The sequence below is a fragment of the Zea mays genome, chromosome 3, assembly GCF_902167145.1.
Source record: "Zea mays cultivar B73 chromosome 3, Zm-B73-REFERENCE-NAM-5.0, whole genome shotgun sequence".
Taxonomy (NCBI): Eukaryota; Viridiplantae; Streptophyta; class Magnoliopsida; order Poales; family Poaceae; genus Zea; species Zea mays.
In genome coordinates this window covers 180,806,263-180,877,857 of record NC_050098.1, presented here as the reverse complement: position 1 = coordinate 180,877,857, position 71,595 = coordinate 180,806,263, and the positions used below count along the sequence as shown (strand labels likewise).

The 71,595-nt window shown below is 50.2% G+C and overlaps 2 protein-coding genes across 2 annotated transcripts; both read right to left on the bottom strand.

Moving 5' to 3' along the window:
- Nucleotides 1–51,858: 51,858 nt before the first annotated feature.
- LOC100284242 (anthocyanidin 3-O-glucosyltransferase) lies at nt 51,859–53,670 on the bottom strand. The gene has a single exon (NM_001157137.2). It carries the CDS (start codon nt 53,599–53,601, stop codon nt 52,183–52,185), a length of 1,419 nt encoding a protein of 472 aa, NP_001150609.2. The 5' UTR covers nt 53,602–53,670; the 3' UTR covers nt 51,859–52,182.
- Nucleotides 53,671–56,999: 3,329 nt separating this feature from the next.
- Nucleotides 57,000–58,627, bottom strand: LOC103650968 (uncharacterized). Its single transcript, XM_008676563.3, has one exon. It carries the CDS (start codon nt 58,587–58,589, stop codon nt 57,168–57,170), a length of 1,422 nt encoding a protein of 473 aa, XP_008674785.1. The 5' UTR covers nt 58,590–58,627; the 3' UTR covers nt 57,000–57,167.
- Between the last annotated feature and the right edge of the window lie 12,968 nt (nt 58,628–71,595).

Here is a 71,595-nt window from a genome sequence, read left to right as displayed (position 1 = left end):
TTTTGATGGGACCTAATAGGTTACCCTAGTTTGTCTATCTTTATGCCTTGTTTACCACTGAACTTTTTGGGTAGTACTTGCTAGTGCTATATGTGGTTTTGGGCATTGAGATACACATTATTCATGATTATACTTTTGTTATCTGTTGTTATTTACTGTTCATGTCAAGATCATTAATGTTAATTGGAACATAGAGCTTAACTTGAGAAACACGTGCCACCACAAGGGTTTATGGACGCCCTTGGCTGATTAATTAGGAAAGCTAGTGGAGGACTACCTTACCCGAAAGGGGCAAGGGCAGTAGGGGAGTGGTCAGTGTAGGGAGGTCCTTGGTTGATTTTGCTGCGATGGTGGTCAGGCAAGAACCCTGCATTGGAGCTTCCTATAAACTGTAGCGGGTTTTCTGAAGCTAGTGGAACTTTGTAAAGGCCTCGTAGTGTTACCCTGCCTCGCCTCCTCGGTAGAGGTGTATGGGAAGTCGCGATCCCTTGGCAGATGGGTAAGATGACTTGTGGGTAAAGGGTACAACCTCTGCAGAGTGTAAAACTGGTATACTAGCCGAGCTCACGATCATGAGCAGCTCAGGACTCTCTGATGATTAACTTATGAAACTAAATTCAATTTGTCATATGCATTGCATCACAGGTGATGTTGTTACTTTTGTTCTACTACTTAATTGGGTTGGTATCTACTTATACTTAGTAATTGCTAATTTTGACCAACTTTAAAAGCAATGCTCAGCTCTAACCATCCTCTTTGGTAAGCCTTACACTTCACGTGAGCTCCCACCTTTGGCGAGTTCATGCACATTATTCCCCACAACTTGTTGAGCGATGAACGTATGTGAGCTCACTCTTGCTGTCTCACACCCCCCACAGGTCAAGAACAGGTACCACAGGATGAGGCGCATGGAGGATGCTGCGATGAGTTCGTGAGAGAGATCTAGGTCGTCGTCTCCTAGTCAACTTTGGGTTGCTGGACCGTTGTCTCCTTATAATGTAATTATTTATTTATTTTGAATAGAACTCCTATTATGTAGTAAAGATGTGACATTCGATCCTGTGCCATGATTCATCATATGTGTGTGACTTGGTCCCAGCACACCTGGTGATTATGTTCGCGCCCGGGTCTTGGTGCCCCTGAAACCCGGGTGTGACAATGTGTACTCACCCTTGCTTTCACAAAACACCAGGTTGCCTTTGGTGCAATCTATGCTCAGGTAAAGAAGGCGTCGAGGCGGATCTCCAGGAGTTCCAGGACGTCGACGAGTTCAAGGATTAGGCTAGCGACCTCCCCAGTCAGCTGCCTGTGGTGGGTTGTTTACGTTGGCTACGTTTCGATTCTGTGTACTTTGATTTATATTATGTAAATGGCTCTAGTCTGTAATATTATTACTTACTCTTTATTGTAATTCGAAGCATTGTGCTTTGATGAGTCATTTATGTAATCGTTGTGTACGTGAATTACTGATCCTGGCACGTACATGGTTCGCATTCGGTTTACCTTCTAAAACCGGGTGTGACATAAGTGGTATCAAAGTTGTGCTGACTGTAGGATCGCTGACCTAGAGTAGCATTGGCCGTTTTAAGGTCTTATTGATTATTACTTCATCTCATCCTTGATTCTGCTTCAAAATATTAGTCACCTCGACTAATTCTATGTTGTGCTCCTATATGCCCCCTTGCCAAAAAGTATTTTATTTTAGTATGGTCTATACTTCTCTCAATCTATTAGATCTGACCTCACTCTTGTGCTTGCGACATCTTTGTAGATGCCCCCTGACCATAGCCTTTAGTCTTTTGGGACTCTTTCCTCGTCCATTATTAAATTGCTACCATTTGACCATCTCTATTCATTTTGTTATTGACATACTCGTATCCTTGCATTTTTAATACCCTTATCCCTTAATCTAAAGTACTTACCCTTGTACCTCTATTGCCTATTTAAACAGTTCAGTTTATGTGTCTATGACCTTCTTGTCTTCTGAGATCATTTCTTATTCTGTTGTTAAGTCGTTATCTTTCGACAATTTCTTGTCTCTTGGTATTGGCATGCTCGTACCCCTAGATTCTTCAATACTCTTGTTTTAAATACCCACATCTGAATTTCTCATGCCTACTTAAACACTCAAGTTTATATGTCCATGAACTTCTTGTCTTCTAAGACCCCTTCCTACTCCGTCATTAAGTCATTATCCTTTGGCATTTTCAGTTCCCTTTTCTTGGCATGCCTGTGTCCTTGGAATCTTGCATACTATTATATTTTTATGTATGCTTATATTCATACCCTAGTGTCTGTTTAAGACATTTCAGTTCACATGCCCTTGACCACCCTGATTTCTTGACGATCCATGAATGATCATTCTATTTGGCACATCCTTGATGATCTCATTGTTCCCTCATAACATCCTTCGGTAATGAGTTTTTACCTCAACCTTTCTGTTGGGACTTTATCTATCTTACCCTTTATTGTTTTCTCCACTTTGCCACTTCGCGAGTCTTATCTTAACGCTATCCTTTGTTATGCTTTTCATTATTATCATCTTTACCTTCGACATCATCATATCTTACATTGATATTTATCTTATACCTGCCCTTCAAAATCTCCTCTCTTCCATCTTGATCTGAGAGTTGTAGGTTTTTACCTTTTTTGTCGTATCCTCTTCTCTGCCACATTCGAGTTTTTAACTCTATCCTTTGTTGTGTTTTGTTTGTTATTTTCTTTACCCTTCTATCCTACCTTGTGATTACATTATGTCTGTTATCTAAAATCTCTGGTCTCCTATCTCAATTTGAGAGTGGTGTTTTACTTACCTCACCCTTGGCTATATCCTCTTCTTTACCGCATGTAAGCTTGGGTGCAACACCATTCTTTGTTGTACTTATACCATTGGCTCTTCTATGCTTTCATCTTTTCTCCTATACTCTTATCTGTTATTGCCTTTGACCCTTGTGATATTTATGTCTTCTACCTAAATGCTTACCTTGAACTTATCCTTTAAAAGCCTCTCCTTTATTTTGAGAAAGTTTGAGAGTTGCGAGTTACCTACCTCTCCCTTGATTTCTTTTCACTTCTTGTCGCCTTACAAGTTTTGTTTCAATTCCATCCTTTGTTATGTGTTTTATTTGCTATCACCACCTCCTTGTCATCCATCGATCTTGCCTTGATACTCATCTTTATTCTAGCTCTTTAAAATCTCCTCTCTTCCACCTCAATTGGGAAGTGACTGCTCACCTATCTGGCCCTTGGACGTACCCTCTCCTTTTCCATTTGCATGTCCTGTCTTAACTCCATCCTTTATGGTACTTGTATCATTTGTTCTTCTGCCCATTTACCTCCTCTCTTATGTTCTTGTCCGTTATCACCTTTGACCCTTGCAATATCTATACCTTGACCTTCAAGCTTACTTTGAACCTACCCTTTATAGCCTCCTCTTTTCCATCCCTGTTCAAGGATAATGCCTCACCTACTTCATCATTAACTGCTCCCCCTTCTTCGATTGCAAGTTTCATCTAAAAAAATATACCTCCTTTGTTGTGTGTTTGTCTGTTATAACCTTAACCCTTGTCATAACTCGATATTTACCTTAATGCTTATCCTGCACTTGCATTTGAAAGCCTTCTCTCCCGTCTCAATTGAATAATGTTGTCTTATTCATCCCGCTCTTGGTCGTTCCCTTTTCCTCTGTCGTGTTGTGAGTCTTAACTTTTGTTTGATATCCCCCTTACCCTTGTAATCACTAGATCTTGACTTGATACTTATCTTAGGTCTGCTTTTGGAAATCTCTCCATTTCGATCTCAACTCGAGAGTGTTGTTTTACCCATTATGCCCTTGGTCGTATCCCTTTGTTGGTTGCTTACAATGCTTGCTTTAACTCCATCCTTTATTGTGCTCATGCCCCTATCTTGCACATCTTGTTCTTCTCCTTGTCCTTCGACAACCTTAGAGAGTAGTTATTCCCTTTTCAAGAAAGACCACCATTTAATTAAAAGAAACGTATAGCAACGAGATGTTTGTTGTTGTATGCTTGTGCTGTGTGTCTTGGTGTTATGACTGATTTGCTTTTTCGTGATGAGTGTTGATGTGTTGTGGCCCCTGGTCCGCAATGACATCAGTTTACTAGGTGAGTGCCATAGAGTTAAGTAGTTGGGTTCTCCCCCTCCTCTCTTTAATCCGTCTATACTTACCTTTTCTCGCTATTCTTTCCTCTTGCACCTGTCCATTTGGCAACCTCCAACTCCTCCAAATCAGTCAAGATCAGAGTCGGCAAAATCTTCATCAAGTGTGTATCAATGCTCTTGTTAAGGGGGTTAGCCGCTAACCCCAATGAAGACAATGTGATCAACATCAACAAACATGATCAAAGTGAAGCAGCGGAAGCATGTGTGGGTCCTAACCCACAGGTCTAAGCGTTCCTCAAGAATTGCATGAATCGGTCTCAAGCATCTAAAGGTCAAAGCAACCAGTCCACAAGTTAAAGTTGCTAGAGTCAAATTTGAGTCATAAGAAGCTATGAAAGACCGATGAACCAATCTCAATTTCTTGCTAGCCTCTTCTTGAATCTCGAGGGCGAGATTCTGTTAAGGGGGTTAGATTTGTAACACCCTGAATTTGGGGGTATAAAATTTCTTTTCTAATATCCACTAAATTCAGGTGTTACCCTCTCTTTTATTTGCTTTACTTCACTTTTTCATAAATATTGAGGAGTTATTTTGTATTATATAAACATTAATCGTAGTAAGTTAAAACCCTATGGAGTTATTGTTGTTGCATCACATGCTGGAGCATCTAATTTTGTATGGTGTTGTCGTGCCTCCATTTAAACTCATGAAGCATGTGTGACTTTGAATTAAAAAAAGCGAGAGCTATATTCAAATAGAAAATAGAAAACCCTCTCTCTCTCCCCTGGGCTGGCTTTCTGGCGCGGCCCAGCCAGCCAGCCGGTCGGCTCCCTCCCCGCGGCCCAGCTGGCGCGCAGCGTGGCCCAGCTCGGTGGCCCAGCTCCCCCACCCCACGCGGCCCACCTGGCCCACCCCGCGCGTAGCAGCCCCACCCCCAAAACCCTAGGCAGTGCCCTCCCCCAGCTGCCGCCGCCACCCCCTGGTGGGGCCCGCTCGTCAGCCCCACCCCCTTCCCCCTACCTCCTTCTCTCTCCCCGATCCCGTGCACGTCCCTCTCTCTCCCTCGATGCCGCTCGCCCTCGCCCCGCGCGGTAAGCCCCTCCCTCCTCCCCTTCCCCCGCCCCTCCCTCTCCCCGGCCCCCCCTGCAGCGGCGTCGCTGCGGCCCGGCGCGGCTCGCCAGCGCGCAGCGGCCAGGCGTGGCCAGCAGCGTCGCGGCAGCCGGCGCACGACCCCGGTGCGGGCGTGGGCGCGTGGCCTCGGCGGCCCGGCGCGGTCCCGGCTCGGCGGCGCGAGCGCGTGGCCTCGGCGTGGCCTGCCAGCGCGCGGTAGCCCGTGGCCAGCCGGTGCGGGCACGGCCCTAGCACGCGGCGTGGTGGCCCCCCCTAGCGGCCAGGCGTGGCCAGCCTGCCCGACGCGGCAGCTCGCCGGCCTTCCAGCGCAGCGGCGCGCGGCCAGCCCTCCCCGGCCGACTGGAGCGGCTGAGCTGGTGCGGAGCGTGGCCCCGACATGGCACGATCCTCGGCACAGTGGCCAGGGAACGGTCGGCTCGGCCCGCGGCGTGGCTGTCTGAGCCCTGCGCGGTCTCGCAGCTGTCTAGTGTGGCACACGCAGCCCAGCACGGCTCGGCCATGGCGGCTAGTGCAGCCCCGGTGCCCCAGCGCGAGTTCGACCGCCGGTGGGAGCAGCCACCAGGCTTGGCCAGCTGAGGCTTCGGTGTCGTGCAGTTGGGAAAAATGGAGACGATTGTGTCCGCATGAGATCTCGTCATTTTGAACTGTGAACTACTACGTATTCAACATATGTGCATCGCAAATACATCTGATCATGTTTCTGACTGTGGTAACCTTGTAATCACGTCAATTACACGTTAGTAATATTATTTTGTCGCATCATAGGATTTAGCTATTTACTTGATTATTTGTTTGTCCAATGATTAATAAAATAACATTCTAATTTAGGTATAGCTCTAACCTATTCACGTATAAATACCCGTTAATGTGATTATGTTGATGCAAATGTTGTAATTAATACTTTCTCAATAGAGATGCGGGATCGGTTAGCGATTCTAGCTTATCGTCGCATTGTTTCCGCGTGTTGCCGCGTGTGTTTCACGTGTTGTCGCGCGCATTGTCGCACGCCGTTCGCGTGTGTCACGCGCCTTGCCGCTCGCAAGATTAAATCATTTGTTTATAATTACCCATGTGAATAAATTAGTTACTTATTTGGTCATCAACTATTAAAATGGTAAGTTAGACAAGAACTAAGTAGTAGTGTTAATTTACATTTAATTAATATCAATTAATCTAGAAATATCGGATTAAATATTCAATTTGATGTTAGCTTAGCGTAAACCCGTTAACTTCTCGACCATAGCTCCTACTATCGCGTTTCTTTGTCCTCGTGTGACCACAGTAACACACTCTATTCTATTTTGCGTATTTTATTACGTTTTACCTTGTATGGTGTAATGTTCTTATGCACATATGTTTGTTTGCTTGTGTCTGTTCGTCTTCGCTCCGTGTTGCGATTAGATCGTGGTTCTCTTTCGAGCTTCGAGGAATCAACGGTCAAGCTTCGGCGACCAAGAGATCAAACTCTTCGAGTTTTACGAGGCTGAAGATCCTGAGCATCTGTTTGATGAAGGCAAGTGTCCCTTGACCTATCTCTGTCCTATTCATTCTTTAATTCATCTCCCGCATTACACATTTATGCCTAAGGATTTACTAGCTTTATTATCCATGTCCTTGTTTACCTATTTGGGTTGGATTATTATTGCTTAGCCTTATGCTATTGCTCAACTCTAATCAATGAACATGATGAGATTATCTATGATACGCTGTTTTCCCTTCTCTTATTATGATGTTATACTTGTGGCCTTTAAGGGGGCTCGAGCGGTTTCTCGAGTGCCTCTCCGTAAGGACCTGTTCTTTGGATGACCGCCTAGGAAAACAGTGCAACCATGAGGGTGGAATGGGGTGCCCTTAGCTGAATAATTAGAGGATCCGGGGTGTAGTTCACTTAGCCGTCGTGCCGTCAATTGGGCTCGGTGTATGCGGCTCGCTCTGCCAAGCTTGGGTTCGCCCCTTGGGGAGGAGTGCGGTGCATTTAGGAAACCTAACGGGTGGCTATAGCCCCGGAGAATCTTTGTAAAGGCTACGTAGTGATGCCCTGCTGGGTCACCTTGGTAGTGATCAATGGAGAGTCATGATCTCTGGGCAGAAAGGGAATCACGGCTTGTGGGTAAAGTGCACAACCTCTGTAGAGTGTTATGAAACTGATATATCAGCCGTGCTCGCGGTTATGAGCAGCCAAGGGAGCTCCATTGATTAGAGATACTTGATCAGAGATGTATGGTTTACAGGTGGTGATGAGGAGGATGGTTATGATCATGCTTATGGTAATGGTAAGTGGTATTCTTTCCATTTGGAAAGGGTACTTTGGGTTAAGAACTTGGGTTAATGCTAAAACCTGGCTTTCTACTAGTAATAATAACCTGACCAACTAAAAGCAACTGCTTGACTTAACCCCACATAAAGCTAGTCCACTACAGCCAAACGGGACATTTGCTGAGTACGTTGATGTGTACTCACCCTTGCTTTCACAAAACACCAGGTTGCCTTTGGTGCAATCTATGCTCAGGTAAAGAAGGCGTCGAGGCGGATCTCCAGGAGTTCCAGGACGTCGACGAGTTCGAGGATTAGGCTAGCGACCTCCCCCAGTCAGCTGCATGTGGTGGGTTGTTTACGTTGGCTATGTTTCGATTCTGTGTACTTTGATTTATATTATGTAAATGGCTCTAGTCTGTAATATTATTACTTACTCTTTATTGTAATTCGAAGCATTGTGCTTTGATGAGTCATTTATGTAATCGTTGTGTACGTGAATTACTGATCCTGGCACGTACATGGTTCGCATTCGATTTACCTTCTAAAACCGGGTGTGACACTTGGGTTCCAAGTGAAGCAACTCAAGGACGGTACCTTCATCTCCCAAACGAAGTACCTTCAAGACCTTCTAAAGAGGTTTGGAATGAAGGACGCCAAGCCCGCGAAGACACCGATGGGAACCGACGGACATGTCGACCTCAACAAAGGAGGTAAGTCCGTTGATCAAAAGGCATACCGGTCTATGATAGGGTCATTGCTTTATTTATGTGCTAGTAGACCGGACATTATGCTTAGTGTATGCATGTGTGCTAGATATCAATCCGACCCCAATGAATGTCACCTTGTGGCCGTTAAGCGAATTCTTAGATATTTAGTTTCTACGCCTTGCTTCGGGATCTGGTATCCAAAGGGGTCTACCTTTGACTTGATTGGATACTCAGACTTTGATTATGCCGGGTGCAAGGTTGATAGGAAGAGCACATCGGGGACGTGCCAATTTCTAGGAAGGTCCCTGGTGTCCTGGAGTTCTAAGAAACAAACATCCTTTGCCCTATCCACCGCTGAGGCCGAGTATGTTGCCGCAGGACAGTGTTGCGCGCAACTACTTTGGATGAGGCAAACCCTCCGGGACTTTGGCTACAATCTGAACAAAGTCCCACTCCTATGTGACAATGAGAGTGCAATCCGCATGGCGGATAATCCTGTTGAACACAGCCGCACCAAGCACATAGACATCCGGCATCACTTTCTGAGAGACCACCAGCAAAAAGGAGATATCGAGGTGAACCATATTAGCACCGAGAACCAGCTAGCCGATATCTTCACCAAGCCGTTGGATGAGAAAACCTTTTGCAGATTGCGTAGTGAGCTAAATGTCTTAGATTCATGTAACTTGGATTGATCTATAGCATACATGTGTTCTATGCCTTTGATCATGTTACTTCATACATTTGTATGATTTGTTGCTTACTTATGGTGCTCAAGTTGTGCAAGAGATCCCCGGACCTCACAAGTCCATGTGTGAATGATGCACATATTTAGGGGGAGATGTGCTACAACTTGACCCTTTGAGACTAATCTGTTTGTTTGAGTATACTTGATGTAGTCTCAAAGGTGCATTGAAAGGGAAAGGTGAACTTGGACAATGAAAAGACTTCCACTGCACTCCGGTATTAGTATACTCAATTCCAAGTTCATTCTTATGCTCTATTTGCCTTTTATGCTCTTAATTGACATTGTTGGTGAGGCAATGGGGTTAAAGGGCCAATAATGATCCCGTTTTGGTGCTTAATGCCAAAGGGGGAGAAATTAAGGCCAAAGCAAATGGATCAGCTACCACTTATGAAATTCAAAAATAATAGAGTTAGAATTTTTTATTTATCCAAAATACTCTTATTGCAAAATTTGGTCTCTTGTGGGGGAGAATTTTGATTATGGGAAAAGGGGGAGTTTTTGGCACTTGATCAATTTTACTCTTGGAATAACTCTTTATGTGCCCAAACAAGTGTGTTTGACTTAGAGATAGGAAAATGAATTTGATTTGCAAAAACAAACCAAGTGGTGGCAAAGAGTGATCCAAATATGCCAAATTATAGTAAAAAACAATTTGGTCTTCAATTGCATTGATGTCGCACTTCCTTGGTTGCTTTTGGTTGTGTTGGCATAAATCACCAAAAAGGGGGAGATTTATTGGGAAATGTGCCCTTCAGCAATTTCAATAATGTTTTGGTGATTAAGTGCCCAACACGGTTAACTAAGTTCTTATGTGCCAAGTAAAGTGAGAAGTGCAAATCAAAGAAAAATGTATGTTCTAGACTTAGTACATTGTTTTGAGTACTAATGTGTTTTGTCTAAGTGCTAGAAATAGTGAGAAAAGAATTGGAAAAAGAGTTGGCTATGTACAACAAACTCCAGCTCGGCTTGGCACACCGGACTGTCCGGTGGTGCATCGGACAGTGTCCGGTGCGCCAGGCTGGTCCGCAGTGGACTCGCCGTTCTCGGGATTCGACGACGCCGTACGACTATAATTCACCGGACCGTCCGGTGGTGCACCGGACTGTCCGCTGAGTCATCCGCGGCGAACTCGTCGCCCTCAGGAAAAGCAAAGGGGCGACGTGGCTATAATTCACCGGACTGTCCGGTGGTGCACCAGACTGTCCGGTTAGCCAACGGTCACCTACGCCAACGGTCGGCCGCACAATCTTCGCGCGACACATGGACTGCTCCAACGGTCAGCTGGTGCACCGGACTGTCCGGTGTGCTCCGGACTGTGTCCGGTGCGCCAGTCAGCCCAGAGGAGCAACGGTCGGATATGCCAAATTTGGAAGGAGATCGCGCATCGGACCGTCTACAGGACCTGTCCGGTGGCGCACCGGACTGTCCGGTGCGCCACTCGACAAAAGGCAAGGATAGCCTTCCATGTTGATCTCCAACAGCTCTCAGCTGCCTTGGGGCTATAAAAGGGACCCCTAGGCGCATGGAGGAGACACCTAAGCATTCATTAAGCATCCTAAGACTCCAAGACTCCAACTCCATGCTATTGATTCTTTGTGTTAGTGATTTGATCTCCATTTGAGTTGTGAACTCCATGTGTTGTGTTTCGAGCTCAAATCGTGACTTGTGTGCGTGGTTGTGCTTCGTATTTGAGTCTTGTGTGTGTTGCTCTTCCCAACCTTACTTTTGTGCATTCTTTGTGATCAATATTGTAAGGGCGAGAAGCTCCAACTTGTGGAGATTCCTCGCAAACGGGAAGAAGATTATAAGGAAGAAAGTCGTGGTATTGAAGTTGATCATTGGATCACTTGAAAGGGGTTGAGTGCAACCCTCATCCATTGGGACGCCACAACGTGGAAGTAGGCAAGTGTTACTTGGCCGAACCACGGGATAAAAATCACGTATCTCTTGTGATTGCTTTCTCTGTGATTGTTTTGTCCACAAGAACCCGTCTCTCAACTACTTAGCCGTACTAACACTTTAAATTAAGTTTTTGTGGCTATTAATGTTTGATTTTACAGGATCACCTATTCACCCCCCCCTCTAGGTGCTCTCAATACTTCACGAAGTCTAAAACAGTGATTATGCTTCGGGATGGCAGTGGGTAAGGTACCCAATGGGCACACAAATTTACCTATACCCACTAAATAAAAAGATATTCCATACTTATACCCACTACTCATCATGGGTATAAAATTACGCATACCCACCACGGGTAGTGAGTACCCATCGAGTATTTATACACACTAACATTACAGTGAACATGATCATTTTGAATTACAAAAGTAAGTACTGAAAACAAAATGTTGAAACCTCATACCTCATCAATAGTGAAAGATGCTAAAATAACATATTATCTTTGTGCTAACATTATAAATTCATCGAACCCAACATTATTTTATTACAAGGTCAACAACATTTAGCATTAAATGGAAACACCATACAAGCCCATGCATGAGAGAGAATAAGTTCCTTAATCCAAACACACATGTCATATGTTAGCGGGTTTACTGTCATGTAGCGGGTGCATGGCAAGAGAGAACGTGTCCATGCCCACCATACCAAATGGGCCAACGGGTATAACAAATGACCTAATAAAATACCCATGAGTATCAAAATTTTCTATACATGCCCTAATAAAGTTTTTACCCATTGAGTATTGGGTTTCGGGTACCCATTGTCATCCTAATTACATTGTGTTTTGTGGCTGGCGTGTTTTGTTTCATATCTATACTACTTTTTAAGACATTAGTGTAGGCGTCCACACGGCGCACGGTTCTGCCCCTCCACGCTCGCCCCTACCTCCGTGACCCATTCCCTCGCCCCCCGACCGTGATCCCCGCCGGCAAACCCGACCGCCATCCTCCTCCCCCGCCTCCCTTCCATCCTAGCCCGCCCCTTCCATACTCCTCCCCGCATCCCTTCCTTCCTCGTCCGTACTCCTCCCCGCGTCCATAGTGGATACTGTGAGCTCGCCCCCACCTCCATGGCTCCATCCTCCGCTCGCGATTCCCCCGTGCCCGTTGGAAGGGGGTCACGGATCCTCACGTGGTTCCTGCTGCACTACCTCCGTGCCGCCACGTGCAGGTGTCACACCCGGTTTTGGAAGGTAAACCGAATGCGAACTATGTACGTGCCAGGATCAGAACTCACGTACACAGCAATTACATAAATGAACATCATCGCACAATGCTCGAATAATAACATAAAAGGGTATTAACTTATTACATCACAGAGTCATAGACATCCACATAGTCATCAACTTAACTGATAAATCAAAGTGCTAGCGAAACGCAGTAAAGATAAGGCCTTCACAGGCAGCTGACTGGGGGTTGCCGCCAACCCACACCTAGAACTCGTCATAGTCTTGGAACTCCTGGAAGTCTCCTTCCACGGCTTCGTCTTCCCCTGAGCAGTGGTTACAATGTGGACAACCTGGTATTTTGTGGTAAAGCAAGGATGAGTACACATCAACGTACTCAGCAAATGCCCCGTTTAGCTGTAGTGGACTAGCTTTATGTGGGGTTAGGCTCAAGCAGTTGCTTTTAGTTGGTCAAGTATTTATTGTTAGTAGAAGCCAGATTTTATCATGAAACCCAAGTTATAGTCCCAAAAAGTACCTCCTCAGAGAGGAAATACTAGAATGCATAATTAAAGTCACCATCATTAACCATCATCGTTAAAGTCCTCATCTGAGGTGCATCCGGAGTATCTCTAATCAAAGAGGATCCCAAGGCTGCTCTTAACCGTGAGCACGGCTGATATATCAGTTTCACTATCCTCTGCAGAGGTCGCACACTTTACCCATGAGTCATGATTCCCTTTCTACCCGGGGAGAGCTAATCCCCATTGACCACTACCTAGGTGGTCCGGCAGGGTATCACTACGTAGCTTTTACAAAGATTCCCTAGAGATCATAGCTGCCCGTTAGGTTTCTCCAGTTTGATAAACACAGTACCCCTCCCCGCAGGAGAGTGACTAACAAAAAGCAAAACGGAAGAACCTCGGCACTCAGCCTCGGCAGAGCAAGCACTGTGCCTGGACCCCATTGACGGCACGACGGCGAAGCAACTACACCTCTAGTTCCTCTAATTAATTAGCTATGGGCATCCCATTTCACCCTCATGGTTGCACTGTTATCCCGGGTGGTCTCTCAACGAACAGGTCCTTACGGAGAGGTACTCAGGAAACAGCCTGAGCCCCCTAGAGTATCACAAGATCATCAATATAATCAGGATCACAGTATCGTATCATAAATAGTCACATCATGTTCATTGATTAGGTTAAGGCAATAGCAAAATGCTAACCATAATAACCCAAAAGGTCATCAAGGATAAGGTAAAGTATAAAGCTAGTCAATCCTTAGGTTTCAATTAAGTAATGCGGGAAAGTGAATTATAAGTGAATAGGACATAATGGGTCAGAGGACACTTGCCTTCACCAAACTGCTGATCAGGAACTTCTTCTGCAACTTCCTCGGGAAACACAGACTGCCCGTTGTCTACGTAAAGTAATCATTCATTCTATGCACTTGGGAAATAACAAACAAAAGCAATGTACCAAACATATGCAGCAGAGAGATCACAAGTTCATAATAGAAAAGGATTGGCAATTTGGTGTTCCCTAGGTCTAGGGTAGATGACTATACAAAGTGCTTCATTATCCACTAATCAGATCTAAGTCAGTGGTGGGGTTAAATCATTACATGGTGTTAAGTCCATAAACTTAGGTGCTCCAACTTTTATTAAAGTCTTCTATCTTTTATTTATCTCAAATAGGGGTTCCAATAACATTAGTTTTACCCTAATGATCAACTATTAATTGGGACATAAAAACAGCAGGGAAACATTGTTTAAATAGATAGATAAAAATATTGTGAGCATTTTGCAATTTGAAGCACCTAATTTGGAGTTCATGTGACAAAGTTATGAATTTTACAAGATTAGGGATTAAAAATATGCCTTAAATACTTATTTTGGATTAAATAAAAGGTCTGAGGACCTAACTACAAAGATCCTGGGACGGCGGGTTAATTTGCAGAAAGCCGGGGGTCTCTTTAAGAAAATGCGCGGGCGAAGGGGTATCGGGCTCTTATAGCCGTTGGATCTCGGATCAACGCCCGAGATTAGATCCGCGGGCGGGCGCGCGGCGGCAGGAGCGGCTGACATGCGGGGCCGGGCGGGCAGAGCGGGCGGACGACTAACAGGCGGGGCCGGGCGGGCAGAGCGGGCGGACGACTGATAGGCGGGGCCGGGCGGGCAGAGCGGGCGGACGACTGACAGGCGGGGCCCGATTGGCAGGAAGGCGGAGTGCGGGGGGGAGAAACGGCCCTGGACCGTTGGATCTCAGGCGGACGGCTAGGGCTGGGCTCGGGCTATTTAAAATAGAGCCGTTCAATCTGGGATGGACGGCGGGGATTGGGTGGCCGGCTTCTGCCTTCCCCTCCGGCTAGCAGAGGCGGCGGCGCCCGTTCTCGCGGCGGAGGACTCGCCAGAGACGAGGGGCGCGAGGGCTCTGCAGGTCCTTGGGGCGACCTGGGTGGCCGGGGAGGTCGGGGAGAGCGTGGGGAACCCTCTGGTGGGGACTAGGCCGGGACAGGAGCACCGGAGGGGGGCGGTCCACGGCGAAGTGGCTCGGCGGCGGTGCTAAAGGACTCCGGTGAGGAATTAAGCGTGGCAGAGTGCAATAGAGGGGAAGGGAGAGGGCAGAGGAGGTTCCTTACCTCAAGGCGAACCCCGGGGACTCCTCGGTGGCGGCGAAGGCGCGGCGATGGCCCGGGTCGACGGTGGCGGACCTCGGCGACTGCGCAGAGAACGGCGGGTGAGCGCGGGCAGAGGAATTCGGGGAGGGGGAGGGGAAATTGGGGCGTGTCCCGGGTTGTGGACGTCGAGGCGAAGCTCATCGTGGCAGAGGGCACGGCGGGGCTCCAACGTCGGCGGAGAAACGGGCTCGGGACGGCGGCGATTAATGGCGGCGGCGCTTTGGCGTGTGAGCGGCGTGGGAGAGGTGGAAGAGAGGTCTGCAGGTGCGCAAATGAGGGAGGGAGAGAGGGCGAGCGAGGTTCTAGGCTCAAGTGGCTGAGGGCGAGGCGGTTGCGAGCTCCACGCGCGACGTGGGCGCGGAGTCCGCGGCATGCGCAGCTCGGGGCGGCGGTTACGCGGAGACGGAGGAGCTGACAGCCCGGGCCCGCGAGCAGAGAGAGCGGGGGAAGCGGGCGCGGACGCGGGGAAGGCGGTCGCGCTGACGGGCGGGCCCGCCAGGGCAGAGAGAGAAGAGGGGGGAGGAAGGCGCGCGCGCGCGGGATGGGCCAGATGGGCCGAAAGGCCGAGGGGGCGGGGGGGTGTGGGCTTCTTTCCTTTTTTCTTTTATTCTGGCATTTGTTTTCCCTTTTCTTTTTATTTACTCTATTTGATTCAAATCCAAATAGGCCACAAATTCAAATTAGCATTTCCAAGCATTATGCACCAAACAAAAGTAGAATTTAGGGTTTGACATGATGACACAATTCATACTCCTTGGAGTTTTAGTCTAATAGACTATAATTACACAAAGTAAATAGCCACTTTTCTTCTATAAAAAAAAGAAAGAGGGGATTGGGAAGGGTGTGAAAAGAGAAGTAACACCTGAATTTGTGAATATGAGCAAAGAAATTTTATACCCCCAAATTTAGGGTGTTACAAACCTATCCCCCTTAAAAGAATCTCGCCCCGAGATTCAAGGTTGGTCAGCAAAGAGTTCAGGGTATTTGGCCTTCAGATCATCTTCTCGTTCCCAGGTTGCTTCTTCCTCAGAGTGGTGGCCCCATCTGACTTTGCACATTCTGATGGTGTTTCTTCGGGTGACTCTGTCTGCAAACTCCAAAATCTGCGTTGGCTTCTCTACGTAGGTCAGATCCTCTTGGACTTCCAAGTCCTCCACGGGCAACTGTTCTTCTGGTACTCGCAGACACTTCTTCAATTGCGACACGTGGAACACATTGTGCACTGCTGACAAACTTTCTGGTAGGTTGAGTTGATAGGCCACTTCTCCACGCTTTGCTTGAATCTGATATGGTCCAACGTACCGGGGTGCTAACTTGCCTTTAACTCCGAACCTTCTGACTCCCCTGATAGGTGACACCTTCAGATAGACGTAATCTCCCACTTCAAAACTCAGTTCTCTTCTCCTTCGGTCAGCATAGCTTCGCTGTCTTGATTATGCTATCTTCAGATTCTCCCGAACCATTTTGATATTCTCTTCGGCTTCAAGCAAGATGTCGGGGCCAAACACCTGTCTCTCTCCAGGCTAGTCCCAATGCAGCGGAGTCCTACAACTCCGTCCGTAGAGTGCCTGAAACGGCGACATCTTCAAGCTGGTCTGGTAACTATTATTGTAGGAGAATTCTGCATAAGGTAACCTTTTGTCCCATCCTGACTTGTCTTGCAACGCACAGGCTCTCAGCATATCTTCTAGGATCTGATTGGTTCTCTCAGTCTGACCGTCCGTCTGTGGGTGATAAGCCGAGCTGAAGTTCAAATGTGTGCCCAAAGCTTCTTGTAGCTGCTGCCAAAAATGAGAGGTGAACTGTGTTCCTCGATCTGACACTATCTTCTTCGGCACACCATGAAGGCAGACTATCCGAGACATGTATAACTCAGCTAACGTTGCTCCGGTGTATGTTGTCTTCACGGGTATGAAATGGGCCACCTTTGTTAAGCGGTCCACGACCACCCAGATGGAATCATAGCCGGCCCGGGTACGAGGTAGGCCAACTATAAAATCCATCCTGATCTCATCCCACTTCCACTGAGGAATCCGCAATGGCTGCAACAATCCGGCGGGCCTCTGATGCTCTGCTTTGGTTCTTTGACAGCTATCACAGATGGCGACATATTCTGCGATCTCTCTTTTCATGCCATACCACCAAAACCTCCTTTTTAAATCCTGATACATCTTCTCACTTCCAGGGTGTATGGAATAGGCTATCTCATGAGCTTCCTTGAGGATCAGCTCCCGAATAGGTTTGAGGTCGGGAACACACAATCGGTCCTTGAACCATATCACTCCCTCTTCATCCTCTCGAAAGTCTTTGCCTCTTCCTTCTAAGATCAGCTGCCGGATCTTGTTGATGTTTTCATCATCCTTCTGCCCTTCTTTGATCTCCCGCTCTAGGGTGGGCTCTAATTCCACTGTTACTCCTTGCGTACTATTCAGAAAACCGAGGCTCAGTCTGTCGAACTCCTTGGCTAACTCATATGACATTGGGTGTGTGGCCATCATATTAACTTGACTCTTCCTGCTTAGAGCATCTGCAACCACATTGGCTTTGCCTGGATGGTAATGTATTTCCAACTCATAGTCTTTGATAAATTCCAACCATCTTCGCTGCCTCATGTTTAACTCTGACTGGGTGAATATGTACTTCAGACTTTTATGATCTGTGTAGATGTCGCACTTCTGCCCATACAGGTAATGTCTCCATGTCTTTAACGCATGAACCACTGCTGCCAACTCCAGGTCGTGTGTGGGGTAATTTTTCTCATGGATCTTTAGCTGTCGAGATGAGTATGCTACAACTCTTCCTTCTTGCATTAGCACACATCCCAATCCGGTGTAAGAAGCATCGCAGTACACCGAGAATGGCTTGTGAACATCAGGCAGAACTAACACAGGTGATGTAGTCAATCTATTTTTCAGTTCTTCAAATGCTTCTTGACACTTTTGGGTCCACTTAAACTCAACTTTCTTCGCTAGTAACGCTGTCATTGGTCTAGCAATCTTTGAAAAGCCTTCAATGAAGCGCCTATAGTATCCGGCCATTCCAATGAAGCTCTTGATCCCACGAACATCCTTCGGTGCTTTCCAGTTCAGGATATCTGCTACCTTCTTTGGATCCACTGCTAACCCATCTTGGTTTATGATGTGACCCAGAAACAAGACTTCATGAATCCAGAACTCGCATTTGCTCAGCTTGGCATACAACAGATGCTCTCGAAGCCTTTGCAATACCATCTTCAAATGCTCCACATGATCTTCCTCACTTTGAGAGTATATGAGAATATCATCGATGAACACTACCACAAACTTGTCTAGATAGTCCATGAACACGCTGTTCATCAGATACATAAAGAAGGCTGGCGCATTTGTCAAACCAAAGGACATAACTGTGAACTCATATAACACATACTTGGTGATGAATGTTGTCTTCGGTATGTCCGAGGGTCGGATTCTGAGTTGATGGTAACCTGATCTCAGATCTATCTTCGAGAATACGCTGGCACCTCTGAGCTGGTCAAACAGATCTTCTATTCTTGGCAGGGGGTACTTGTTCTTAACAGTGACTTCGTTCAGGGCTCTGTAATCTATGCACATCCTTTTGGTACCATCTTTCTTCTCTACAAACAATACTGGAGCGGCCCAAGGCGAGGTGCTTGGTCTGATGTAACCCTTCTCTAACATCTCATATATCTGCTTCTTGAGTTCCACCAATTCTGGTCCAGACACCCGATAGGCTCTTTTGGAAATGGGGGCGGTACCAGGGATAAGCTCTATGGCAAATTCGACTTTTCTCTCGGGTGGCATGCCCGTTAGCTCCTCGGGAAACACATCCGGAAAGTCCGACACAACCTTGATAGCCTCGAGCGGGTTGGTCTCCTTACTATCAACTGAAATCTGGTGACAAACTCCCTCCGCTGATTTAGGCATCTTTAGCTCAGCCACTACCTCCTCTCCGGACGGGGACTTCAATGTTACGGTCCTCTTGTCACAGCTAACATTCGCTTCATATTTCATTAACCAATTCATCCCTAGGATGACATCTATCCCAGGGGTGTCTATTACTATTAGGTCACTGGGGAACCCTATCCCCCTTATTTCCACCCTTATATTTGAGCATATTTTATCTGTTTGCACCTTGCCACCAACCGAATTAATCCTCATGGGCGGCATCATTGCCTCTACTGAGATGTTATGCATTTCTACCCATGTTGCAGTGACAAATGAATGGGTTGCACCAGTATCAAATAGCACTTTTGCGGAATGAGATTCGACTGAGAACATACCTACTGCCACATCTGGTGCATCCTGGATTGCTTCGGCCTCCAAGTGGTTCACCTTTCCACGGTTGTACGCTTGGCCACGATTGCCTGCTGCCTGCTGCAGTACACCTTGCCTTGTTGGAGCATTGGGGTTGGTCTGTTGCTGCGTCATCTTCTTTGGGCACTGCATCGCCCAGTGGCCTTGTTCTCCACAGTGGAAACATCCCCTGCCTCCTCCTTGTGCTGGGGCTGCTTGGTTGTTCTGATTTGCTGCGGGGGCAGGAAGGCAAGGTGCCTGGTTGTTCTGCTTCTGATACTGATTACCTCCCTGCTGGCTGTTCTGACGATACTGCTGCTGTTGTGGGTACTGCCTCTGAAACTGCTGCTGATGCGGACGCTGAATCTGATGCTGATATCCCTGTGGGTGACCAGGCCTGCCTTGCTGAGATGAACTGCCTGAGAAGCGGGGACGGCTGATGCTTCCGGACTGGGGTCCACTCATCTTGCGCTTCCGATCTTCCATATCCTTACGCTTCTTCTCAGTCATAACTGCCCTATCGATCAGGTGCTGGAAGGTGGGGAAGGTGTGATTCATCAGCTGGTAATGCAGGGGATCCACCAAACCCCTCATGAACCTGTACTACCTTTTAGCATCAGTGTTGACATCTTCAGGTGCATAACGAGACAACTGCAGAAACTTGTCTCTGTATTCACTAACAGACAGGGGTCCCTGCTTCAGAGCCAGAAACTCCTCCTTCTTCACGATCATCAGTCCCTCTGGCACATGGTACCTACGGAAACTCTCGCTGAACTCTTCCCAGGTGATGGCTTCGGGGTCAGCATGTGTGGCGAGGTAGGACTCCCACCAGGACTGTGCTGCTCCCCTTAGCTGGCGGGGACCATACAGAACCTTCTCCCTGTCGTCACATTGGGCGGTGCGCAGTTCCCTTTCCACTGCGCGCAGCCAGTCTTCTGCATCCATGGGGTCAGCAGAATGGGCGAAGGTAGGAGGGTGCCCTCTCATGAACTCGCCATGCTTATCTCGTGGCATCTGGGGCATCTGCACCTGCATCTGGGGTTGAGGTTGCTGTTGAGCCTGCTGCATGGCTGCCAGAGTCTGCCCAATAGCCTGCACTGCCTGAGTCTGCATCAAGAACATCTGCTCCACGGTCATCGGGGGTGGTGGGGGAGGTTGCCTCTAATGTTCCTCCTGCTGGGCACGCTGCTCTTGCTGAGCACGCCTGTTGCATCGGCGCCTATTGTCAGACATCTGTGGAAGACATTCATACATCAGCATTGATCTTACAATCCTTCAGCATAAGAAAAGGGAATACAGAATTCTTCATGACACTGAGTAAACAAAGAGCTTCACTGATCCTCATTATGATGCAATACAGCTTCTCAGATAAAAAGGAAAGTAGAAGTAAATGGTTTCCCAACTAAATAACTGACTTCATTAACATCACTAGCTAGGCCAAACTGTAGGGGAAACCCACAGATTGGCAACAGTCATTACAAAGATTCAAATCCAGCACAAGTTCACCATAACAAGCATGTAAGCAACTAATAAGCAAACTAAACTAAATGGAAGCATCTGATAAGCAAACTAAACTGACTATCTAAGACTGAGACATCTGACTTAAGAATTATTACAAACTCTGACGCTAACGATCTAAGGATCCAGATCTATCCTGGTCTTACAGGCAGGGGAACCATAAGTGTGGTGACCACGTGGCGGCGAGCGGTATGGGTGCTGAGTCCCAACAGGAGCGGGGGAACCACCCTCCTGGTGGCGGCGCTCTGCTAGCTCGGCACGCAACTCAGCAATCTCCGTTCGAGCCCTGCTTAGCTCGTCCAGAGAGTGATCCAGCTCGGTGTTAAGCACTGCGACTAGGTTGACTGTGCTGCTCAACCTAGGGTTATCCTCACCAATAGGTGAGACAACCACACTCTCTGTGTTACCAGTCGGACGGCGGGGGTAGTACCTAAGGTTAAGACCGTCGGCCACCCCACCGAACAAAGAACAGTACTAGGAGAGTGCACGCCGTGCTGCATCCTGCATAGCTGCCTCTGCAGTGTCCCTCTCGGAGATGGAGTAATGCTTCGAAATGGCCTCTGCACCCCGGAGGTCATCCTCCGGACGGCGAACTAGGCAGGTAGCCTCCCAGCGGTCCGGGTACCTCCCGCGACTGTGCTGGTAGACTACACAACGATACTCGATCGACCAGGTGTGCCGGTCGAAAGCCTGGCGCAGCAAGGTGTCGAGTGCGTCGTGGAAGTGACAACCGCGAGCGGTGTCACGGGTGATGGGTCGGGCGACCCATCCTTCCGCCTCCTGCGGCTCAGAGGACTTCGTGTTGTGGTCTGAGTCGTCGTCGTCGGGGTCTCCTCCAGGACCTCCTCCAACAGCCGGGGCATCCCGCGGTGGTGCAGGGGGCGCCTCCAGCTGGGGAGCAGAGGAGCGGCGCCTCACGGACTCCACCTCCTGCTGGGGTGGGGAGGAAGAGCCCTGCTGCTCTCTATGCTGACACCGGCGTTCCTGCTCCTCACGCAGGCGATGGTGCAGTCTCTCCAGGTGACTCGACTGACCGGACACGGAGCGACGCAGAGGACGCTCCGCAAGTCGAGACGGCAGGAAAGGAATCACCGACTTACGTGCAATGTGTCTAAGACGAGCCATCTACAAAAGACACCGTAAGCACAAGAGTAAGAACAGAACTAATATGACATGTGCATAAACCATAGACACAACAAAATAAAATTTTAACAAGGTATAATATAGTATATATATATATATATGTAGTAAAACATAGGGTTGGTCGAGGTGACCGACTTTTGAAGTAACATCAGAGGTCAAGGTGAGAGAGAAGGTCAATAGTCCTTAGTTCGACCAGTGCTACTCTAGGTTAGCGGTCCTACAGTCAGCACGGCTTTGATACCACTTATGTCACACCTGGTTTTGGAAGGTAAACCGAATGCGAACTATGTACGTGCCAGGATCAGAACTCACGTACACAGCGATTACATAAATGAACATCATCGCACAGTGCTCGAATAATAACATAAAAGGGTATTAACTTATTACATCACAGAGTCATAGACATCCACATAGTCATCAACTTAACTGATAAATCAAAGTGCTAGCGAAACGCAGTAAAGATAAGGCCTTCACAGGCAGCTGACTGGGGTTTGCCGCCAACCCACACCTAGAACTCGTCATAGTCTTGGAACTCCTGGAAGTCTCCTTCCACGACTTCGTCTTCCCCTGAGCAGTGGTTACAATGTGGACAACCTGGTATTTTGTGGTAAAGCAAGGATGAGTACACATCAACGTACTCAGCAAATGCCCCGTTTGGCTGTAGTGGACTAGCTTTATGTGGGGTTAGGCTCAAGCAGTTGCTTTTAGTTGGTCAAGTATTTATTGTTAGTAGAAGCCAGATTTTATCATGAAACCCAAGTTATAGTCCCAAAAAGTACCTCCTCAGAGAGGAAATACTAGAATGCATAATTAAAGTCACCATCATTAACCATCATCGTTAAAGTCCTCATCTGAGGTGCATCCGGAGTATCTCTAATCAAAGAGGATCCCAAGGCTGCTCTTAACCGTGAGCACGGCTGATATATCAGTTTCACTATCCTCTGCAGAGGTCGCACACTTTACCCATGAGTCATGATTCCCTTTCTACCCGGGGAGAGCTAATCCCCATTGACCACTACCTAGGTGGTCCGGCAGGGTATCACTACGTAGCTTTTACAAAGATTCCCTAGAGATCATAGCTGCCCGTTAGGTTTCTCCAGTTTGATAAACACAGTACCCCTCCCCGCAGGAGAGTGACTAACAAAAAGCAAAACGAAAGAACCTCGGCACTCAGCCTCGGCAGAGCAAGCACTATGCCTGGACCCCATTGACGGCACGACGGCGAAGCAACTACACCTCTAGTTCCTCTAATTAATTAGCTAAGGGCATCCCATTTCACCCTCATGGTTGCACTGTTATCCCGGGTGGTCTCTCAACGAACAGGTCCTTACGGAGAGGTACTCAGGAAACAGCCTGAGCCCCCTAGAGTATCACAAGATCATCAATATAATCAGGATCACAGTATCGTATCATAAATAGTCACATCATGTTCATTGATTAGGTTAAGGCAATAGCAAAATGCTAACCATAATAACCCAAAAGGTCATCAAGGATAAGGTAAAGTATAAAGCTAGTCAATCCTTAGGTTTCAATTAAGTAATGCGGGAAAGTGAATTATAAGTGAATAGGACATAATGGGTCAGAGGACACTTGCCTTCACCAAACTGCTGATCAGGAACTTCTTCTGCAACTTCCTCGGGAAACACAGACTGCCCGTTGTCTACGTAAAGTAATCATTCATTCTATGCACTTGGGAAATAACAAACAAAAGCAATGTACCAAACATATGCAGCAGAGAGATCACAAGTTCATAATAGAAAAGGATTGGCAATTTGGTGTTCCCTAGGTCTAGGGTAGATGACTATACAAAGTGATTCATTATCCACTAATCAGATCTAAGTCAGTGGTGGGGTTAAATCATTACATGGTGTTAAGTCCATAAACTTAGGTGCTCCAACTTTTATTAAAGTCTTCTATCTTTTATTTATCTCAAATAGGGGTTCCAATAACATTAGTTTTACCCTAATGATCAACTATTAATTGGGACATAAAAACAGCAGGGAAACATTGTTTAAATAGATAGATAAAAATATTGTGAGCATTTTGCAATTTGAAGCACCTAATTTGGAGTTCATATGACAAAGTTATGAATTTTACAAGATTAGGGATTAAAAATATGCCTTAAATACTTATTTTGGATTAAATAAAAGGTTCGAGGACCTAACTGCAAAGATCCAGGGACGGCGGGTTAATTTGCAGAAAGCCGGGGGTCTCTTTAAGAAAATGCGCGGGCGAAGGGGTATCGGGCTCTTATAGCCGTTGGATCTCGGATCAACGCCCGAGATTAGATCCGCGGGCGGGCGCGCGAGCGCGCGGCGGCAGGAGCGGCTGACATGCGTGGCCGGGTGGGCAGAGCGGGCGGACGACTAGCAGGCGGGGCCGGGCGGGCAGAGCGGGCGGATGACTGACAGGCGGGGCCGGGCGGGCAGAGCGGGCGGACGACTGACAGGCGGGGCCCGATTGGCAGGAAGGCGGAGTGCGGGGGGGAGAAACGGCCCTGGACCGTTGGATCTCAGGCGGACGGCAAGGGCTGGGCTCGGGCTATTTAAAATAGAGTCGTTCGATCTGGGATGGACGGCGGGGATTGGGTGGCCGGCTTCTGTCTTCCCCTCCGGCTAGCAGAGGCAGCGGTGCCCGTTCCCGCGGCGGAGGACTCGCCAGAGACGAGGGGCGCGGGGGCTCTGCGGGTCCTTGGGGCGACCTGGGTGGCCGAGGAGGTCAGGGAGAGCGTGGGGAACCCTCTGGTGGGGACTAGGCCGGGACAGGGGCACCGGAGGGGGGCGGTCCACGGCGAAGTGGCTCGGCGGCGGCGCTAAAGGACTCCGGCGAGGAATTAAGCGCGGCAGAGTGCAATAGAGGGGAAGGGAGAGGGCAGAGGAGGTTCCTTACCTCAAGGCGAACCCCGGGGACTCCTCGGTGGCGGCGAAGGCGCGGCGATGGCCCGGGTCGACGGTGGCGGACCTCGGCGACTGCGCAGAGAACGGCGGGTGAGCGTGGGCAGAGGAATTCGGGGAGGGGAGGGGAAATTGGGGCGTGTCCCGGGTTGTGGACGTCGAGGCGAAGCTCACCGTGGCAGAGGGCACGGCGGGGCTCCAACGTCGGCGGAGAAATGGGCTTGGGACGGCGGCGATTAATGGCGGCGGCGCTTTGGCGTGTGAGCGGCGTGGGAGAGGTGGAAGAGAGGTCTGCAGGTGCGCAAATGAGGGAGGGAGAGAGGGCGAGCGAGGTTCTGGGCTCAAGTGGCCGAGGGCGAGGCGGTTGCGAGCTCCACGCGCGACGTGGGCGCGGAGTCCGCAGCACGCGCAGCTCGGGGCGGCGGTTACGCGGAGACAGAGGAGCTGACAGCCCGGGCCCGCGAGCAGAGAGAGCGGGGGAAGCGGGCGCGGACGCGGGGAAGGCGGTCGCGCTGACGGGCGGGCCCGCCAGGGCAGAGAGAGAAGAGGGGGGAGGAAGGCGCGCGCGCGCGGGATGGGCCAGATGGGCCGAAAGGCCGAGGGGGCGGGGGGTGTGGGCTTCTTTCCTTTTTTCTTTTATTCTGGCATTTGTTTTCCCTTTTCTTTTTATTTACTCTATTTGATTCAAATCCAAATAGGCCACAAATTCAAATTAGCATTTCCAAGCATTATGCACCAAACAAAAGTAGAATTTAGGGTTTGACATGATGACACAATTCATACTCCTTGGAGTTTTAGTCTAATAGACTATAATTACACAAAGTAAATAGCCACTTTTCTTCTATAAAAAAAGAAAGATGGGATTGGGAAGGGTGTGAAAAGAGAAGTAACACCTGAATTTGTGAATATGAGCAAAGAAATTTTATACCCCCAAATTCAGGGTGTTACAGCAGGCCGCCGGCACTTGAGCGGGAGGGCGCCGCGCTCGCTGGCCTCACGGACATGGCCGTCCACGGCGTGGCGCTCGTCGAGGGCACGACGTTCTCTTGCCGGGGCCTCTTCTGGGTGCTCCGAATCGTGTCCGCGGTGGGGCTGAGCAGGGAGTGCCGCCACAAGCTAGAGCGGCACATGGGGCTGATGCTGGACTAGGCCACGCTCGACGACCTCCTTATCTCCAGCGACGATGGCGGGCGGCGTGTACGATGTCAACCTAGTCATGAGGCTGGTTAGGGTGTTCGTGGCCTCCGAAGAGGACACAGATGCGCCGTCAGAGAGGATGTGGAAGGTGGGGCGCCTGGTCGACAAGTACCTCGATGAAATCTCGCAGGACCAGGGGCTGAAGGTGTCCAAGTTCCTCGCCGTCGCCGAGAGCCTGCCGGACTCGGCCAGGGACTGCTACGACAGCGTGTACCGGGTGCTGGACATCTACCTCGAGGTAAAAAAAAGTGATAGAAACTATGTTGATCTATTATGATTCAACCATCTAATTAACTATAGAAGATATCAAGTGTCAACTAAATGAATGCAAGTGGATGGTTTGTTTAACAAAAAGAATTGTTGATTGTTTGTCCATGTTTTTACTTGCAGAAGATTGTACAAGGGGGAAATGAGTTTGTTTGGTCAGGCTTCATTTGACGATCTATTTAGAGGGATTTGATAGGGTTTGTTCATGTAGATTTGTCCTTTCAGGATTGCGTTCTATTGTTTCGTTAAGATCAGGTTACAGGTTTGCACGCTGGACACATTAGCCCTATTTGGATTAAATCGAACTGAAGTGATTAAACAAAACGATATTTAAAACATATTTTTTCACCATCTTAACTTAGATTTAATCTAGAGCACTGTTGTGAAGTTTAAATTCGTGCTCAGATGGCATATCCCAAAACCGCTCTACTTACAAGGATGGCAAACATGCTCATCCAAATGAGTCTTCAGAACCCCCTTACTTTGGCTCATCCGTGAGCATTTTATAGAAGCAACCAGCCAAGGAACCCCATATGGATGTACGTAGAACTTTTTATATATACGTAGAACAGATCATTTGGTGCACTTAAGTCTAATGTTTATTTTGAATTTTAAATCCGTACAAGGGGGACAATCCGAATGGCTCTGCTAACAGAGGTGATTAGCGGCAAGGTATCATTGCATCAATTTGTGTATTATCTTGAGTATACATGGATGTGCATAGCCTGTGTGGATTTTGTTCGCCAAAGCTTTGGCCCCAGAACGTGTTTGTTACCTCCACCAATATTCTGTATGCATTCATCATATTGAAGCTAAAAAGTCATTGTGCTTTTTTAGACCTGTGTTTTTGTAGAACGCTTCTCTATTTTATCCATTCAGAACATTGTTTTATATTTTATCCATTCAGAACTTGTGTTTTTGCAAAACACTTTTCTATTTTACAGTGAGCTTAACTGTCAGACTTTTGATAGACACTTATCCAATATACTAATGCCCCAACTTCTCTTGAAGTTAAAAAGTCATTGGATGGAGTAAGCATCCCCAAGTAATGCATTTTACGAATTTACTAATTGCTATTGTGGATTATCAAGCCTGCGATATGAAATTACTTATGCGACTTACTCTCCTTCATATATTTCCTTCCCGAACATAACGATGTCTGCCACATGTCCATAGCCTTTTTGCACATAAAGATTTGAATATCAAATTTTAGTCGCACCACAACAGGTACTAGAAAGTGGTATAGGCAGAGTCTTACCACTTCATGTTGATAAGTGTCATATGCTACATTTTGCGGCTTCCTATTGATAATGCTTCGAAGATAATATTAACTAAGTATCCCTTGTGAATTGTGACACTGTTTTGTTGCTTTAAAAGGGATTACACCAATCCTGACCTTTTTGTCAACCAAATAATAATTGAGGGGATTATGCAGGTATGCTTCGTATGTTCATATCTCATGATGTTTCACCCCCAACCCCAACCCCACCCTCCCCCATTTTTAATTTTTGTTGCTCTAACTCAAAGAAAAATTTGCAGCCCACGATAGGCCCGAGCCTAAGAGCAGCGTGCTTTTAGGATTAGTTGAGATTTGAGAACATGCAATATGTTGTGACGGTGGATGTTCTGCAAACTGTAAGATAACTCAATACCTTTTATTTAATTCAAATAAAGAGCTGACATGAAAGCCAGCTGTATAGTTACATTAATGTGATATTTTTAGGTGTTTTCTGTTTTTGGCGCTGTTAAAAAATCACCATGTTTGAGAAGAATAGTGGAATGGAGGCTCTAATATAATATTCAGGTATGTGCTCACCTATGCACCCAACAAGGTATGCTCTTGATCTTGGTGCTGAATGTTGCTGTTCCGCTGGTGCCAACAAAAGCTAGGAGGGTCTTGTTTGGTATGTTTAAGTGTCTCAAGCAGACAGTGGTGAATGGATTGGTTGCAACAAAGCCTCCACCTGTGGAGCTGGAGACAGAAACAGAGTACTGGCACATAAGGCTAGGTCGGAAGAAAGAGATCTTTTCCTTTGAGAAGTACAAATCATCATATATGACATTTTAATTCATTCAAGTCTTTTATTCCTAACTTCACTAAATGACATAACATATTTGTTGACACTCTAAAAGTGTTACCTCCCTTGAAGTTAGCTAAAAATGCTCAAATAATCTGTTAGAAAAAGGTGAAAGCCCATTTTTTTCCTTAGCCTCCTACTTCTTGTTTTTCTACTAAATCTTCCATAGTGTAGACTCATAAAATCATCTTATGCGGATTCTTTAGCTTGAGAAGGACCTCAAGGAACAAGTTGTGCATGGTGCAGTGGAAAACACTTTAGGGGCTGGTTCTATCAATTTACTATTAGAGAATCCAATACCAAAGGTAATTGTTTTTCATCGTAGAACTATTGTTAGTCTGCACTTGTCCCAAATTTTTATTACTCATTATAGGATTGGAGAACTATTCATATGATTGGAGCCGAAAGCAATCTACTTTATTATTGTTTCTAATTCTGTTGCCACATCTATAACTTAATCCCTTTTGTGCTAATTCAAGCCTGGGCATAGCTGAAATTTTGGTCACTGTTTTTAGATATACCTTTTGTGCAGTTCAACGCATCGACATCACTGTTTTTAGTTATATGTTTTGTGTAGTTTAATGCATTGACCTTTTGTGCAGTAATTCTAATTTTAGTATGTGATACTGGTAATCTGAGTTAATGGCAATGATAGTGGATCTGTCTCGTGCAACAGTAACTCTCGTTGACCACTGCTGTTAGTTCTGGACTGGATGCCAGGGCCTCTCAATTTTCGTATGGTTGTGAAGATGGACGGCAATGACATGCATGTTGGCATGGCAAAATCGAAATGGGGGGCATACAGTGCAGTGCTGGGCTGCGTATGGTGCTTGCTATGTGCTGATGAAATCTGGTCGAAGCCATCCTAATCTAGAGTCAGTTAGGGAGATGATGAGTTGACATGTTTAAATGACCTTGTTTATAGATATAGTACATATGTCTAGGACTGGGAGGAACCATATGTATGTACTGTAAATCATATAAAGTCTCCATCCTAAAACAATATATTTAGATAACTACGAGGACCCATGATATACATATACATTTCTTTTTGAACAATTCGTCTCATGAGTGTTGAACGCAACATGATTATGTATGTTAACATTATACAAGGCAATCCCTTCAAAATTATTGTCACACCCGGGTTTTAGGGGCACCAAGACCCGGGCGCGAACATAATCACCAGGTGTGCTGAGACCAAGTCTCACACATATGATGAATCATGGCACAGGATCGAATGTCACATTTTTACTACATAACAGGAGTTCTATACAAAATAAATAATTACATTATAAGGAGACAACGGTCCAGGAACCCAAAGTTGACTGGGAGACGACGGCCTAGACCGCTCACGAACACGTCGCAGCATCCTCCAAGCGCCTCATCCTGCGGTACCTGTTCTTGACCTGTGGGGGGGTGTGAGACAGCAAGAGTGAGCTCACATACGTTCATTGCTCAACAAGTTGTGGGGAATAATGTGCATGAACTCGCCAAAGGTGGGAGCTCACGTGAAGTGTAAGGCTTACCAAAGAGGATGGTTAGAGCTGAGCATTGCTTTTAAAGTTGGTCAAAATTTTATTAGCAATTACTAAGTATAAGTAAATACCAACCCAATTAAGTAGTAGAACAAAAGTAACAACATCACCTGCGATGCAATGCATATGACAAATTGAATTTAGTTCCATAAATTAATCATCAGAGAGTCCTGAGCTGCTCATGACCGTGAGCTCGGCTAGTATACCAGTTTTACACTCTGCAGAGGTGGTACCCTTTACCCACAAGTCATGTTACCCATCTGCCAAGGGATCGCGACTTCCCATACACCTCTACCGAGGAGGCGAGGCAGGGTAACACTACGAGGTCTTTACAAAGTTCCACTAGCTTCAGAAAACCCGCTACAGTTTATAGGAAGCTCCAATGCAGGGTTCTTGCCTGACCGCCATCGCAGCAAAATCAACCAAGGACCTCCCTACACTGACCACTCCCCTACTGCCCTTGCCCCTTTCGGGTAAGGTAGTCCTCCACTAGCTTTCCTAATTAATCAGCCAAGGGCGTCCATAAACCCTTGTGGTGGCACGTGTTTCTCAAGTTAAGCTCTATGTTCCAATTAACATTAATGATCTTGACATGAACAGTAAATAACAACGGATAACAAAAGTATAGTCATGAATAATGTGTATCTCAATGCCCAAAACCACATATAGCACTAGCAAGTACTACCCAAAAAGTTCAATGGTAAACAAGGCATAAAGATAGACAAACTAGGGTAACCTGTTAGGTCCCATCAAAATTAACCTATGCAGATCATTATGATTAATTAGAACATGAGTGGTGTCGGCGTTTCGAGACCGGGGGGTCCCCGAGCCGACGAGTGAGTGTGCCGCGTGCCCCAACCCAGATGGGTCGAGCGCGTGGGCGAGCGCGAAGGGGGGAGAAGCGAGGTGGCCGGAGACGGGCGTGAGAGAGGTGGAGATCCCGCGGCCTTCGTGTTCGTCCCGCGCCCAGGTCGGGTGCGCTTGCAGTAGGGGGGTTACAAGCGTCCACGCGGGTGAGGGAAGCGAGCGGCCCTAAGAGAGCGCCTGTCCCGTCCTCGTCCCGCGTGGGCAACCCTCTCTAAGAAGGCCCTGGTCCTTCCTTTTATAGGCGTAAGGAGAGGATCCAGGTTTACAATGGGGGTGTAGTAGAGTGCTACGTGTCTAGCGGAGGGAGAGCTAGCGCCCTAAGTACATGCCAATGTGGCAGCCAGAGAGATCTTGGCACCCTGCTGGCGTGATGTCGTGGCTGTCGGAGGAGCAACGGAGCCTGGCGGAGGGACAGCTGTCGGAGCGGTCGAGTCCTTGCTGACGTCCACCTGCTTCCGTAAGAGAGCTGAGAGCCGCCGTCGTCACAGAGCTTGTGGGGCGCCATCATTGCCCATCTGGCGGAGCTAGCCAGATGGGACACCGGTCTTGTTCTCCATGACCCGAGTCGGCTCGGGGTAGGATGATGATGGCGCTTCCTGTTGACGTGGCGGGCCTGTGCCCTAGGTCGGGCGACGTGGGGGCTCCTCCGAAGCCGGGGTCGAGTCTGTCTTCCGTGGCCGAGGCCGAGCCCGAGCCCCCGGGTCGGGCGAGGCGGAGATCGTTCGGCAGAGGCCCGGGTGGAGTCCGAGCCCTGGGGTCGGGCGAAGCGGAGTTCGTCGTCTTCCGGGTCTTAGCCCGAGTCCGAGCCCCGGGGTCGGGTGGAGCGGAGTTCGCCGTCTTCCGGGTCTGAGCCCGAGTCCGAGCCCTGGGGTCGGGCGAAGCGGAGTTCGTCGTCTTCCGGGTCTTAGCCCGAGTCCGAGCCCTGGGGTCGGGCGGAGCGGAGTTCGCCGTCTTCCGGGTCTTAGCCCGAGTCCGAGCCCTGGGGTCGGGCGAAGCGGAGTTCGTCGTCTTCCGGGTCTTAGCCCGAGTCCGAGCCCTGGGGTCGGGCGGAGCGGAGTTCGCCGTCTTCTGGGGCTGAGCCCGAGTCCGAGCCCTGGGTCGGGCGGAGCGGAGCTTCCTATGGCGCCTTTGGCAAGGCCTGACTGCCTGTCAGACTCACTCTGTTGAGTGGCACTGCAGTCAGAGTGGCGCAGGCGGCGCTGTCCTTCTGTCAGACTGGTCAGTGGTGCGGCGGAGTGACGGCGGTCACTTCGGCTCTGCCGGGGGGCGCGCGTCGGGATAAAGGTGTCAGGCCACCTTTGCGTTAAATGCTCTTGCAACTCGGTCAGTCGGTGCGGCGATTTGGTCAGGGTTGCTTCTCAGCGAAGCCAAGGCCTCGGGCGAGCCGGAGATGCGTCCGCCGTTAAAAGGGGGGCCTCGGGCGAGACGGAAGTCCCTCGAGGTCGGCTGCCCTTGGCCGAGGCTAGGCTCGGGCGAAGCGTGATCGAGTCACTCGTATGGACTGATCCCTGACTTAATCGCACCCATCAGGCCTCTGCAGCTTTATGCTGATGGGGGTTACCAGCTGAGAATTAGGCGTCTTGAGGGTACCCCTAATTATGGTCCCCGACAGTAGCCCCCGAGCCTCGAAGGGAGTGTTAGCACTCGCTTGGAGGCTTTCGTCGCACTTTTTTGCAAGGGGACCAGCCTTTCTCGGTTGCATTTTGTTCCGGTGGGTGCGCGCGAGCGCACCCGCCGAGTGTAGCCCCCGAGGCCTCGGAGGAGTGGTTTCACTCCTTCGAGGTCTTAATGCCTTGCGTAATGCTTCGGCTGGTCTGGTTGTTCCCTCATGCGAACTGGCCGTAGCCCGGGTGCACGGTCGGGGCCCAAGCTCTCGGGCTGGTATGTTGACGCTGTCAACGGTCTGGCCGGAGCCGGGTTTGCGAGAGCAGCCCCCGAGCCTCCGCACAGGGCGAGAGGACGATCAGGGACAGACTCGGCTTTTTTACATATGCCCCTGCATCGCCTTTCCGCAATGAGGAGGGGGGAGAGCGCCATGTTACCCTCGATGGGCACCGAACATGGTGTCTCCGGTGAGCTGCAAGCGGGTGATCCGAGTGGACGTCCGTGCCCCGTTCGTTGGGGGTCGGCTAGGGGCCCAGAGGCACGCCCAAAAGTACCTGCGGGTGATCTGCCGGACCCGGTCCCCTGGCGACGGGGTCCGAGGGCTCGATGCCTCCCTCCGATGGGATTCCGTTACAAGATCGTTCCCGCTGGTCTCGGAAATGTCCTAGGGTACCTCGGGAGCGCAGCCCGAGCCTCGGTTATGTATCGAACGTACCCCTGGTCATCCCTCGCTCGGTGTCTGAGGCGACTGTGAACCCTTCGGGGGCCAGCCTTCGAACCCCTGATCAGTAATGGGCGCGGAGCCCGAGTAGCCTGAGGCGGCCATGGAGCCCTTCGGGGGGCCGGCCTTCGAACCCCTGACCAGTAGTGGGTGTTGGGCCCACGCGATCTGAGGCGACTGTTGAACCCTTCGGAGGGCCAGCCTTCGAACCTCTGATCAGTAGGGGGGGCTCGGAGCCCGGTTCCTTCGCAGAGAAGGATCCTTTTCGGGGTATCCCCCTTTCCCGGTCCCTGTTGCAAGAGATAGAGAAAGAGGAAAAAAGGAAAAGGATACGAAATCGAACGACGTGGCGTACCTTTTTTTGGCGCGGTAATTACGGCGAAGGCGAAGCGTCGCCCGCCGCTCCTGCCAGAGGCGCCGCCTGTCCCGCCGTGGAGTTAATGCGACGGGGCGAGTGGTTGGCGGGGTGGTCGTTGCGCGTGCGCGAGCCGTTCGAGGAACGGATCACGGGCGCACCGTCTTCACGCCGTGGGAGGAGGCTCTCTTGCTGTCCCTAGATGGGACGTGAGCCTGGCTGACGATGTGACCGCTGCTCCCGCCCGCCTGCCACCGTCATTACTGCCGGCCCACTTTCGGCCGCATTGACCGTCGCGCCAGGCTGGCGCTGCTGGGTCGTGCGCTGGGTCGCCTCGAGTCGCGGCATAGGTTCCGCAACCGAAGAGGTGCGACGGTGGTGCAAGTGGCGGTGCGGTTGCTTGCATGCAGCAACTGGCGCGCTGGTTGCGTGACGCGTGGGCCTGGGCCTCCAAGCTGGCGTGTCAGAAGTCGGAGAAGCGCGTCCACCTGGCGCGGTTGCATGCCGCCTGCATGGCTGCCCGCCCCTTCCGCCCATTGGTCTGGGCAAAAGTGGGGGTCGCTTGTAACCGCTGGGCGGTCGCGTGCACCGCGCGCGGCGGTTCGGCTTCTTCTGCTCTGAGCCGGTTTGCATGACATGTGGGACCCAGCCCCCAAGCCGCAGGGGAGGGCCTTGGAGCGTGTTGGAGAAGACTCATCCCGTGGCGTTTGGGGGCGCACGTAGGGAGAGTTGCCTTTAAAAATGGGGGCGACCCCTTTCGGAAGGCAACCATGTTTTCTTCCTCCCTTATGCGTCGTGTCTTTCCATCTTCCAAGCCCCCGGATGGGGGGTATCCGCCGTCTTTCCGCCTCCTCGTTGGAGGAACGCAACTCCGTGGGAGTTGGTACCTTTTAGCCATCGTTCGGCTTCAAGGATTTTCATCACACAGCCTGGTTGCTCCCCTCCGCCGGTGGTCACCCAAGACGGTGACCTCCAGCTCCTGGATGGGGAGAGGCAAACCAGGCTGTGATCCCGTCCCCAGCATCGGGGGTGTTCGTCATCCTCGCTGGGGCGGGGAGCGAGGCGAGCCGGGGCTCTACCTCCTGCGCGGGTTGGCGAACCACCTCCTCTTCCAGCTTCTGGTGGTGGCAATCGTCCTCTCGCTGCGACGGAGACGTCCTCCAGTCATGCCGGGGAAGGCAAACTGTTGCTATCCAGCTAGGATGCAACATTCCGTCCTTTCCCTCGCATTCGCGGCGAGGACGGCAGCGAGGATCTGCCGGAGCGCTTGGGAGCGGCCTGCTCTTTAGCTTTGATGCTTGGTTCGCGTCCCTTGAGCGGGACCGCGAACAAGAGCCCTCCGGTGGCCGCGTCCACCCGGGACCATGGCTGCTGCTGCAGAGGTCGCTGGCGAGCCTCCCGATGTTCGTCACCCCGCAGGCCCGAGGTCGCTCGTACCCGCGGGGACGGAACCGGAGTTCCGTTTGTGATGGCACCTTGAATGCAGTGTTTTTGTCCGTCGTGGCTGTCGAGGCCTGAACATGTATGTAATTTCGGCACGGAGCCGTGTTTTTTTCCTTATTTTCGAGCGCTAAGTCTCGCCTGTTGATTATCTGAAACGCTTCACCAAGCATGCGTCGCCCCGTGTCAAGGTGACGAGTGAGGTATCCGTATCCCGGAGGCGTAGGAGTCCCTCGGCTCGATCGGCCTTGTTGTCTGAGGCTCCTCTAGCTCAGTTAAAGGGACCCCTTGGCCGCTCTTCGATGAGCCGAGGCCAGGGGTAGCGATATCAGTACGAACAGAGGCGGAGTTGGCTCGAAAATGGGAACCTGGTTGGCCGGAGCCTAGCCGGGTTGCCCGTCAGCGGGGCTGACGCCGGAGTCGATCAGCCGAGGCCTCGGGTCGAGCTGGCGCCCTTGGAAGATGGTTGGCCGAGGCCCCAGGGGTAACCGGCTGAGCCGCCTGCTCGGGCCGGATTCCCGGAGAAGTCCCCGGACCGCGTCGTCGTCCGAGGCTGGGTCGGATCTCGCTAAAGGCGTCGTCGATGCCGAGGGTGCTACAGCCCCCTTCCAGCGTGAAGATCCGAGCCTGCAGGATCAGATTATCTTGTAGCGTGTGCCTTCTGCGGCCGCCGAGGCCAGAAAACACATCCTCGCTGCGTTGTAAAGCCGCGTCTCTTTTCCTCTCATTCCGAGCATCTGGACTTTCCGTTGGTAACAGGGATGTTTGTGTGGGCGAGAGTTGCTTCTCGCGGAAGGTGATGAGTGAGGTATCCGTATCCCAGAGGTGTGGGAGTCCCTCGGCTCGGTCGGCCTTGTCGCTTACGCGTACTTTCGCCCGTCCATGAGGCCCTGTCACCGATTCAGTCGAGAAGGCTTGAAGGACCGCCTCGGCAGAAGAGCTTCCGAACTTGAAGACTTGCTCGGTCCGCGGAATCACTTTATCCGAACGCGAGTTACTTATCGCAGAAGGTGATGAGTGAGGTATCCGTATCCCGGAGGCGTAGGAGTCCCTCGGCTCGGTCAGCCTTGGCTGCTTACGTGTACTCCGTCGTTTCCAGGATCCGCTTTTCGAAGTAGTCAAAAAGCACGAAAGAAATTCTGCTAAAAAGAGATCCTTTTTCGAGGAAAATTTCGACGCGGAGGGGGTCTCCCCCCTTTTAGCCCCCGAGGGAGGGTCGGGCTTTGCCGAGGCGAGGCCGACCCTTCCTTGATGACTAAACTTTGCGTGGGTGCGAGGTATATGAACAACTTGAAAACATCTTAAGGGTAGAAGCGACGTAGTTGTTTGATGTTCCAAGCATTGCCGTAGATCTCGCCTTGATTGTTGGCCAGCTTGTATGTTTCGGGCTTCAGGACTTTGGCGATGACGAATGGCCCCTCCCAGGGGGGCGTGAGCTTGTGCCTCCCTCGGGCGTCTTGCCGCAGCTGAAGCACCAGATCGCCCACCTGGAGGTCTCGGGACCGGACCCCTCGGGCGTGGTAGCGTCGCAGGGACTGCTGGTACCGCGCCGAGTGTAGTAAGGCCTTGTCCCGAGCCTCTTCCAGCTGGTCCAGCGATTCTCCTCGGCTAGCTTGGTTGCTTTGATCGTTGTAGGCCCTCGTCCTCGGGGAGCCGTATTCCAGGTCAGTGGGTAAGATGGCCTCGGCCCCGTAGACCAGGAAGAACGGCGTGAAACCCGTGGCTCGGCTCGGCGTCGTCCTCAGGCTCCAGACCACCGAGGGGAGTTCCTTCATCCATCGCTTGCCGAACTTGTTGAGGCCGTTGTAAATCCGAGGCTTGAGCCCTTGTAGAATCATGCCGTTGGCACGCTCTACTTGCCCATTCGACATGGGATGAGCCACGGCAGCCCAGTCCACCCGGATGTGGTGATCCTCGCAAAAATCCAAGAATTTTCTGCCGGTGAACTGGGTACCGTTGTCGGTGATGATGGAGTTTGGGACCCCGAAGCGATGGATGATGTTGGTGAAGAACGCCACCGCCTGCTCGGACCTGATGTTGTTCAGGGGTCGGACCTCGATCCACTTGGAGAATTTGTCGATGGCGACCAGCAGGTGCGTGTAGCCCCCGGGCGCCTTCCGCAAGGGACCGACGAGGTCCAGACCCCATACAGCAAAGGGCCAGGTGATGGGTATCGTCTGCAGAGCCTGAGCGGGCAGGTGGGTCTGCTTCGCATAGAATTGGCACCCTTCGCAGGTGCGGACAATTCTAGTGGCGTCAGCCACCGCCGTTGGCCAGTAGAAGCCTTGCCGGAAGGCATTCCCGACAAGGGCTCGAGGCGCTGCATGATGGCCGCAAGCCCCCGAGTGTATTTCTTGCAGGAGTTCCTGACCTTCGGCGATGGAGATGCATCGCTGGAGGATGCCCGAGGGGCTCCGGTGGTAGAGCTCCTCCTCATCGCCCAGCAAGACAAACGACTTGGCGCGTCGAGCTACCCGCCGAGCCTCGGCTTGGTCGAGGGGTAGCTCTCCCTGGCGGAGATATCGCAGGTACGGGGCCTGCCAATTTCGATCAGGCGTGGCCCCGCTCTGCTCCTCCTCGACGTGCAGTGCCTCGGCCCCTGGGGCTGAGGGTACCTCGGGCTGAACCGAGGGCGCCTCGGGCTGAGCCGAGGGTGCCTCGGGCTCGGGCGAGTCGTCGACCTTGACGGAGGGTTGGTGCAGATCCCGGGAGAAGACGTCCGGGGGGACCGTCGTTCGCCCCGAGGCTATTTTAGCCAGCTCGTCTGCAGTCTCGTTGTAGCGCCGAGCGATGTGGTTGAGCTCGAGCCCGAAGAACTTGTCTTCCAGGCGCCGAACCTCATCGCAGTAGGCCTCCATCTTCGGGTCGCGGCAGTGGGAGTTCTTCATGACTTGGTCGATGACGAGCTGCGAGTCACCGCGGGCGTCGAGGCGTCTGACCCCTAGCTCGATGGCGATCCGCAACCCGTTGACCAGAGCTTCATACTCGGCCACATTGCTGGACGCTGGGAAATGGAGGCGTAGCACGTAGCGTAGGTGCTTCCCGAGGGGTGAGATGAAGAGCAGGCCCGCGCCGGCTCCCGTCTTCATCAGCGACCCGTCGAAAAACATGGTCCAGAGCTCCGGTTGGATCGGAGCCGTCGGCAGCTGGGTGTCGACCCATTCAGCTACGAAGTCCGCCAACACCTAGGACTTGATGGCTTTCCGAGGGGCGAACGAGATCGTTTCGCCCATGATTTCCACTGCCCACTTTGCGATCCTGCCCGAGGCCTCTCGGCACTGGATGATCTCCCCTAGGGGGGAGGATGACACCACAGTTACCGGATGAGACTCGAAGTAGTGTCGTAACTTCCGCCTTGTCAGGATCACAACATACAGCAGCTTCTGAACTTGCAGGTAGCGGATCTTGGTCTCGGACAATACTTCGCTGACGAAGTAGACTGGCCTCTGAACGGGCAATGCATGCCCTTCTTCTTGCCTCTCGACTACAATCGCGGCGCTAACCACCTGAGTGGTAGCGGCGACGTAGACCAAGAGGGCTTCTCCATCAGCTGGGGGCACCAAGACAGGCGCCTTTGTAAGGAGCGCCTTCAGGTTCCCGAGGGCTTCCTCGGCCTCAGGGGTCCAAGCAAAACTCTCGGCCTTCCTTAAGAGGCGGTACAGAGGCAGACCTCTTTCGCCGAGGCGTGAGATGAAGCGGCTCAGGGCCGCGAGGCATCCCATGACCCTTTGTACGCCTTTTAAGTCCTTGATGGGTCCCATGCTGGTGATAGCTGCGATCTTCTTCGGGTTGGCTTTGATGCCTCGCTCGGAGACGATGAACCCCAGTAGCATGCCCCGGGGCACCCCGAAGACACACTTCTCAGGATTGAGCTTGACTCCTTTCGCCTTGAGACATCGGAATGTCACTCCAAGGTCGGAGAGGAGGTCGGAAGCCTTCCTTGTCTTGACTACGATGTCATCGACGTAGGCCTCGACTGTGCGACCGATGTGTTCGCCGAACACATGGTTCATGCACCGCTGGTATGTCGCGCCCGCATTCCTCAGACCGAACGGCATGGTGACATAGCAGTACATGCCGAACGGCGTGATGAAAGAAGTCGCGAGTTGGTCGGACTCTTTCATCCGGATCTGGTGATACCCTGAGTAGGCATCGAGGAAGGACAGGGTTTCGCACCCAGCAGTGGAATCCACGATTTGATCGATGCGAGGCAGAGGGTAGGGAACCTTCGGACATGCTTTGTTGAGACCAGTGTAGTCTACACACATCCGCCATTTCCCCCCTTTTTTCCTCACAAGCACAGGGTTGGCAAGCCATTCGGGATGGAATACCTCTTTGATGAACCCTGCTGCCATTAGCTTGTGGATCTCCTCGCCTATCGCTCTGCGCTTCTCCTCGTCGAATCGGCGCAGAGGCTGCCTGACAGGTCGGGCTCCGGCCCGAATATCCAGCGAGTGCTCGGCGACATCCCTCGGTATGTCGGGCATGTCCGAGGGTCTCCACGCAAAGACGTCGGCGTTTGCGCGGAGAAAGTCGACGAGCACTGCTTCCTATTTGGGGTCGAGCCCGGAACCAATCCAGATCTGCTTGGAGGTGTCGCCACAGGGGTCGAGAGGGACGGCCTTAACCGTCTCCGCTGGCTCGAAGTTGCCGGCATGACGCTTCACGTCTGGCACCTCTTTGGAGAGGTTCTCCAGGTCGGCGATGAGGGCCTCGGACTCGGCGAGGGCCTCGGCGTACTCCACGCACTCCACGTCGCATTCGAACGCGTGTTTGTACGTGGGGCCGACGGTGATGACCCCGTTGGGGCCCGGCATCTTGAGCTTCAGGTAGGTGTAGTTGGGGACGACCATGAACTTCGCATAGCATGGCCTTCCCAGTACCGCGTGGTAGGTTCCTCGGAACCCGACCACCTCGAACGTCAAGGTCTCCCTTCGGAAGTTGGAGGGCGTTCCGAAGCAGACGGGGAGGTCGAGTCGTCCGAGGGGCTGGACGCGCTTCCCAGGGATGATCCCGTGGAAGGGCGCAGCGCCTGCTCGGACGGAGGACAGATCGACGCGCAGGAGCTTGAGGGTCTCGGCGTAGATGATGTTGAGGCAGCTGCCCCCATCCATCAGGACCTTGGTGAGCCTGACGTTGCCGACGATGGGGTCGACAACGAGCGGGTATTTCCCCGGGCTCGGCACATGGTCAGGGTGGTCAGCCTGGTCGAAGGTGATGGGCTTGTCGGACCAGTCTAGGTAGACTGGTGCCGCCACCTTCACCGAGCAGACCTCCCGGCGCTCTTGCTTGCGATGCCGAGCCGAGGTATTCGCCGCATGCCCACCGTAGATCATGAAGCAGTCGCGGACCTCGGGGAACTCTCCTGCTTGGTGATCTTCTTTCTTGTCGTCGTCGTGGGCCCTGCCACCCTCCGCGGGTGGCCCGGCCCTGTGGAAGTGGCGCCGAAGCATGACGCACTCCTCGAGAGTGTGCTTAACGGGCCCCTGATGGTAGGGGCACGGCTCCTTGAGCATCTTGTCGAAGAGGTTAGCACCTCCGGGGGGCTTCCGAGGGTTCTTGTACTCGGCGGCGGCGACAAGGTCCGCGTCAGCGGCGTCGCGTTTCGATTGCGACTTCTTCTTGCCCTTCTTCTTGGCGCCGCGCGGAGTAGACGCCTCGGGAGCCTCTTCCGATGGGCGGCCCTGGGGCTGCTTGTCCTTTTGGAAGATAGCCTCAACCGCCTCCTGGCCAGAGGCGAACTTGGTGGCGATGTCCATCAGCTCGCTCGCCCTGGTGGGAGTCTTGCGACCCAACTTACTCACCAGGTCGCGGCAGGTGGTGCCGGCAAGGAACGCGCCGATGACATCCGAGTCGGTGATGTTGGGCAGCTCGGTGCGCTGCTTTGAGAATCGCCGGATGTAGTCCCGGAGCGACTCTCCCGGCTGTTGCCGGCAGCTCCGAAGGTCCCAGGAATTTCCGGGGCGCATGTACGTGCCCTGGAAATTGCCGGTGAAGGCTTGGACCAAGTCATCCCAGTTGGAGATCTGCCCCGGAGGCAGGTGCTCCAACCAGGCGCGAGCAGTGTCGGAGAGGAACAGGGGAAGGTTGCGGATGATGAGGTTGTCGTCGTCCGTTCCACCCAGTTGGCAGGCCAGGCGGTAGTCCGCGAGCCACAGTTCCGGCCTCGTTTCCCCTGAGTACTTTGTGATAGTAGTCGGGGGTCGGAACCGGGTCGGGAACGGCGCCCGTCGGATGGCCCGACTGAAGGCCTGCGGACCGGGTGGTTCGGGCGAGGGACTCCGATCCTCCCCGCTGTCGTAGCGCCCCCCACGCCTGGGGTGGTAGCCTCGGCGCACCCTTTCGTCGAGGTGGGCCCGACGGTCGCGTCGATGGTGCTCGTTGCCGAGGTGGCTCGGGGCCGCAGGCGCGGTGTTGCGTGTGCGCCCGGTGTAGACCGAGGCTTCCCGCATAAATCGGGAAGTCGCGGCGTGAGGCTTCGAGGGGTATCCCTGCCTTCGGGAGGCAGTGCTCTCGGCCCGTCAGGCCGCAGCGCCTTCCAGGAGATTCTTGAGCTCTCCCTGGATTCGCCGACCCTCGGTGGTTGATGGCTCCGGCATCGTGCGGAGGAGCATCTCTGCGGCTGCCAGGTTCTGACCAACCCCGCTGGATGCGGGCGGCGGCCTGAGCCTGACATCGTTGGCGACGCGGTGCTGGAGACCTTGGGGCAGGTGACGTATTTCTCCGGCCGGGGGTTGGCCCGCCCATACCTGCCCGACGTCCCGGCGGATCGTCTCAAGCGCCCCTGTTCCCTCGTCGAGCCTGGCCTGCGCCCCGCGGACTTGCTCGAGCTGTGGGTCGTGTCCCCCCACCGGAACAGGGACCACAGCTAGCTCCCGCGGGATATCGGCGCGAGGCGCCGGCCTAGGAAAATCACCGTCCTCCGGCATGCCAAGATGGTTGCCTTCGGAGGGATCCCCTAGCTCGACGTGGAAACATTCGCGGCTTGGGCCGCAGTCCTCGTCGTCAAGGCTGCGGCTTCCGTCGGAACAGTCGGAGAGGCAGTAGTCACATGCGGTCATGAAGTCCCGCATGGCACTGGGGTTGCCAAATCCAGAGAAATCCCAACAGATGCTGGGATCGTCATCTTCCTCGGACCTAGAGGGCCCGTAGGTCGAGACGTCCGTCAATCGGTCCCAAGGCGACCGCATACGAAACCCCAGTGGGGTTGCACTCGCCTCAATGAGAGCGCCCGCCAAAGCGAGGTCGCTTGGCGGGTTGAGGCCGAGTCGAAATGACGTAAGATGGGAGTTAGTCAGTACCTTTTGGTCGACGAGGAGCGACGTAGTCACATCGGGGACTGGTTGCACCGTCGTCTCAGGTACGAGGGCGACGTCCTGCAAGCTCTCCGCGAGTGCGCCGGCGTCGTCTTCTTGCTCGGGATCAGCGTGTCGCGGGGGGACAGCGCCTGCCTTCGTCTTGAACGCGAGGTCGACGCCCGGCGTGCCCTCCGTTGGGGCGCTGGGAACATCAATTCGCTCGACGGCCGACGAAGCGCGGCCTCCCGCTTGGCCTTGGTTGCCCCGCCTCCTCCTCCGTTGGCGGGGGAGAGGACGGGGCGAGCTCGAACGTTGTTCTTCCACCACGCGGGGAAGATGTCGTCGGTTCCGCCGCCGGTGGGCGGGTTGTCGGCCGCCATTGTCGTTGTCGCGCGGCGGTGGAAGGAGTATCATGTCGTAGCTGCCGTCGAACGACATGAACTCGAGACTCCCAAAACGGAGCACCGTCCCGGGCCGGAGAGGTTGCTGGAGACTGCCCATCTGGAGCTTGACGGGAAGCTGTTCGTCAGCACGCAGCAGGCCCCTACCTGGCGCGCCAACTGTCGGCGTTTCGAGACCGGGGGGTCCCCGAGCCGACGAGTGAGTGTGCCGCGTGCCCCAGCCCAGATGGGTCGAGCGCGTGGGCGAGCGCGAAGGGGGGAGAAGCGAGGTGGCCGGAGACGGGCGTGAGAGAGGTGGAGATCCCGCGGCCTTCGTGTTCGTCCCGCGCCCAGGTCGGGTGCGCTTGCAGTAGGGGGGTTACAAGCGTCCACGCGGGTGAGGGAAGCGAGCGGCCCTAAGAGAGCGCCTGTCCCGTCCTCGTCCCGCGCGGCCAACCCTCTCTAAGAAGGCCCTGGTCCTTCCTTTTATAGGCGTAAGGAGAGGATCCAGGTGTACAATGGGGGTGTAGCAGAGTGCTACGTGTCTAGCGGAGGGAGAGCTAGCGCCCTAAGTACATGCCAATGTGGCAGCCGGAGAGATCTTGGCACCCTGCTGGCGTGATGTCGTGGCTGTCGGAGGAGCAACGGAGCCTGGCGGAGGGACAGCTGTCGGAGCGGTCGAGTCCTTGCTGACGTCCACCTGCTTCCGTAAGAGAGCTGAGAGCCGCCGTCGTCACAGAGCTTGTGGGGCGCCATCATTGCCCATCTGGCGGAGCTAGCCAGATGGGACACCGGTCTTGTTCTCCATGACCCGAGTCGGCTCGGGGTAGGATGATGATGGCGCTTCCTGTTGACGTGGCGGGCCTGTGCCCTAGGTCGGGCGACGTGGGGGCTCCTCCGAAGCTGGGGTCGAGTCTGTCTTCCGTGGCCGAGGCCGAGCCCGAGCCCCCGGGTCGGGCGAGGCGGAGATCGTTCGACAGAGGCCCGGGCGGAGTCCGAGCCCTGGGGTCGGGCGAAGCGGAGTTCGTCGTCTTCCGGGTCTTAGCCCGAGTCCGAGCCCCGGGGTCGGGTGGAGCGGAGTTCGCCGTCTTCCGGGTCTGAGCCCGAGTCCGAGCCCTGGGGTCGGGCGAAGCGGAGTTTGTCGTCTTCCGGGTCTTAGCCCGAGTCCGAGCCCTGAGGTCGGGCGGAGCGGAGTTCGCCGTCTTCCGGGTCTTAGCCCGAGTCCGAGCCCTGGGGTCGGGCGAAGCGGAGTTCGTCGTCTTCCGGGTCTTACCCCGAGTCCGAGCCCTGGGGTCGGGCGGAGCGGAGTTCGCCGTCTTCCGGGGCTGAGCCCGAGTCCGAGCCCTGGGTCGGGCGGAGCGGAGCTTCCTATGGCGCCTTTGGCAAGGCCTGACTGCCTGTTAGACTCACTCTGTTGAGTGGCACTGCAGTCGGAGTGGCGCAGGCGGCGCTGTCCTTCTGTCAGACTGGTCAGTGGTGCGGCGGAGTGACGGCGGTCACTTCGGCTCTGCCGGGGGGCGCGCGTCAGGATAAAGGTGTCAGGCCACCTTTGCGTTAAATGCTCCTGCAACTCGGTCAGTCGGTGCGGCGATTTGGTCAGGGTTGCTTCTCAGCGAAGCCAAGGCCTCGGGCGAGCCGGAGATGCGTCCGCCGTTAAAAGGGGGGCCTCGGGCGAGACGGAAGTCCCTCGAGGTCGGCTGCCCTTGGCCGAGGCTAGGCTCGGGCGAAGCGTGATCGAGTCACTCGTATGGACTGATCCCTGACTTAATCGCACCCATCAGGCCTCTGCAGCTTTATGTTGATGGGGGTTACCAGCTGAGAATTAGGCGTCTTGAGGGTACCCCTAATTATGGTCCCCGACAAGTGGGTAAAAGAAGTGATCAAGGGCACAACTTGCCTGGGACTTGAGATTCCAGGTACCAACTTGCTCTTTAGATGTCACGTGACCTCGCTCTAGTCGTAGCAATACAAACAAACATTGTATAGGCAAAATTAACATTACACCAAACATAAGTACAAATTATGTAATAATAATCTACGCGTTGCTACGAGATCGAGGTTCGAGAATCAGTAAAATCAGAGCTAAAACAAAGAATTTATGGATAAAACGATAGTTTAGGCACAATAAATCTAATAGATATGATATAACAGATATTGCATTTAAACTAAATAGGTATTAAATTAAAATATTTGAGTCGATATTAATTTATTAACAATTATTTATAAAAATACGTAGGTTAGAACTATAAATTAGATTAACTAGATTATCTAGCTAATTAACATTAATTAAATAAGTAATTAATTAATTAAACCATGTGGCATAATTAAAACAATATTATTACCACATACGCAAAAATTGATATGAACCTAACACAACTTGAATAGATTAAAACGAATTATCTGACCTAGAAGATATCGTATTTTTAATAAATTAGTAGGGTTGTACATAAATAGGTGACCTGACGTGATCTGTTTGTTTAGATCGAGATCATATAAAAACTATTGGGTAAATAGACATAATATATGTGATCTAGGTGTGTCCATCTTCTACCTAAAAACAACTACGTACGACGAACACGCCACCGTGGCGGCGCCATAGCTCTACAGCGGGGATCACGTCGATGACTAGCGAAACGTCGCTCAGGAACTAAAATCAAACACGGACAAGTGATACACAAAGCGTAGACCACGACGAATCTATAAGACTGATACTCACAAAGTTTTGCAGTGTGGAACCCCTTCTGCCCGCGAGAAGTCATGGCTATGTGGCTGTGCTCGCCTTCGGCGAGAAATCTCTGGCTTCACGATCGACCCTGTGCTCCAGAAAGCTACGCACAACCCCCTATGGTCCCGGTGATCATCGCTCCGCCCCTCGATCACTAGGCTGCTCTCCTGCTCAACACCGGCGGCGACGCGATGCTTCCGTCTTATCGAATCCATGGGACTAGGGCCACGACATTCAAATATATATATCCCAGGGGCGCCTGATCCAAGCATCCGGATTTTTCTAACAAACTCATGGGTGTTCTGTTATGCGGGTGAGTTTGTTACTACTTCCGGCTTTAGAGCATCTCCAAAAGAACACTAAAACCAACCCGAAAACGTGTTTTGGGGTAGAAAAGCAAAAAAATCTCCATCCAACAGCTCCCCTTTCCTTCTCCAAATTTTCAGCGTCCCGCATCCGAGCTTCACTATCCCTCAAATATTCGCGAGCAAAGTTGTTCCCCAATCCCCTCGCCGGCCTCCTGCTCCCTCGCACCGCGCATGACGTCGGTGACAGACCCCGGCACGTTCACCAGCTCGTCCTTGTCGTTGTCCTCGGTGAACAGCAAGTGGGTCAGGTAGTCGTCGTTGTCCTCCTTCTGCGACGGTTCCACCTGGTGGGCGTCCAGCTTCATGGGGAAGCTGTAGCTGGAGGACTTGTAGAGCATGATGGCTTTGTGTTCCTGCCGCAATCGTCTTCGTCACTGCCATCCGCGGCGGCGCGCTGCAGGCCGCCGTTTGCTTCCTGCTGTACCATGATGGCGGAGAGAAGACCCTATGATGGCGTGAGCTCTTTTAAATGTTTAAGGGACCGGTTATTAGCATTCTGATATGAGCTTAGTTTTTTTGGAGGAAATTTTTTTTCGGCAGCCCCAATATGATGTTTTGGGGAACAATTTCTTAAGAAGCTCTTGGAGTTGCTCTTATAGTCCCAAACGGAATTGATGCGAATATAGGGGCGACCTGTTCGCTACAACAGCTAAGCCGACACTATCGGCTGATTCCGACTTGAGCTAGAAGAACAGAACTGCATGTATGGGCCCACACGTCGGCCATAGCTTCTACCTCCGGTCAGGCGCGCGAGCGAAAAAAAAATGTTTGCTGGCCTCATGCCGGACGTCATGAGTACGCAGCGTCCAGCCATAAAAATAAAGAAATGTAAAAAAACATATACATGGGACGTGGGCATGTATGCGTGAAGCATGGCCCAAGTGAGGAATGCCCGTTTTCTTCTTTTTTTATTTTCTATTTTCAATTTTCTATTTCAAATAGATTCAAATAAAGTTTGAACTTCAAATTTAATTAGAATACACAATCAGGAAAAGATGAGGATGCAATGTGAGTCACATATATTTATATATATGCGAAAGGGCCTCTAGCGTAATGGATAAGGTTTTCGAGTAGCTACTGCAGTTCCTAGTTTTGATACCCGGGGGCGAATTTTGGGCTTGGTAAAAAAATCCCTAAAGCACAATCTTAAATTTATTTATTTATTTATTTATTTCATTGGTATTATTTTTTTCTACCAATTTTGGGCTTTACAAATCCTACCCCCTTAACAAAAATCTCGTCCTCGAGATTTGTAAGAAAAGGGATCCTAAAGGATTGGTTTACAATTCAACTTTTAGTCTTATAATTGTACCAAAAGTCCAGAGTCTCATTTTTTTAGTCAATAGGGGTTGATTAGGAGAGCATAGGTATCCAGCCACTTATTATGTAGGTTCTAAGAGATGGATAAGTTAGGGCAAGAATAGCCTAGGATAAGAAAGTTTCCGGTGAGAAAGAACTCCTTGTTGTGTGGTAATGCATCGGAAGATCAAGTTTGACTTCTCTTTTTTTTCTTGACGAGGTTGATCTTTTCCTTTTCCAGTCTTGGTCTCATTGAGTCGGGGTCAGGGTATATCATCAGAGTTGGGGCATATGGTTGAAATAGTTAAGGGTGAGATGAACTACATGTTGTAGGTCAAAGTTTGTTTGATGTTAGATGGGGATAGACAGATTATGCAATTCTTCTTGACTATTGGTTGGATCAGATCTCATGCATGTGGCTGAGTTGGTTTAAGGCACTAGTTTTTTTAGTGCATGAGGGGTATGGCCTTATCTTTTGTACCAGCATTAAGTAACTTACTCTAGATTAGATCATAATAGATTAGATAAAATCTAGATTAGATTGGATATGACTAGATTAGACTAGTTAAGATCTAAATAAATTTTGGATTAGCTCATGGTTGTTATTCTAGAGTGGGATAAATGTGCTTATTAGGGCAAGATGAATCCATAAGGATAAGGTAGAATCTTTTGAGGTCAGTTAGGTCTATTAGGATGACATAAAATCTTTTTAAGATAAGATGAATCTATTAAGATAAGAAAGAATATGTTAAAATGAGATGGATCTATTAAGTTAAGAGAGAGTCTTTTAAGATAGCGTGGATCTATTAAGCTAGATACATTTTTTAATGACGGACAATCTAAGTTTGATTAGTTATCTTATATATATATATATATTTTATGCCTAAGTATATGTAGATGCAATTGTGGACACTACTCCACAACTCATCACACTCAATCAAAGATCCAAATCAGACAAGTATCATAAGAACAAACATTCAAGTTCATAGATATCTATAGTTTTGTTTTTGTTCCTAAGAGTAGGTCTCCTATTTCTAGAGTCACTTTAGGTGTAGGATTTCAAAGTGTGAAATCCACATTTATCTTTAGAAAGAAAAGGTAAGAGCAATCAGAGTAAAGCGGAAATAGATAAGAAAAGATTAAGAAAAGTTTAGAAAGAATCAGAGTGGCAAAGGTAAGTATTGGTTGTCCAGTTCTATCTAGGTTTCGTCCTACAGTCAACATTCCTCTGATACCACTTCTGTCACACCCGGGTTTTAGGGGCACCAAGACCCGGGCGCGAACATAATCACCAGGTGTGCTGGGACCAAGTCTCATACATATGATGAATCATGGCACAGGATCGAATGTCACATTTTTACTACATAACAGGAGTTCTATACAAAATAAATAATTACATTATAAGGAGACAACGGTCCAGCAACCCAAAGTTGACTGGGAGACGACGGCCTAGACCTCTCACGAACACATCGCAGCATCCTCCAAGCGCCTCATCCTGCGGTACCTGTTCTTGACCTGTGGGGGGGTGTGAGACAGCAAGAGTGAGCTCACATACGTTCATTGCTCAACAAGTTGTGGGGAATAATGTGCATGAACTCGCCAAAGGTGGGAGCTCACGTGAAGTGTAAGGCTTACCAAAGAGGATGGTTAGAGCTGAGCATTGCTTTTAAAGTTGGTCAAAATTTTATTAGCAATTACTAAGTATAAGTAAATACCAACCCAATTAAGTAGTAGAACAAAAGTAACAACATCACCTGCGATGCAATGCATATGACAAATTGAATTTAGTTCCATAAATTAATCATCAGAGAGTCCTGAGCTGCTCATGACCGTGAGCTCGGCTAGTATACCAGTTTTACACTCTGCAGAGGTGGTACCCTTTACCCACAAGTCATGTTACCCATCTGCCAAGGGATCGCGACTTCCCATACACCTCTACCGAGGAGGCGAGGCAGGGTAACACTACGAGGTCTTTACAAAGTTCCACTAGCTTCAGAAAACCCGCTACAGTTTATAGGAAGCTCCAATGCAGGGTTCTTGCCTGACCGCCATCGCAGCAAAATCAACCAAGGACCTCCCTACACTGACCACTCCCCTACTGCCCTTGCCCCTTTCGGGTAAGGTAGTCCTCCACTAGCTTTCCTAATTAATCAGCCAAGGGCGTCCATAAACCCTTGTGGTGGCACGTGTTTCTCAAGTTAAGCTCTATGTTCCAATTAACATTAATGATCTTGACATGAACAGTAAATAACAACGGATAACAAAAGTATAGTCATGAATAATGTGTATCTCAATGCCCAAAACCACATATAGCACTAGCAAGTACTACCCAAAAAGTTCAGTGGTAAACAAGGCATAAAGATAGACAAACTAGGGTAACCTGTTAGGTCCCATCAAAATTAACCTATGCAGATCATTATGATTAATTAGAACATGAGTGGGTAAAAGAAGTGATCAAGGGCACAACTTGCCTGGGACTTGAGATTCCAGGTACCAACTTGCTCTTTAGATGTCACGTGACCTCGCTCTAGTCGTAGCAATACAAACAAACATTGTATAGGCAAAATTAACATTACACCAAACATAAGTACAAATTATGTAATAATAATCTACGCGTTGCTACGAGATCGAGGTTCGAGAACCAGTAAAATCAGAGCTAAAACAAAGAATTTATGGATAAAACGATAGTTTAGGCACAATAAATCTAATAGATATGATATAACAGATATTGCATTTAAACTAAATAGGTATTAAATTAAAATATTTGAGTCGATATTAATTTATTAACAATTATTTATAAAATACGTAGGTTAGAACTATAAATTAGATTAACTAGATTATCTAGCTAATTAACATTAATTAAATAAGTAATTAATTAATTAAACCATGTGGCATAATTAAAACAATATTATTACCACATACGCAAAAATTGATATGAACCTAACACAACTTGAATAGATTAAAACGAATTATCTGACCTAGAAGATATCGTATTTTTAATAAATTAGTAGGGTTGTACATAAATAGGTGACCTGACGTGATCTGTTTGTTTAGATCGAGGTCATATAAAAACTATTGGGTAAATAGACATAATATATGTGATCTAGGTGTGTCCATCTTCTACCTAAAAACAACTACGTACGACGAACACGCCACTGTGGCGGCGCCATAGCTCTACGGCGGCGATCACGTCGATGACTAGCGAAACGTCGCTCAGGAACTAAAATCAAACACGGACAAGTGATACACAAAGCGTAGACCACGACGAATCTATAAGACTGATACTCACAAAGTTTTGCAGTGTGGAACCCCTTCTGCCCGCGAGAAGTCATGGCTATGTGGTTGTGCTCGCCTTCGGCGAGAAATCTCTGGCTTCACGATCGACCCTGTGCTCCAGAAAGCTACGCACAACCCCCTATGGTCCCGGTGATCATCGCTCCGCCCCTCGATCACTAGGCTGCTCTCCTGCTCAACACCGGCGGCGACACGATGCTTCCATCTTATCGAATCCATAGGACTAGGGCCACGACATTCAAATATATATATCCCAGGGGCGCCTGATCCAAGCATCCGGATTTTTCTAACAAACTCATGGGTGTTCTGTTATGCGGGTGAGTTTGTTACTACTTCCGGCTTTATAGTCCCAAACGGAATTGATGCGAATATAGGGGCGACCTGTTCGCTACAACAGCTAAGCCGACACTATCGGCTGATTCCGACTTGAGCTAGAAGAACAGAACTGCATGTATGGGCCCACACGTCGGCCATAGCTTCTACCTCCGGTCAGGCGCGCGAGCGAAAAAAAAATGGTTGCTGGCCTCATGCCGGACGTCATGAGTACGCAGCGTCCAGCCATAAAAATAAAGAAATGTAAAAAAAAACATATACATGGGACGTGGGCATGTATGCGTGAAGCATGGCCCAAGTGAGGAATGCCCGTTTTCTTCTTTTTTTTATTTTCTATTTTCAATTTTCCATTTCAAATAGATTCAAATAAAGTTTGAACTTCAAATTTAATTAGAATACACAATCAGGAAAAGATGAGGATGCAATGTGAGTCACATATATTTATATATATGCGAAAGAGCCTCTAGCGTAATGGATAAGGTTTTCGAGTAGCTACTGCAGTTCCTAGCTTTGATACCGGGGGCGAATTTTGGGCTTGGTAAAAAAAATCCCTAAAGCACAATCTTAAATTTATTTATTTATTTATTTAATTGGTATTATTTTTTTCTACCAATTTTGGGCTTTACAATTATACAAGGTAAGATATTTCTGGTGGCACTTGATGCACGTCCTCATTTTAAGCATCGCGGCTAGAATATAACCACTTGTTCTACTTGCTCATCAATGTGTCTAATTCAAAGGGAAAGTCCTACAATGGCTGGGCATTCCTTTCCTGAATATTGTGTTTCTTTTTTTGTTCTGTGTTTCCTTTCTGTAGGGCATGCATGATTATATTCCTTAATTAGGATTCATCGCATGCATAATTGACGTTCCCTTGTCTGAACCCTAAACCAAAAAAAAATCGATGGCAACTACAATACTTCGAGAAGGTATTATAACTTCCGTACTACTGTATGGATCAATTTATATTTTAAATTGTAAGCAATTTCAGTTTTATCTCGCCACTGTTTTGTTCCTAGACTATATTTGTAAGCAATGGTTATGTCTTGTATATAGGATGCAAAGATTCTTTGGAGGAACTTTGTTATCGATCTGTTATGTTACGATGTCAATTCGTGTCAATATGTCATCCCTGCAAACATACAACAGAGACTTAACAATATTGCTAAAAAGATTAGATTAGTATACGAGGTGTTAACATATTTGCTTATGATTAAGTATTTTATATTTACTCTTTACAAATTATTTGTGCGATATTGATAATGTTTGTTCGACATCGGTTCAATCTATTTGCGCCAGCGTATTTATATGGTTTTGTATCTATCTTTAATCACGGATTTTGCCGTCATCATTGTACTCACTCCGTCCATCGCCAGGGCCCTGAACCTGTTGGAGGCTCACAATTTGTGTTCCGTAGCATGACACGGGTACGTACCAAGTAAAACTTAAGATGTTTCAACCTTGAAGGGCTGTTCATTTTAAAGTCAAAATCTCTCTTACTTTATTAATCTCATAGAATCCTCGTATGAATAACCAAACAACACCGCGTAAAATCGGTCTGGCCGTCGGCCGCTGTCATCACATCCTTAAAAAAAGAGATTTCTTAACAAAGAAAACTTCCTTTTTTTTCTAAAGAAGAGAGAGCAAGAATTTCTTGGCAATAATCTCAAAGATGCATGCTTCCATTCCATATTCTATTGTCTACGGAGTAGTATTTGCCTGGAAGGATTTTTTTTGATGGCGTGACGTGACTCACTGCCATTTCTTTGCCCTTTTCTGCATTAACATTAGCCTCGAAATGGACTGGAACTAACCTTGATGCTGCCTGATGTATTCTGACAGATACCGGAGGAAATCTCGCAGGCACTGATCATTGGCCTCGTCATTTCCAAACACCTCGGCCAGTTCCTTGACCCTAGTTCCGTCTTGGTTCTCCGCCATGGCCGTCCTCAGAGCATCTGCGATGTCTTTGGGCGCGAACGTGCCGTCGTCTTCGTCCCTCTCCACCTCAATCCCGATCTTCTTATCCACAAGAAGCCTGGCGTTGAGGCCCTGATCGAACATCAGCGGCAACAGCACCATCGTGACGCCCCGCGAGAGGCCTTCGGCGATGGAGTTCCAGCCGGCATGGGTCAGAAACCCACCAACCGATTCATGAGCCAAAAGCCTGGGTTGAGGCACCCAGCCGCGGCAGACCAATCCCCGGTCATTGACACGCTCCTCGAAGCCTTCGGGCAACCCGCCCGTGCCTTGTCCGGGTGCGGCGTCGGCTGGCGGCCTGAATGCCCAGAGGAACGGCAGGCCGGAAGCCTCCAAACCTAGCGCAATTGTTTGGAGCTGCGCGCTCGTCAGCTTCGCCTCGCTGCCGAAGGCCGCGTACACGACGGAGCCCTGAGCCTGCCTGTCCAGCCACCGCAAAGTCGCCTCGTGGCCGGCGATGTCTTGCGTGGGCGGCGGAGGGAACAGGCCGATCGGGATCACCGGCTTCTTGTAGAGCTTGCCAAGCACCTGCAGCCACTCCGACTCGAGCTCTGTTCTGCTCCTGATGCCTACAATCTGGCTCTCTCCGATGGACACGCCGAATCTGTGGCCCTCCGACACGCCGGAGTCGTCCGGGACAAGGCCTGGCTTGAATAGCTCGCGCGCCTCGAAGCTGCGGTGCGCGACGGTGGTTGGGAACGGCACGTAGTCGGGTACTACGGTGAGGTCCTCCGGCTTCGTCCTGGCGTACTTGCCGCGTCCCATGAGCCCCTCCGGGGGACCATAGAAACTGAGCGTCGCGGCGCCGAACAGGCTCAGGAAGGCGCACGGCACGCCGTGCTTCGCCGCGGCCGCTGGCGCCCAGTACGCGGCGTAGTCGATGAGCACCCAGTCCGGCCTCTCCGGCCCCGGCTCCTTCAGGATGGCCGAGAGTTTGTCGGCGAAGGCGGTGTCGTAGGCTACGCGGAGGTACGGGCGGAGGTCGTCGGATGGCAGGTCTATGCTCGCCTCGCAGTCCTCCGGCAGGCGCTCCACGCGCGGCAGCGCGATGTCCACGACGCGGATATGCCCCGCGAGTTCTGGAGGGATGCGGATTAACCGCCTGGTGTTTCTTGGCGTGGAGAAGAGGGTGACCCGGTGGCCCTGCCTAGCTATGCGCTTGGCGAGCTCCGTGAAGGGGAGGATGTGGCCGAACGCCAGCCATGGCAGCATCACAACGTGCATACTGCCGCCGTTGGCGTCCCCCATAGCGCTTGGCGAGAGCTCCGTGAAGGGGATAGGCTTCGAGTCTAACAATAGAAAAAAGAGTTGTTTGAAGGAGACTGAGGAGATAATTGCAGTTTTGTTGGTACGCAAGCTTCTAGACATGAAGACTTATCGTGGGTCGTGGCATGTACAACCCATTAATTGAGGGGTCTCTTGAGAAATCTTTAGAGCTCGTCTCTTCGCGACTTTCTATATACACGGTTTCTTAACTATCTTAACTGTATTAATGTTTTAGAAGTTAGAGTTGTATGGTGCGGTTTCTTAACCGTATTTTCTAAATGAAAAATCGAACAAGAGTCTATAGATTGTACGTGTCCTCAGTTTGTGGACTTAAAATTCTCATGTCCTATTATCGTACTCAAGCAGACAGTGGGTATATAAAAATAAAAGCAATCAATCAGCCAGGCTGGGTCATGGATTAGACGAATCCATTTTGTCACAGCTGACGATCCCAGCCATTATGATCCAGCAGCGATGTTGCGCATGACTTGAGAGTAGTGGGGACAGAACCGGCACTTTGAATTCAACAATCCCGGCCGACATGACCCAATAGCGATTCTCTGTTTTTATTAGATTATCTCCACGAGCTTTGTAAAATTTAAGAACAAATAACAAAGGTTGTTTTGGGATTTTGGAGATTGATGAGATGTTTTACAACGGTATTCACATTTGAGTTAGTCACAACTTGATTGCTCACAAGTGTCTTGACTTGGAGATTTTGATTGTTGATTCAAGTACGGCGCAAGAGCGAGTGTAGACTTTGGTATTTGAAGACGTGGTAGGAGGGTCACGTTTCTTCGATGTATCAAGTTTCACATGAATTTGCACCATGCATGACTTCGTGGATGAGGCGGATTTCTTTTGGAGGAAGTCCCATGCCTCCTTTGGTCATCGACAAGAGAAGACCACTCAACAGTTGTTGATCCTGATCATACCAGCTACATATGTTGGATTAGAGATTTAGTTGCGCCAGTGGTTGTCGATGCATGATCTTCTTCTCAGGGATGACATTGGATCCATCAAGGTATCCTTAAAACTCTGAGCTCTGTAGATGTGAAAGGAATTGAGAATGCCTTATGAGAAAATTTAATTTAGTCAGTCAAATGATGACAACTTATGTATGGGGATCGACACCATGGTGGAGAAGCAGTAGCATCCGACATGGGAGGAGGAAGAAGAAGGATCTGTGGTGGGGAATTAGAAAAATTTCTTATGCTCGGTACCATGTTAAAGTAGTGCAATGCAAAATCCTCTTAGGGTTGTACTCGTATATATAAAGAGATATGACGTAGACATAAGCCTTTACATGGCATGTAACAGTACTGACAATATTAGGGGTCATAGCCTTAAATCAAACAAGGAGTATGTCCATTTCCTACTCTACATAACCTTATATCTTTAACATTTATAACATTCTATATTCAACAGTGTGCATTACTGTCAGAAGCGGAAATAATGCTTTAGGCAGGCCAAAAAACCATAACCCGCCCATTGAAAGTAGTCTTCATCCTTGTGGAGGATCGAGAGTTCTTGGGAAGGCAACCATGGTGACATCGAGCGTGGGATGAATGAAAACACAAGTTACAACCAGGTTTATGACGTCCCAGTGTTTCGGACATGCCAGACATGAATTGCATAGTCTTAAGATGATACAACCTCGTACCAAGAATCCATTGCAAATTAGAGGGTCACTCATGCAGTGAGAATCGAATTTAGGGTCACAAGAGAGGGATGAGCTACCCAAATTGGCGATGATGCCAGTGAAGGAGCCACGAGATTGGAGACGATAGAGGAGTGCAAGTCAAAAAGAAGCTTTTGTTATAGGTCTCCCACCATAGGAGGCGACTATAAAGTGTGATGATGGTGTGTTGCCTCGACGATAGCACCAAGATGAGGTCGAGCGGCGTATACAGACGCTTCAAAACCACATAGGTAAGCTTTTGATGTCTAAAGCTATTTTTAGTGTAGAGTTTTATTACACATTTTTTTAAACGCTACATCAGTTTTTGTCTATAAAAATCATGCATCCCGAGTTTCATCTAAACGAAACTCTCGCCTTCTCATGAAACTCTCTATACCTCTCTTATTAAATCCTTGCCATATCATCATACTCCATGTGATGGGATATTTAATAAAGATGAAATAAAATAAAATCATCATTAAGAATAGCTTAAGAAGATCGAGGCTGATGGCAGGGCCAGACCCACATGTGGGTCTACATGAGCCATGGCACATACTAAGGCAAGCCCACTAAGACCCCACCTTAGCCCCATTTCTTCCGGCCCGGGCATTTTTTCAAGGAGCAAGCGTAGAGCGTCTATGAATTTGCGACGCTCGAAAGACGAAGCCCGATGGTCTGAGCCCCGCACTAGCACGCCCCTATACCTAGCGCCCGAACGTCGCCACTCCTGGGCTCTTTGCGCTTGCCGCCGCTGCTCCCTGGCCTAGGGCCTGTCGACAAGAGTTGTCGCCGAAGTTTCTAGCACTGTGTCGGAGCGCCCATTCACCAGCTGTGGGCCGTCACTCGCCGAGCGCCCACACGACCATGCCTCGCCCAACCACTACTCGAGCATCTCGATCTCTGCAGGCGACAACTCTGCCCATATGTCATCTCCTCCCCTATAGTAGCAAGCCAGCAATTCCTATTATCTAATTCTTAATTTCCAAAGTTTTTATTGTGATTTGTGAACCCTAGCTATTACTTTGTTAGCTTTAATTGTAATTATGCAATGATTAATATATGTTGCAACATAGATATATATTTCATTGTTAATTGTTGTCTTATTAATTGTTGATTCACTTTATTTTTTATTATAGTGGCTCAAATATAAATTAGCAGAGGAAGAGAGAGAATACTGAAGTAATTGTGAAACCTACGACATATCTGCCATCGCCACACGACATCATCAACACCACCAGATAAGTAGTATTGTAATTTTTATGTCTATTTTATAACATGTTCGAACTATTTATATTCTAATATATGTAACTTGTTGAGTATTAGACTTTATATCTCTGTACCAAATTGGTTATTAAATTTACTATAAAATTATATAATACTATGAAATCATATACACATTATGCAGAATTGTATATTAAAAATTATTACGACACAGCCTATAAAAAATCAGGTCCGACAATGGATAATGATGGGACGGTTTTGTCGCACGATGTCGCCATGGGCATCCTCCATAGCTAGGGGAACGAGCAACTGTCTCCAAACCTTAGCGTCCAATAGAAAACTTTAATTAGCCATGCAGAAGCTTGATGAACTAGTTTTCAGCTGATTACATGCCCGTTGATAAGGAGCTAATTATGACGCCTTATTCGATCTAAAGATCTGTCTGTTAGAGATATTAATAATGATAAGATAAGATTGGCATATACTAATATAGGTATATTTGTTCTATTCTCATAGAGGAAATAAAACAATATTTTTCATTAATTCTTTGTAGTATTTATTATCTGAGGAGTGTTCTTGCTCTCCGTCGTTAGTAAACCTTTGAAAAGAGCCCCTATGTCCCTATACAAAATTGACGTTATCAGCCCTATAATGCACCCTGATGCTGCCTGCTGTATTCTAACATGCACTTGAGAAAATCTCGCACGCACTGATCATTCATCTCGTCATTTCCAAACAACACGGCGAGCACTTCGGCCTTATCCCCGAACACCTCGCATCCTTCCTCCACCAGGACCTTCCTCAAAGCAGCTGCAATGTCTTTCGGCGCGAACGAGCCATCTTCATCGTCCCGTGGCACCTCGACACTTATCTTCTTCTCAGTCAGATGCCTCGCGTTGAGGCCCTGATCGAACACCAGCGGTAGCAGCACCAGCCTGACGCCGCGGGCGAGGCCTTCAATGATGGAGTTCCAGCCGGCGTGGGTCAAGAACCCTCCGACAGATTCGTGGGCCAAAAACCTGGTCTGAGGCACCCAGCCGCGGCAGACGAGTCCGCGGCCGTCGATGCGCTCCTCGAAACCTTCCGGCAATCCGCTTTCGCCTTCGTTGGCATCGACTGGTTGCCTAAATGCCCACAGGAACGGCAGGCCGGAAGCCTCGAGACCGAGCGCTATTGCCTGCAGCTGTGCGCTAGTCAGCTTCGCCTCGCTGCCGAAGGCCGCGTACACAACGGAGCGCCTCGGCTGCCCGTCCAGCCATTGCAGCGCTGCCTTGTGGCCGCCGATGTCTTGTGTGGGTGGTGGAGGGAATAGACCGACCGGGATGACCGGCTTCTGGTATAGCCCACCGACCACCTGAAGCCACTCCGGTTCGAACTCCGCGCTGCTCCTGATGCCCACGAGCTGGCTCTCTGCGATGCACTTGCCGAACCGGTAGCCATCCGACATGCCAGATTCGTCCGGGGCCAAGACCAGCGTGAAAGACTCGCGCGCCTCCAAGCCGCGGTACGCGACGGTGGTCGGGAACGGCACGTAGTCAGGGACCACGGTTAGCTGCTCTGGCTTCACCCTTGCGTACCTCCCGCGTCCCATGAGCCCCTCCGCGGGGCCATAGAAAACGACCACCGCGGCGCTGAACAGGCTCAGGAACGCGCATGGTACGCCATGCCTCGCCGCGGCCGCCGGCGCCCAGTGCGCGGCGTAGTCGATGACCACCCAGTCCGGCTTCCCTGGATACGGCTCCTGCAGGATTTCCGACAGCTTGCCGGCGAAGGCAGCGTCGTAGGCTACGTGGAGGTGCGGTCGGAGGTCGTCGGATGGGAGGTCTATGCTCGCCTCGGCGTCCTCCGGCAGGCGCTCCACGCGCGGCAGGGCGATGTCCACGACGCGGATATGCTCCGCGAGTTCTGGAGGGATGCGGATTAACCGCCTGGTGTTTCTTGGCGTGGAGAAGAGTGTGACTCGGTGGCCCTGCCGGGCTATGCGCTTGGCGAGCTCGGTGAACGGGAGGATGTGGCCGAAAGCCAGCCATGGCAGCATCACAACGTGCATGCTGCTTCTGGCGTCCATTTGCGAGGTTTTTTGAACGAAGGCAGAGGTTCTTGTTTTGTGATTGGGGGAGATGGCGTGGCAGTAAGTATGCCACTCTCCCTGTTCTTATATGAGGTGTGTACCGTATGTACATTCGCACTAACAGATATGAAAAGTTCCATTTGAGGACGTCGTCACGTGGACTGTCCTAGATTGCTGCGCTAGTAAGTAGTGAGCCTAGAGCTAGAAAAAACAGAACCAAACAATCGGTCACGGACTTTGAGACCACAGTCAGCACTATGGGTATACCCCACATCTGACACAATCACAGCAGCTGATGTAAACAATGCCCATAAACTATAACCGATTGTCCCATTGTCTTTTTTAGAGTTCAAAGAGTTCAAGGGCAAAGATCAAAACACCCATACGTGATACGTCCTATTTCTTCCGTCCCATTTCTTCTGTCCTATTTGTTCCGATACGCACTCGTTTGAAGTTAAATTATACCATCATATGTTAGTTAACTTTCGATGACTTTGCCTAATTTCCAATAGCTTTGATCGTCAGAAGTTAGTCTATTTCCCGTTGTGTACAACATCCAGATGGGTTACAGTTACATCCAGTATAAAACACATTCCAAGAGAAAACAACATGACAGATTCAGTTGCTCTAACCAACCCTTACGTCGCTGTGAGTGAAGCTCGAAGCCGCCAGATTCTGCAGCATCCTCAAATGAAGCAGATGCAAGGCCGGTCCCGAGAATTCGGGGGCCTAAGCAAAATCTATACGGAGGTCCTATATATACATCTAGTGTCGGTATTTTGGGTCCGACTGCACACTTAGGGTTGTCCCTCAAGGTGTTTTTAGGAGTAGGGCGGTGTCGCCGACTGTAGCAAAATGGTTCGTGTCAGATGCACGAGGGACAATAGACAATGTTTACAGGTTCGGGCCGCTTGGAGATGCGTAACACCCTACGTCCTGGTGAGTATGCTTGGTGAATGAGGTTACAAGGGAGCTCTCTGAATTGAGAACGCAGAGAGTTGAGGTGGGTGGCCGAGTAATAGGTCGATCGTTCTGAAGGGGTCCCCCTATGCCTTATATACTCGACCGTGGGGTAATACACGTGGATATGATAACAATGTGTAGCTAAAAGATAGTGAACTGTTTGAGTTTATCTCCCTGTAGTTCTGCCGACCTATCCCCGCATGGCTCCGTTGCATGGGGGCTCCAGCGCGGGAAAGTCGGATCTCTGTTGTGTTCGCTCTTTGCTGATTGTCCCTCCCCAGGCCCACGAAAGAATGACCTTATGATTTATTGGGCCCTTGGGCCTTTCGTGAGGTCTTTTACTCTTTTAGTGGACCCGGGGATATCTGTCCCCCACAAGCCCCCGATCTTTGGGTTAATTTAGAGGTAATCAGCCCAAAGATCTCAGGTCCAGCTTGCAGGCGATTTGAAGAAAACGACTTCTTACTGTCTCCTCCTGCTTTGATCACTCGTAAACCGAAGCTTCGTTTCGTGCTTGTGCCTTAGAGGTCGGCATTTTGTTTTGTAGGACCCTGAACTTCATTGGGTGTCGAATCCTCCTGTCACTGATGGTAGTTTGGGCCTTAGAGTGCGGCCTTCTGCTGAAGAAGTTAGTGCCTTGGTTGCCTCGCTCGGGGAGATTCCTGATGATGAACGGCAGCTCCATTTTGAGGTGCCCCTGAACCCTAGTGATGCAGAGATAAGCGCTATGCTTGATTTGCTGGCTGAGGACTCTTCTGATGCTGCTCCTGCTGGGGCATTGGTAGTGGCGCCCCTCCCAGAGGCTGATACAACTTTGGATACTCAGAAGCCTGCCAGTACTCGCCCGAGGCGCCCTTGTCGAGCCAGTCAACCTGATCCTTCTGCTGATGAGCAGAAAAAAGAAAAAGAGACGCCTCCGGCGAGTATCCAGTTTGGATCGGGACGTTGGTACCTCGGTTCCTGCTGCTGAAGAAGTGCCTGTGACTGAATTTACTGACGCTGACCCCAATGGGTGTACCCAATCTGTTGCTGATCCCAATGTGGGTGCTCCATTTGTTGCTGATCCCAATGGGGGTGCTGCCTGTGTTGCTAATGTGGACGACGAGGAGGAAGAAGATGAAGTTCCTTTGACTCGGAAAAACAATCGGCAGTTCATCGCTAGCGGTGAAAGTAGTGGAGTTCCTTGTCCTGCTTTGTCTGCTCTCATTGGTCTGCAATAACTGTCCCTGGCTAATTTTGATCAGACTCTTGAGGATATGGTTCCAGAAGATTTGTTATCGGAGCCAGCAGGTGATGGTGTGATGGAGGTTTGTGCTGATGTGCTTGATGCTGGGTTGAGGTCATCCCGTGCCTCGTCGACCTTAGAGCGCGATCTCGAGGGTCGGGAGACTAACTTGGATCGTCCTGGTCCTATGGAAGTAACTGAGGGTCCATCAGCCTTAGAGGTGGCTACCGCAGAGAACTTGGACCCCAAGGATGGTGTTGACACGTGCTCAGCCCCCGAGAATGTTGTTGGGGATGACTTGGTTCGGGTGGGAAGTGCAAGCCACTGCCCAGCCCCCGAGGGTGCTGCCGAGGATGATCCGGCTGAAGTGGGCAGTGCAAACTATGACCCAGCCCCCGAGGATGTCCGAGCGGAGTCTCCCTCTTGTACTTCCATGGACGTTCATGCGGGATCGCCTCCACACTCCGGCTGTATGGTGGTAGCCCAAGCCTTGGACCAGGGAGTCGCTTTAGAGGGTAGCGTCCCCGCTGACCGAGTGTTGGGCTCTGTTGATGGCACCGATCTGATTCCTGCTGATTCGTTGCAAGCTGCTTCGGGTGGTGGCCTTACGCCCGGTTATCAATTGATCTCTCCTGATTTGGGGATCCCTTCGTTCTTTTCCAACCTCCAGGTACTGTGATGTATTTTAGCTTGGTTTTTACACTGCATGAACTGCTGTCATTACACTCATCTGTTCTCCTCATCAGGCTTTGGTGGATGGGATGGCTAGCCAGCTGAGGTTACAGGGTGCTTCTGTCCCAGAAGTAGCTTCGTCTCTTGCATGTTGGAATCCAGTGTCACTTCAACATCGTGTCTCTGAACTGGAGGCGACCAACGCTGGTTAGTGCTTTTTGCTTCTCTTTTGTCTTCTCTATTAAACTGCTTTACATCCTGACCCCCTTTGTTTGGTTGTCTCCTGCTAGGTATGACTCGACAGATTTCCACTCTTGAAGAAAAACATTCTCGAGATCAGGCTGAAATGGTCCAGCGGTGCTCTGACTTTGAAGGGAAGTATTCTCAAAGTCAGATTGAACTAGCTCAGGTCTCTGCTGCCTTAGATGACGCCAATGCACTGAGTTCTTCTCTTCATGCTCAGCTTAATTCTGAAAAGGTGACTTATGAAACCGTGCTTTGCCTTGTCGTGATCCTATTACTTGCTTGATGCTTGAGGGAGTTGACTTCTGCTTGCAGGAAGAAAAACGTATCCTTGCTGCTTCTCGCGACAGTCTTGACAGATTGTATCGTGATTCTAGCAACTCGCTGACTATCCTGGAAAGGAGTCATCGCTTCACCATGGAAGAGTTAGACAACCAACGCTGTAAGCTGCAGGAATCCACGGATGAGGTGACCCGGCTCAAGCAGTTGATATCAGCGAAGGACGCTACCATCAAAGAACTCCGAGCTTCCAAGAAATCCATCGCCCAGGAGTTAGAAACTGCTTGGCTGGCTGCCAAGGTTGCTGAAGAAACTTCCGTTACCCTCAGGGCCCAGCGCGACAGAGCCATGGACAAGGCTATTCGGGCGGGGCGAATCTTGATGAGTAGACCCGGCGTGGTTGTTCCCGAAGATATAAGGGCTGACGTGAATGCTGCCCCTGATTCCTCGAGTCGTCCTTCTTCATCGATTGCTCCTGAGAAAAATACCACAAAATAGAGAAACATTTTGCGTGTTTTGAGCGCGCGGTTAGCATGGTCAGACATTTGTTATAGGACGTCATTTCAGTACTTGGACGATATTGTTATTCTCATGTTGTTTCAGAATTCATCAGTTCATAAATATGCAGTAGTAAAATGATGCGCGATAGTTTTGAAATTTGTTTGCAGGATATAGAAGTCATCCTTATATGAGTAATTGCAATCACGTCAGATCGCCTCAAGTCGCTACTGACTTAAGTCGATTGCTTCTGTTAATAGGGCGTAGTGGTCACCCTGGATTGCATAGGCGTGAGCATGTTGCACCGGCTTAAGTTGCTGCTGACTTTAGTCGATTGCTCCGTTAGCAGGGCATAGTGGTCACCCCGAGTTAAGTAAGCGTGAGCATGTAGCACCGCCTTAAGTCGTTGCCGACTTAAGCCGATTGCTCCGTTAGCAGGGCATAGTGGTGACCCCGAGTTAAGTAAGCGTGAGCATGTTGCACCGCCTTAAGTCGTTGCCGACTTAAGCCGATTGCTCCGTTAGCAGGGCATAGTGGTCACCCCGAGTTAAGTAAGCGTGAGCATGTTGCACCGCCTTAAGTCGTTGCCGACTTAAGCCGATTGCTCCGTTAGCAGGGCATAGTGGTCACCCCGAGTTAAGTAAGCGTGAGCATGTTGCACCGCCTTAAGTCGTTGCCGACTTAAGCCGATTGCTCCGTTAGCAGGGCATAGTGGTCACCCCGTTAAGTAAGCGTGAGCATGTTGCACCGCCTTAAGACGTTGCCGACTTAAGTCGATTGCTCCGTTAGCAGGGCATAATGGTCACCCCGAGTTAAGTAAGAATGCAAGTCAATCGTGAACAAACTGAGTATCTTTGAAGCCCTTTTTTATTGATGACATATTTCCATTTTACAGAGTACATCGTCGTCCCGATAGCTTTTGAAATACAGTTAGGGATAAAACTTCCTGAGGTGTTCTATGTTCCAGGAGTTCCCGACTTCTGTGCCGTCCATCTGAGTGAGACGATATGATCCTGGCCGAGTGGCTTCTGCTACTATGAAGGGTCCTTCCCATAAGGGCGATAACTTGTGTCGTCCCTCCCCCGTTAGAATTCGGCGGAGGACGAGATCTCCTACTGAGAAGAATCGCTGTCGCACGGCCTTGTCGTGATAGCGCCTTAGAGTCTGCTGGTACCGTGCTGATTGGATTACTGCATTCAATCGTTCTTCCTCGAGTATATCAATGTCCTCCAGCCTGGTGGCTTCGACTTCTGCTATGTTTTCGAAGATCAATCTTGGCGCCCCGAACTTGAGATCGGCGGGTAACACTGCCTCCGACCCATAGACCATGAAGAAAGGAGTGTTTCCATGCAGAGCTCGGCTAAGTTGGGTTCTTAGGCTCCAAACGACATACGGCAATTCCCTTATCCACTTTCGTTTCAAAGTCTTCTGCGGCATCTTCTGGATCAGAATCTCCTGCTCAACCGAGAATGAATTCATTTTCATTGTATTATGTGGCAGTCCCACTACTTTCAACCATGGAAGCGAATCGTTCCTGCGAATTTTTCATTCTTATTGAAGACCTTTTTCCTGAGTGCCTCCAGTATCATCCCGTTGGCTCGCTCGACCTACCCGTTGGCTCTTGGATGTGCTACAGAAGCATACTTGATCTGAATGCTTTTTTGCTCGCAGAAGTCGAGGAACTCTGAACTTGTGAAGTTGGATCCTAGGTCAGTTATGATGCTGTTTGGTATCCCGAATCTGAATATTATGTCTTGTATGAATTCCACGGCCTTAGCTGAGGTTAAAGAAGCAATGGGCTTGAACTCTATCCATTTAGTGAATTTGTCGATTGCTACCAATACATGAGTGTATCCTCCTTGAGCTTTCTTGAAAGGTCCAATCATATCCAGTCCCCAGCATGCGAAAGGCCAACTTACTGGTATGGTCTGCAGTTGTTGTGCTGCTAGATGTTGTTGTTTTGACAAGTATTGGCAAGCTTCGCACCTCTAAACTAACTTGGCTGCATCACTCTTCGCTGTTGGCCAATAGAATCCTGACCTGAAGACCTTTCCGACTAGTGTTCTGGATGTTGCATGTATTCCACATTGCCCAGCATGGACCTCCTCCAGAAGTCGCTTCCCAGCAGATGGGAGAATGCACTTCATGAGGACGCCTGATGCACCCTTTTTGTACAATGTCTCCCCAATGAGTGTGTTGTGAGCCGACTGTCTGGCAATGCGCTCGGCTGAATTCTTGTCATCTGGTTCCTCTTCATTCTTTATATACCTGATGATTGGCCTTCTCCAGTCATCAGAGTCTGACTCGGGTTGATCTATAATATTACACTCTTCTGCTTGATCCATTGAGATGCTCGGCTGTAGTATTTCTTGCACAAAGACTCCAGGTGGGACCTGAGTTCGACTGGATCCTAGCTTGGACAACACATCGGCTGCTGTGTTCCGATCTCTTTCTACATGATGAAATTCCAGACCCTCAAATTTATCTTCCAGCTTTCGGACGGCAGTACAGTATTTTCCCATTGAATCGCTTGAACAATGCCACTCTTTGTTTATCTGGCTAATGACTACCAGAGAGTCTCCGTACACCATCAATCTCTTGATGCCCAATGATATGGCGATGTTCAATCCATGGATCAGAGCTTCATACTCGGCTGCATTGTTGGAGGCCGGAAACAGCAACTGGAGGGCATATTTGAGGTGCTCGCCTCCAGGTGCAGTGAAGAGAATTCCTGCTCCTGCTCCCTGCAGCTTCAGCGAGCCATCAAAATACATTCGCCACACTTCTGTAGTCTCTGGGTTATCTGGTACTTGCTGTTCAGTCCACTCTGATACGAAATCAACCAGTGCTTGAGTTTTGATGGCAGTACGAGGTCGGAACTCGATGTCATGAGATCCCAGCTCACAAGCCCACTTGGCTATTCGGCCAATGGCTTCCTTGTTGTGAAGAATATCCCCTATCGGAAAACCAGTGACTACTATGACTTTGTGGTCATCAAAGTAGTGACGTAGCTTGCGGGCAGTTAGAAGTACTGCATACAATAGCTTCTGAACTTGAGGATACTTTTTCTTTGAGGGGCCCAGAACATCACTGATGAAGTAAACAGGATGTTGCACTGGGTAGGCATGTCCTTCTTCTGCTCGCTCGACTACCAACGCGGTGCTTACCACGTGAGTCGTGCAAGAGATATACAGTAGCAGATCTTCAGCTGGTTGAGTTGATGTAGCTCGTCGTGGTGGCTTCAGTACTGGTGGTGATGTCAAGAATTTCTTCAGTGCATCTAGAGCTTCCTATGCCTCTGAAGTCCACTGAAACTTATCCACCTTCTTGAGTAGCTTGTAAAATGGTAAACCTTTTTCCCCCAGCCTGGATACAAATCTGCTCAGAGCTACCATACATCCAGTAAGTCGCTGAACCTTCTTTTGTGATCGAGGTGATTCCATCTTCATGATAGCTTCAATCTTATCCGGGTTAGCTTCAATTCCCCGGTGGCTGACAATAAACCCGAGTAACTTTCCTGCTGGTACCCCGAAAACACATTTTTTGGGATTAAGCTTCCATCTATACCGTCTCAGACTGTTGAAAACCAGCTGTAAGTCTTCGATGAAGTTTTCCGAGTACTCTGTTTTGATTACCACATCATCTACGTAGGCCTCCACACGCTTGCCCCAGTGATCGGCTAAGCATGTTTGAATGGCTCTCTGATAAGTCGCTCCAGCGTTTTTGAGGCCGAACGGCATGGAGGTATAACAGAAAGCACCAAACGGAGTAATGAACGCTGTTTTTTCTTCGTCTTCCTTTGCCAAGCTAATCTGGTGGTATCCGGAATAGCAATCCAGGAAAGACAGCACAGAACATCCAGCGGTGAAGTCCACCACCTGATCTATCCTCGGGAGCCCAAAGGGATCCTTCGGACAGTGTTTGTTGAGATCAGTATAGTCGACGCACATGCGCCAATCCACTTTATTCTTTTTGAGTACAAGAACAGGGTTGGCTAACCACTCAGGGTGTAATACTTCTCTAATAAATCCAGCCGTGACCAAGCGAGCTAACTCGGCGCGAATGGCCTCTCTCTTGTCAGGCGTGAAACGTCGTAGTTTTTGCCGGATCGGCCTCGCCTGGGGATAGACTTTCAGTTTGTGCTCGGCCAGTTCTCTTGGGACTCCCGGCATATCCGCAGGTTGCCACGCGAATACGTCTCGGTTATCTTGCAGAAACTGGACGAGCGCGCTTTCCTATTTGTCGTCCAGGCTGGAGCTGATGATGGCAGTCTTGCGTTCATCAGCGAACCCCAGGTTGATCCTTTTAGTTTCTTTAGTCGGCCGCATAGAGGTCGCAGCCTGAGCTTCGTTTGCCGGTACTGCAAGGTCCTCCTCAGGCTTAGAGTTCGCCTGTGTTGAAGAAATCGTCGATGGCTTGGTGGTGAGGGCTGCTTGGATGGCCACTCGGAAACACTCTGCGGTGCCTTGGAAGTCGGCGCGCACAGTTATGATTCCTTGCGGTCCTGGCATCTTCAGTATCATGTACGTGTAATGCGGAATGACCATGAATTTGGCCAATCCCGGCCTCCCGATGATGGTGTTGTACCCGCAGTCGAAGTTCGCCACTTCGAACCTCAGGAACTCGGTTCTGTAGTTCTCTGGAGTTCCGAAGGTGACAGGCATGTAGATGTGGCCCAGCGGGTATTCCCCTTCAGTCGGCACGATGCCGAAGAAGGGAGTGTCCGACTCGTGGAGCTCTTTGAGGTGAACTCCCAAGCCTTGGAGTGTTCGGGGGAAGGTGACGTTGATGCTGCTCCCCCCGTCCACTAGCACCTTCTTCACCCGGCTCTCTCGGATCACCGGATCGACGAGGAGCGGGTATTTGCCTGGATGGTCGAAGTTAAGCCATTGATCCTCCCGAGTGAAAATGATCGGGTGCTCCGACCACCGGTATGGGGCGGGAGGACCAGTGGTCGCCACCAGTATCTGGCGGTCGTTGAGCTTTTGTTGTCTTTTGTTCTCCTGTGACCCGTGTCCACCGAAGATGACGTTGACCTCCCTGTCAACGCGTGGGAAAGCTCCTCTTCCTCCCTCCTCCTGCTGATGGGGTTGTCGTGGTTCATCTGGTCCTCCCCTCGGTGGAGGAGGAGGTAGAGGTTGGAAGGGTCGGCCGTGCCCGACGGAGTGCTTGAAGTCTCGGCAGTTCCGAAGAGTGTGGCGCATGTCCTTGTGGTACGGGCACTGGGCGTCGAGGATGTCGTCCAGCGTGCGCTCGCCTCCGCGAGGTCCTCCTCGGGCGCGAGAGGCTGGCGGCCCGGCGGCGTGTACTTCTTCGCGGGGCCTCTTCTCCCAGCGTTTGTCGGGTTGCTGGTTCGCGTCGCGTCGTGGCGCTGCCAGTGCGGGCTTCGCTCCTCCGATGAGGTCCTGGGCCCGCTCGTCGGCGGTGATGTAGAGGCCGGCTTCCCGGAACAGCTCCTCGGAGGTAGTCGGCGCCTTCTGTAATATGGCTCGGACGAAAGCCGAGTCATTGGATCCTCTGTAGAAGTCCTCGATCACGGCCGCCTCCGTGACCTCGGGGATACGATTTCTCATGGTCTGGAACCTTTTGAGGTACGACCGGAGAGTTTCGTCTCCCTGGCGCTTGATGGATTTGAGGTCCCACGGTTGCGCCGGTTTGTCGGAGAGGGACTAGAAATTGGCGGTGAAGCGCCGACTGAAGTCGCCCCAGTCGTCGATGCAGTGTCGGGGTAGATGTCGCAGCCATTGCAGCGCGTCTTGCCCAAGGACAATGGGTAAGTACGCGGTCATCACATCTTCGGACGCCCCGGCAGCTCGAGCAGCGGTGGTGTAGACGGCTAGCCAACCCCCTGGATCCTGCTTAGGTTCATATTTGTCGACATTGGATACCTTGAAGTTGGGAGGCCATTGGATGGCCCTAAGGCGCGGAGTAAGAGCAGACACTCCGCATGTGTCCTCCTGTCGTCGGGGATGATGTCTGTCCCGGGGAGGGGAGTAGTTGTTGTGGTTCCTCGACCGTCCCCAGGTAGTTCCGCCAGTTGAGGCTGTTGCCGACTCAGTTCTGGTGGCCTGGCTCCGAGCTGGGATGCCATGATCCCTGTCGTACTCCTCCCGACGGCGGATCCCGTTCTCATGTCGTCGTTCACGCGAAGCATTGATGGAGCTTCGCGCGTCTCGGTGACTGTTGATGGCGTGTCGTAGATCGTTCGGCGGGTGAGCAAGCGGTAGAAGATGGTTGGCTGCCTGGGTGAACAATCGTCGGTAGCCCTCGGCGTCGGGAGTCCGAGGGAGTCCATCAGCTATCCGAGCTAGTACTCCTCCAACTTCGCTCGGCGTGTTCATGGCTCGAGCGAAGTCGGGATTCAGGTTGCGCCCGAAGAATGGATTCTCCCGGCGTTGCCTTGCTTCTTGCTCGGCTTGTTCCTAAGCCCGGCGGCGATCACGTCGTCGGGAGTTCCTTCGTTCTCTAAAGACGCGTTCCTCCGGAGTTTCTCCTATCTCCGAGACCTCGTCCCGCGAGACAGGTTGCTCCGGATCCCGTTCTCCGGCCGCGTGATGTCGTCGAACGTTCCTGCGCCGGTTTCTCTGTCGGCGGGATTCTCGTTGAGGTGGTTCTTCTCCGGGTGCGGTCGGCTCGTCGTCGGAGACGGTAGGCGACTCCACTCTCCCGATGAAGAGGACGTCGGGATAGAATGGTGCTGCTGTCGTGACGACCTTCTTTCCGTTCTCCTTTGAGGGCGGAGGAACGAAAAGAACAACTTGCTTCCCCTTGGTCTCCTTCTTCCTCGCGATCTGTGTCCATTCTTTTGTCGGGGAAGTAGACAGTGGAGTTCTCCGGGTCAGCGGGCCCTCGGCCCCTGACTTTCCGGGGACAATCTTTTTCTGGAGAGCTGGAGGTTGCCCTTCTCCGACATTTTCGGAGTTTGTTGGAGGAGACTTATTTTCCGGCGGGTCCGCAATGCGGTGTAGAGTTCCCTCTTCATCTGCTACGGACGAGATTGTTCCGAAGCAGAATACGGATCCGGGACGGAGGGTGATCTTGCTGTGGAAGGTGACGGCCATTGAGCTAGCTTGGGTCGTCGACACACCCCCTACCTGGCGCGCCAGCTATCGGTGTTTTGGGTCCGACCGCACACCCGGGGTTGCCCCTCAAGGTGTTTTTAGGAGTAGGACGGTGTCGCCGACTGTAGCAAAATGGTTCGTGCCAGATGCACGAGGGACAATAGACAATGTTTACAGGTTCGGGCCGCTTGGAGATGCGTAACACCCTACGTCCTGGTGAGTATGCTTGGTGAATGAGGTTACAAGGGAGCTCTCTGAATTGAGAACGCAGAGAGTTGAGGTGGGTGGCCGAGTAATAGGTCGATCGTTCTGAAGGGGTCCCCCCTAGGCCTTATATACTCGACCGTGGGGTAATACACGTGGATATGATAACAATGTGTAGCTAAAAGATAGTGAACTGTTTGAGTTTATCTCCCTGTAGTTCTGCCGACCTATCCCCGCATGGCTCCGTTGCATGGGGGCTCCAGCGCGGGAAAGTCGGATCTCTGTTGTGGTCGCTCGCTCGACGTTGTGGGCCGTCCGGGCTGGCATCAATCCGGCCTCATGTCGATCTGCTTTGCTGATTGTCCCTCCCCAGGCCCACGAAAGAATGACCTTACGATTTATTGGGCCCTTGGGCCTTTCGTGAGGTCTTTTACTCTTTTAGTGGACACGGGGGATATCTGTCCCCCACATCTAGTTTATAACATCAGTAACAACTATTTTTTAAAAAAATAAATAAATAGCTTTTTAAATAAGACAAATCTTGTGAACAACTTTCTAAATAAAATCACGAGGGGAATTATAAGGAGACATATCAGAAATTAGATCAGGATTCGAGAAACAAGAGTAGACGAAACAGATAAGGCACAGAACCAAGGGGCACATACCAGCTTGTCAGCCTTCTTGGCGGCTTGGTCTAAGCTGGCCATCTAGGAGATCACGAATTCCTCCATGAGAGGGTTCCATACACATAAGCCGATGACGTATACGAGAGCGTCGCGGCTTCCATAAAGAAGATGAGATAGTGCATAGAGAAACTGATAAGTCTATACCGCGTAGAGAATATAGATTAGACACATACTAGTTTGGATAGGCAGGGCCTGAGCGACCGCGCATGTGGCCCACCCTCAGGATCGACCCTAACCAGATGTTGGTAGCCTTGCCTGAGCTTCAAGTCATCAAGTGATAACTTCTCTTCCTTCCAATTGCAAGAACTTTCAAACCCTAAACCTTTCTATTCATCATCAACTTGATTTATCTCGTCAACCTTTATGGGCTTGATTCATCCAGAAAGCCTGGTATTGAACTCATGAACCTTGTCTAGAGAGCGGAGAATGCCCCCACCGGGACTGAACTTATTTATCCAGTCTACCTTTATGGGCTTCTGGCCAATTTCTGCTGAGAGGTTAGTCTGGTATTAAACTTGGAGGGCAGAGAATGGTCGAGAATTACACATTTTAATATTAATTTAATTGTTAATACATTTACTACAAGAACATTAGATAAACCACACATAACAAATAATAATATATTCATATAATAGATAAAATCTGTCATGAGTGCATCTAACAAAAATATGAGTGAGTAACTCATCATTATTACAGCGAGGATCATTTCAACCTAGTTGAAGATGAGTTCGCTCTGATGTTAAAGACTTAAAGTTTGTAGATGTCACAGTGCAGATCAACTCGGTGAGCGGTCACGATATCGCTGCCCAAAAGATTGATTCATCCAAACTTATGCAGGTTCTTCAACATAGCAAGGTTTCAATGACATTGCTCTCTTTACCGTCGTCGTCACGCTAGTGTTAGGCACATAGAACCTGAGGTCATGCAACATCGAGGACTTTCTCATTTAAAACCCTAACCCGTAATAAATCACTTGTTTCTCTTTGCTATTTGTAGGGAAAACGTTCTCTATATTATATAAGTTTATGTTCAAGATAACCATGTGCAAAAAGGAAGAAACTTACTTGGTTTTGGTGTTCATAATATGATCGATTTAGTTTCGAACTTATCGCACAAGGCAAAGATGTTCAATTTAGTTCCGAACTTACTTGTTTTGGTAATGGCTAGTCTAG

What these genes read in the sequence shown, in the direction of transcription:
- LOC100284242 (NM_001157137.2), bottom strand. Translation starts at nt 53,601, where the DNA reads ATGGGGGACGCCAACGGCGGCAGTATGCACGTTGTGATGCTGCCATGG.
- LOC103650968 (XM_008676563.3), bottom strand. Translation starts at nt 58,589, where the DNA reads ATGGACGCCAGAAGCAGCATGCACGTTGTGATGCTGCCATGGCTGGCT.